The sequence below is a fragment of the Bubalus kerabau genome, chromosome 15 (genome assembly GCF_029407905.1).
Source record: "Bubalus kerabau isolate K-KA32 ecotype Philippines breed swamp buffalo chromosome 15, PCC_UOA_SB_1v2, whole genome shotgun sequence".
In the NCBI taxonomy this organism is placed as follows: Eukaryota; Metazoa; Chordata; class Mammalia; order Artiodactyla; family Bovidae; genus Bubalus; species Bubalus kerabau.
In genome coordinates this window covers 78,945,805-79,017,893 of record NC_073638.1, presented here as the reverse complement: position 1 = coordinate 79,017,893, position 72,089 = coordinate 78,945,805, and the positions used below count along the sequence as shown (strand labels likewise).

Sequence of the window (72,089 nt, the reverse complement as noted above, 5' to 3'; positions counted from 1 at the left end):
TACACTCCAGCTGATATCAACCAGAACACATAAACTATTCCATTATTTTCTCACTTACCTCTAGTGCCTGTCATGATGTCTGCAGTGCCTGAATCCTATCGCCTGGGTGCTCAGTCGTGTCCCACTCTTTTTGAACCCATGGACTGTAGCCTGCCCACCTGTCTCCTCTGTCCATGCAATTTTCCAGGCTAGAGTACTAGAGTGCAGTTACCATTTCCTACTCCAGGGGATCTTCCCAACCCAGGGATTGAACCTATATCTCCTGCATCTCTGCATTGGAAGATAGATTCATTACCACTGCACTCCCTGGGAAGCCCCTGAAACCCATTAGGTGATGAGTAAATACTTAGTGAATTGCCTTTTGCCCTGAGTAAAGTATAACTGCTTCCCCTGACCATACACCTATGATAAATTCAAGTGTTCTTTTCCCCCTGCTCTGTTTATCATTAGTCTCTACTTCATGAGAACCATAAATAAATATTTGAAAGGAATCTGCACTCCAGTTTAATAGTTCCTCACACACTATTAATTGTGTGGAATACATACGAATATATCTAGTTATCTCTAGGAATGAGTATGTTACTGGGTTATTTTAACTTCAGTGTAATTATGGTGTTTGTTTCATGTTATTCTTTAGTCTGCAAAATTATGTTCCACATACAATTTGGCATAATTATATTCAGTAAATTTACAGCTTCTGTAGATGTGGATAAACAACTCTTGCGTAGGGGTTAATTACACAAAGATCTTTCATGCAGAGGATATCCTTACTTTCAAAGTTCTGAAAGTAAAAATTTGATGTGAAGAACAAAAAGAAATAGATTGATAGGTAAGATAGAAAGTTAATATGCCACACATATAACATGTATACACAGACTAACAAAAACGCATATGAAATCTTTTACTTAAGTACCTATCGCAGGCTTATTCATTCAACAAACATTTATTGATCACTTATTGTGTGTGTTAATGTATGTTTGTTTACACAATGTCATGAAGAGTGTCCTAATTAAATGCCTTTAATGCCTGAAATTTCATTACCAAAGAGAGGGGAGGAGTCCATCCATGGTAAGAATGGAATTCTCACTGCTTTATGTTTCTGCTACATATAGTACTGTGTCTTCTTCTCCCATCTTCCCATAGCATTCATCTTCCTGGTCCTAGGTTACCACATTACCATTAATAACAGAATAAAAAATTGGGGGAACATACATTTTCCAAAGAAAAGAGAAGAGACACATAAACATAAAATGTATTCTGCAAAACATATGTCTTTCTTTTCAAAGATAAATGGATAAAATCTTACATTTTTCAATTATCCAGAGGAAAATTTTTTATATTTATGTACAAATGTACAGCAGCTCCATTGCATTTTATTATTTTCACGTGGGATTCCCCCAGCAGAACAAAAAAGGACATAGTATACAGAAAATAAGAGTTAGATCTACTTAAAAATGTTTTTGAAATAAATATGAAAAAAATAAATCACTTTTCCATTTTTCTTTGGCTCCACAATATTCACTCTAGGAATAAACCCTGACAAAAAATACTTTTAAATGACAAAAATAATTTATAATTATGATCAACACAAATATTAAGAGCTGCAGAAACTTAGAAACAGCATGGAAAGTTCAAAATTGGAGAAATGGATGATTAAATGTAGGGCATTGCTTTGATTACTGTGTAGATTTTTAAAATTGTGCAGTATCACTGGAAGAGTCTCAATTTGTAATATAAAGTGCAGAAAATCTGGATACAAATTGGAATTGTATAATTATTCTATTTTAATCCTAACTTGTGTATTACTCAAACTGCATTTAAATATATATCCATAAGATATAAAAAGCAAACTTTTTTATTTCTAAAATGATATTATTTTTGTGTCTATCTTTCTTAAAATTTTGTATGCTGAAAATGAGATTTCAATGCCAGGTGAAGATAAGCAGTGATTACATGATTTATAGGGTCAATTTAAACCCAAGAATCTATGATTATACAATTTCCTGGAAAAAAAAAATCTCACCTGTGCTCACCTGTGTGTGACATGGATCCATGGCCAGGGCCTCAGGAATCTCTTAGTTCACCAAGAAAAATGTGAAGTTGCAAGATTTTAAAATGTCAACTAGCTCAGCTACAATAAGTATCTTTGTTGATTTATAAATGATATCTTTGGATGAACCTTAAAAGTATGACCATATATATTGTTTGTAGGAAAATCTGTAGTTACCTAGCTGTGGCTAATAGGACCCCAGAGGTATTCAACTGTCATTAGCAGACCTTGCCAAGTACTCAATTATTTCATATAAGTTAACTGAAGAGCACAGGAGAACTTTTATAGAACTCATCTTTAATTTTGAATGCCTCTTGTGTCTACAAGAAGACAAAACACTATGACAAGAGCAAGAAAATAGTTGAGTACTTATGAATTTAGATATTTGATAACATATGAGTTTATCATGAGGTCTTAATATTTAGTATTATACATATTAAACATCTAAGTGGGTAACTGATTTTAAAATTTTATTATAATAATTATTTTTAATTGATCTACTGTTGATGCTAATCATAATTTTAAAATATTGCTTTCAGATATACATCATTTGTAGTTACAAATCCTACTTCAGTATTGTCACTTCACATCAGGTAAACTGTACAGTTCTTTGAATTCTTTCCTGTGTCAATTCTGGAATTAGATTAGCATGATAATGTTGAGGATAATTATATTCTTCAATTATACAAAGAGATGCTGAAATGCATTTATTTCAGTCAGTTAAATTAATTGTACAATATTTATATGGAATACAAAAAAAAATGGGCTTCCCTCATAGCTCAGTTGGTAAAAATATCTGCCTGCAATGCAGGAGACCAGGGTACAATCCCTGGGTTGGGAATATCCCCTGGCATAGGAAATGGCAACCCACTCCAGTATTCTTGCCTGGAGAATCCCATGGACAGAAGACCTGGAAGGCTATAGTCCACGGGATCGCAAGAGTCAGACATAACTCAGCAACTAAACCACCACCACAAAAAATGGGCAATAAAATCCACAATTTATAACAGGAAAATATAAGACAAGAAAGAAGAATGTCATTTGCCAAGGAAAAATAAGAAGCCAGGAGACCAAATCTTGGACCAAGATCTTTATCTAAATTATTGTTTACAACTGAAATGACATGATACGTTTACACTGCCACCTACTGTAAGGCCCGTTACAATTGTCTATGTAAATAAATAAATACTGATTTGTCATTTGAAAAACATTTTATAAATAAATTTAAATAAGTTCAACTCAGAAATATTTCTGTATAGGTCAACACTCATTCAGCATGTTTGAATATGCTTGCATTACTAAGAAGAAAAATACATTGTACCTATCGCTCAATTATAGGGGTTCCCCAAGTGGCTCACACAGTTAAGAACTGCCTATAATGAGGAAGACCTCGATTTGATCCCTGGATCGGGAAGATCCCCTGCATAAGGGAATAGCCACCCGCTTTAGTATTCTTGCCTGGGAAATCCCATGGACAGAAGAAACTGGCAGGCTACAGTCCATGGGGTTGCAGAGTGGGATACTACTGAGCGACTAATAATTTCACTTGCTTGTTGGCTCAGATGGTAAAGAATTTGCTTGCAATGCAGGAGACCTGGGTTTGATCCCTGGGTCTGGAAGATCCCCTGGAGAGGGAAATGGCTACCCACTCCAGTATTCTTGCCTGGAGAATCCTATCAACAGAGGAGCCTGGCAGGCTACCGTTCATGGAGTTGCAGAGTCCAATACGACTGAGTAACTAACTGGTTGTTTAGTAAAAATCAATTGGCTCCAGAGAATGTGATCACTGTGAGGAGCATGTATTATGAAAGAAAAGAGTTTAAGAAAAGTGAAACCACTTGATCAAACTTATATTCACTGGACACTCCAATATTAGGGTACACTAATAATATTTGTGGTGTCAGATGCCAAAGACAGTTTGAATGAGAATTTGAAACTATCTAAACAATTATTAGGGGTATGGATTTTCCTGAAGTGTCATCATGAAAATGTCATGAACTTGTCTTTGTATTTGGAATGAAAGTCAGATCAGAGAAACAGCATGCACTGGCAAAGTCATCATTCCCAACTTCATAAAAGATTGAAACCCATTCGTAATTGTCTGTTAAGTGGCTATCCAGTCTCTACTTAATTAGCTACAGTGCTAGGTAGAGATATTGATTTAGAATCCCCATACCTGTCTATTCATCTCCCCAAGCCCGGGAACAGCATAAAAAGGAAAGAGAGTGGGATCAGGTCCAAATCATAGAAGGTTTCCATAAAAATGTTCTTCAAAAGAGGAGCTCCTGGAACTATACCAGGAAAGTCTGTTTCCAGAATACAAATTCAAGGACATAGTGATTTAAAATTCCAGAGACAGCAACTAAGAGTCTCAAGACTGAAGGGTAAACCAGAAGGAAAGCAAGAGAAATTATATATGGATCTTATTATAGTTGATCAGAAATTAGTTGAAGGATGGTCTGATTTTTGTTGTCAGGGACTAATTTTACAAGAACGAGGTACCTGCTAAAATATTCTTATGGGCAGCTTCATGCATTTAAATAGGTAGACAAACACATCCTCAAAATAACAAAGCCCTAAGGAACAGAGATAGTATTTAGTCCAATCCGAGGAATCTTTCATCACAGAAGGACAAGGACATCTCCAATGTTTTTTACCAGGAATGGAAATGTTTTGGGGAGGTGAACTGTCATCTCATAACTCCTCCAATTTTACTTCTAATTGAAGTAGAATTAAAATAAACAATATTTATGGCAATAAATTGGAGAAGGCAGTGGCACCCCACTCCAGTACTCTTGCCTGGAAAGTCCCATGGATGGAGGAGCCTGGAAGGCTGCAGTCCATGGGATCGCTGAGGGTCAGACATGACTGAACAACTTCACTCTCACTTTTCACTTTCATGCATCGGAGAAGGAAATGGCAACCCACTCCAGTGTTCTTGGCTGGAGAATCCCAGGGACGGGAGAGCCTGGTGGCCTGGCGTCTATGGGCTCGCACAGAGTCGGACACAACTGAAGTGACTTAACAACATGGCAATAAATATATTGTTCTGGGTATAATTACAGAACTTGGAAACACCTTTCAATTTATCTAAGTAAAGTACTTGTAGAAGCAGGAAAAGCTGTTTAAAGTTATAGAAGATGATGGCATAGTCTGAAAGAAAACTAATGTCTCCTGATGCTGAACCTAATGTCCTTACTCTCCATCACATTTTCATGACAATAATATGTGCTAAATATGGTTATGACATAGAGTCTTTTTTTGTAATTTGGCAACTATTTTTTATTTTTTCACTTTAAAAAAAAAATTCTTGATGTATTGTTAATTTACAAATTTGTGTCAATTTCTACTACTTAGCAAAGTAATTCAGTTATATATATATATGTATATACTCAGTTTCATATTCTTTTCCAGCATGGTTTATTACAGGATATTGAATATAATCCCCTTGTTTTAAGTAGGACCTTGTTGTTTATCCTATATATAATAGTTTGCATTTGCTAACCGCAAACTCCCAATCCACCCCTCCTCAACACCCCTTCTCCCTTGGCAACCACAAGTCTGTTGCCTGTTTGTGAGTCTGTTTTTGTTTAGTAGATAAGTTCATTTGTGTCATATTTTATCAAGAAATTCCACATATAAGTGATATCATATGGCATTTGCCTTTATCTTAGTATGATAATCTCTAAGTTCAGCCATGGTGCTGTAAATGGCATTATTTTGTTCTTGTTCATGGCTGAGTAGTATTCTAGCTCATTGCTTTCTTAATAAAACCTATGGCAGATGAAGTGGGAGACTGGAACTTTCTGTCAAAAGAGGAAATACAACTATAATATATATATATATATATATATATATATACACACACACACACTCACACATATTTGTATCTTCTTAGACTTCATTTACAAAAAGAACCAAAATTAATTTGAAGTAAAGTCTCATAAGTTTGGCACTTGTTTAGCTGAGAAATACTTCCTTTAATCAACTGTGGAGTAATGATTCCTGGTATTTGTATATATTGTGTGTATACACTGTATTATTTCAATTACTATAAAATAGAGGTTCTGATGAAAGATTTGCATCAAATTTGGATTTAGAAGAATGCAGATCTGAATACTAGCTTTTTCTCTGATATTGGGCAGATTATTGAACTTCTTTGAGCTTCACTGTTCTTCATCAGTGAAATGGGAATAATCATAATAAATATAATAATCATAGTAAACATAATAACAATTTCTTATCTAAAATTACATTGCTGTTTAATCACATTCTAATGGCACTTTTTGTCCTCTGTACTCCTCACTGTATATATAACAAGGTTTAAAATGGCAGTAATGAGAGTATAACATACTGCTATGGCTTTTCCCTGGGAAAAGTAGCTCCCAGCTGCAGATACCAATAGACAGGGCCTTTTTTTTTTTTTTTTTTTTCCCTCCCTGAAGAGTTGTGAGTCCTCAAGGAGCACAGGACAGCAACATAGGATACCAACAACATTACAAGAGTGATCACATGGATATTCCTACAATTTCGAGCAACCAAGACACCAGCAGAAAAGTATCAGTGGACACAAGTTGTTTCAGGAGGACATTTTCACACATGAACTGATGTATGATATTGGGGCCACAGAACCAGAGCCAGAAAGTGGCTAAGATCCCTCCAGTCGAGTGGAGAAAGCCTATTACCCAACACATCCTCCAGGAGGCAGCATAGAACGTGGCTCATGATGGTCACATAGTTCAGGGACATCCCTAAGGAAGACATTCTGTAAAGCTCCTGAAAACTAAAAGTTCAATAAAGACCTATGCCACGTAGCCACTGAAGGAGAAAAAATTTAATCAGAGAGGGAATCAATTAGCATTTTAAGAACTATGGAAGAAGAGTAGCAGGGACCCATCAAGAACAAAAGGCCAAGAAGAAACACATCAGGGAGTCCAAAGTCTGGCTGCCGATGGTAGTCACCACAGTGAGCATGTTACCCATGACAATGACAATGTAGGGGATAAGTAGCAACAAAAATAGATCTCTCTGCAACAGGGGATTCTGTGTAACTCCCATTAGAATGAATTCAGTCACAGTCGTTCTGTCTTCTTTCATGTCAATGCTCATTATGAATTCAGAGGTGGAGAATTATCCTGTAAAGACAGTATTTTTAATACCAAAGTGATAAGAAAGTTATAATATGGGTTTTAGGTAAGCTCAAAACATTTTAGTAATAGATGCCATTTTTTCCATGATACGTGGGAGGATCAGAAACATACTATATTTTCTAGTTTCTGAAAAGAGCAAATTTCTGAAGCTGTTTTATTCAGATTACATATGCATGCATGCTAAGTGTCTTCAGTTGTGTCTGAATCTTTGCAACCCTACAGACTGTAGTCTGTCAGCATCCTCTGTCCATGGGATACTCCAGGCAAGAAAACTGAAGTGGGTTGCCATTCCTTCCTTCAGGGGATCTTCCCAACCTAGGGATCCAACCCACGTCTCTTATGTCTCCTGCACTGGCAGCAGGTTCTTTACCACTAGCGCCACTTGGGAAGCCCTCAGCTTATTACAAGGATGCTCAAATTCTTCCACATCTTCTGAAAAGTGGTCCCTGGGTCTTTGCTGGAGCACAACCAGGCACAGGGAGCTGAGTTCATCATTTAATAAACTTGACTGATTTTCAGCCAATAAGAAATATTAAGGACACTTCCTTAAATATTAAAAAAAAAACTGTAAAACTATTGATTCTGATTCTATATTTGTTAATACACAGATTGTCTAATCCACTGTCCTCTTCCACATAAAAAACATTTAAATAAGTCTGAGACATAGGTCTGTGTCTGTCTTCACCTCTTTATCACCAGCACTTGGTTCAGTGTCTGACTCATACTGGTGTTCAATACAATTAGCTGAATAAATAACTTGGAAGACTTTTCATTCCCTGATATTTTCCTTTTCCCTCCCCCTAACTCCCCAAATAGCATTTACTCTCTTTTTATCCTGTGTGCTATTTCACCATGGTTTTTCTGTTCTATTTTGTTTGGGATTTTTTTTCCATCTAATCAATTTGTAAAAAATCTCCTTTATAACTTGTTTTGAAGTCAAATGTTCTTATAGAACTTTCTCACTTCTGTTTTCATCATTTGTGATATCCAAAGATTATAATTCTGAGATGATTAAGGACTTTTCTCTTGAGAGATGTTATTATTTAGTAAATTACAAAGAGGGTTTTTTGTTGTCAAAAAAACTACATCAGGGATCATTATTATAAAAAAAATATCGAAACCTAATATTGACTGCTTCATATATACTAGGCATTGTGCAAAGAACTGTATTTAAATGATTTCATTGATTATGTTTAAAACAAGTTATATGTTGTTGAAAGATAGAAAAATTGAGATAGGGAAGGTCAGCAATGTGCCCCAAGTGTACAGAGTGAGTGTGGAGCAGACTTAAAGATAGAGTTCAAGACTAACTGATCTCAAGTTTTTCTTAAAAACCTTACTGAATTATGATTGTGCTGGGCCTTTTGCTGCTGTGCTTGGGCTTTCTCTAGATTCAGAGAGTGGAGACTACTCTCTAGTTGTGGTGCATGGGTTTCTCATTGCGGTGGCTTCTTCTGTCATGGAGCACAGGCTCTAGCCTCAACATCTTCAATGGTTGCAGCACGTGGGCTCAGCAGTTTCAGCGTGCAGCCTCTAGGACATGCAGGCTTCAGTAACTGCAGCACACAGGCTCAGTAGCTGTGTCTTGCAGATCCCAGAGCTCTGGCTCAGTATTTGTGGCACATGGATGCAGCTGTTCCTCGGCATGAGGAATACTCTCAGACCAGGGATGCAACCCTTGTTCCCTGAATTGTCAGGCAGATTCATATCCATCGTGCCACCAGGAAAGTCCTAATCCCAAGTCTTGATCTTGGTTTTGACCCCACGTTACCTCTCATGTGGAGAAGGAAATGGCAACCCACTCCAGTATTCTTGACTAGAGAATCCTGTGGATGGAGGAGCCTGGTGGGCTGCTGTCCATAGGGTCACACAGAGTCAGACACGACTGAAGTGACTTAGCATGCATGCATGCATACCTCTCATGTAAAAACTGGCCAAGTAGTAAGCAGGAGTCTTCTTTAACATCCATCTGTGAACAAAGACTTTCAGAAGACTGTTTTTCATGGAGAACATAGATCACTGGGGAATTTGAAAGGTGTCAGTTTCATCCTCTGAGAATTTCCCATCTCCTCTCTCAGGGAGGATTTAGAATTATATAGGTATTTTCCTTACTCTGATAAATCAGTTAATAAGACATTATGAACACTGCATTTCTAATCTGCTCTAAACTTGCTATTAAAAGGAAGTATCATGCATTGAGCACTTATTATTGGCAATAATCTTTCATATTTAAAAATAACCACGAGTTGAAAATATTCTCATATACAGAATGTATGAGATACACTGATGCATTTTCTCATTCATACATAGGAAATCTGAGGCTAGCAAATTACTTTCACTTGTCTAGGATAGTGTAACCAGTAATCAATAGAATTAAAAGCCTATTACTGTTGTTTCATTTTTGAGTTATTAACTGTCCAATTTAAGAGCTCTCTGAAATCAGCAATCTCTGGAAAATGTTGGACACATGTCACCATAGCAGTACAATTATCCTGGATTTCATATTATATTGAAAATGAACTCTCTGAGAATTCAAACACATGGAGACCAAAATTTTGTCTATAAATAAGTAAACATAATACATTTTGGCTCTGAAAATAATAGTTTGTTGCTGTTGTTCAGTTGTGGAGTCCTGTTGAACTCTTTGTGATCCCACAGACTGTAGCACACCAGGCTCCTGTCCTTCACTATCTCCGAGTTTGCTCAAACTCTTGCCTTAAAGAGAATCTAATTTATTTTTTATTGTGCACACAAAGAATCTGAGACTCAGAAAATGAAAGTAATATTTCTAACATTGCACATTCTGATACTGGCAGATTAAAGATAAGAATTCAGGTTACTTAAATCCCAGTCTGTTTTATCTTTGCCTTATATGGCATAGCTGATACTCTCACTTGTTAGAGAGTAGTGAAAACAGTAGGACTTGTTTTGTATGTCTAACTGATGTATGTAACTACTTCAATGAGCCTCACTGTTTCCAGTGAGACCTGCCTAGGGAAATGAAGATGTTAAGAGACTATAGGCAAATATATCCTTTGCCTCAATCCTATAGGGTGTTACCATATAAATATAAATCAATTTATATTATGTGTTTTCTCTGTGGCTCAGCCTATAGAGAATCAGCCTGGAATGCAGGAAATGCGGGTTGGATCACTGGGTCAGGAAGATCCCTTGAAGAAGGGAATGGCCACCCACTCCAGTATTCTTGCCTGGAAAATTCCATGGACAGAGGAGCCTGATGGGCTACAGTCCACGGGGTCACAAAGAGTCTGACCCAACTGAGAGACTAACACTTTCAAAAATTAATGATATGGTATTTTTTAAGTTTCCATTTTCCACATTGATTTAATATGGCTCTCCATTTGTTCCTAAACCAAAAAACTAAAGTACATGGGAATGGGATAAGATTTATTCCCTGCATCTATCAAATTTCTTTAGGAGCACAAGAATATGGTGCTTCTTTGTGTCAACTATTTAGGGAAAGGAGATTTTTTTCCCAAAGAAAAGTTTACTCAGTCCTTTATTATAATGACATTACTCAAGCATCAGGGACCCAATATGGAAATGTATGCCCTTCGCAGAACACGCAAACGCTACTAGATATCAGCACTGGCCCAGTGTAAGAGCGTCAGGTCAATGTTTTTTCACTTTGTAAATGTTAAGAAGCAGAAAATGAAATGGGGTTGGAAGACTAGAAAAGAGAACACCTAAACCCTGCCACATAGCAGAGCCCAACAGGAAGACGAAAGACTCTGCTTTCCTGTCAAGGGCCTAAGACAATGAAAAATCGTGAGCTCTTTAATTACAAGAGCCCAACTTCCCCCTCAACTTTCTTTTCCCTTCCATAAAAGCATTGCTCTTCCTTTCTCTCAGGGGTGACTGCACATTTTCTTCCATGATTGCAAGCCTCAAGTTGCAATTTTTGCCGATTTCCCAGAATACATCATAAGAAACGCTGGACTACAAGAAACACAAGCTGGAATCAAAATTGCCAGGAGAAATATCAATAACCTCAGATATGCAGATGACACCACCCTTATGGCAGAAAGTGAAGAGGAACTCAAAAGCCTCTTGATGAAAGTGAAATTGGAGAGTGACAAAGTTGGCTTAAAGCTCAACATTCAGAAAACCAAGATAATGGCATCTGGTCCCATCACTTCACGGGAAATAGATGGGGAAATAGTGGAAACAGTGTCAGACTTTATTTTTGGGGGCTCCAAAATCACTACAGATGGTGACTGCAGCCATGAAATTAAAAGATGCTTACTCCTTGGAAGGAAAGTTATGACCAACCTAGATAGCATATTCAAAAGCAGAGACATTACTTTGCCAACAAAGGTCCGTCTAGTCAAGGCTATGGTTTTTCCTGTGGTCAACTATGGATGTGAGAGTTGGACTGTGAAGAAGGCTGAGCGCCGAAGAATTTATGCTTTTGAAGTGTGGTGTTGGAGAAGACTCTTGAGAGTCCCTTGGAGTGCCAGGAGATCCAACCAGTCCATTCTAAAGGAGATCAGCCCTGGGATTTCTTTGGAAGGAATGATGCTAAAGCTGAAACTCCAGTACTTTGGCCACCTCATGTGAAGAGTTGACTCATTGGAAAAGACTCTGATGCTGGGAGGGATTGGGGGCAGGAGGAGAAGGGGACAACAGAGGATGAGATGGCTGGATGGCATCACTGACTCGATGGATGTGAGTCTGGGTGAACTCCGGGAGTTGGTAATGAACAAGGAGGCCTGGCGTGCTGCAGTTCATGGGGTCACAAAGAGTCTGACACGTCTGAGCGACTGATCTGATCTGATCTGATTTGCTCAGAGCATGATTAACTGGTAAATAGTCTCAGACCCACATTGAAAAATTAGGTTGAAGGTCTACAGCACCTATTTGAGGTGATATTACAGAGGTCTTATTTTAAAGATGCTTAATGTCTCCCTTCAAAAATCTCTGGGTTTGGAGTTGACTTGATGAGGAGCCACGATTTTTCTGAATTGAATTCTGGTCATTCAGTACTGATTTCCATTCACCCAACCTAATGTAAGGTGTACAATAAAGATTATTTGATACATATATATATATATGTATATATAGCAAAAAGATTACCATAGTAACATTAGCTATCACATTCATCACCTCACATAATTATAGTTTGTGTTTATGAGGTGAGAACATTTAAGATCTTCTGTTAGCAACGCTCAGCATATAATCAATATTGTTAATTGTTGTCATCGTGCCGTACATTTGATCCATAGAAGTTGCTCATCTTAAAACTGGAAGTGTGAACTCTTTGATCAGCATCACCCACTTTCACTTATCCACAGGCCCCAGTAATCAATATTGTACTCTCTCCTCTGAGTTTTGTCTTAAAATGCACATTTGAGTGATACCATATACCTTTTTTTTAAATCTGTTTCACCTAGCCTGATGCCTTTAAAGCCCCTTTATGTTGTCACAAATGGCAGGTGTTCCTTATTTTATATGGATGGATAATATTCTGATAGATATATTTTTCTCAATCCATTCATCTGCCAATGCACATTCTGGTTATTCCCATGTCTTGGCTATAGTGAATAATGCTGCAATAAACATGCAAGTGCAAAGATCCCTTCAGATTCCTGACTTCATATTCTTGATACATACACATAGTAGGATTGCTTATTCACATGGTACTTTTATTTTTTTGAGAAACATCCATAACGTCCATTGTGGCTGAACAAATTTAGATTCTCACAAACAGTATAGAAGGGTTCCATTTTTGTCTGTCCTAACCAAAATTCATTGTCTTCTATATATGTCATATAGCCATCCTAACAGGCATGAGGTTAGGTTTTCATTTGAATTTCCTCTTTGATTAGTGATATTGAGGAACTTATCATGTTCTTATTGGCATTTGTAGATTTTTTCTGGAAATATATATGTTCAGGTTATTTGCTCATTTTTAATTGGGCTATTTCTTCTTATGGTATTTAATAGATGTTCCTTATATATTTTAGATATTCACTCCTTATGAGTATATGATTTGCAAATATTTTCTCTGACTTTATAGGTTATATTTTCATTTTGTTTCCTTCCTTATGGAAAACCAGTCTGAATCTAGAACTTGAGATCCTGGACTTTAAGCTGGGATGAGACTTAACTGACCTGATAGTTTTACCTACTCCCTTTAGGAGCCCTGAGCTGACATTTTACAAGTCTGACAACCTCACTGGACAGACAATGTCTACATAGCTCTGTATCTATATGGAGAAGGAAAAGAGACCCAGAGGGCTTTGTTTTCTATCTATCCCTGCCAAGGCATCATTCATATACCTGAAGTCATTTTGGACCCTCCTTAAAAACCAAGCAATATATTGATTACTAGAGAGTGACATCACTCTTTGCCACATGGAAGACTTTTTAAATCAACTCCTGCCTGAATTCATTATGGTCAGATACAGAGCAGTGAATGGAAAGCTATAACCCTATGTGTGGACAGATATAAGCCAGTGTGTGATCACATTAAATACATATGCATATACATATACAAATGCATCCATATCAGTAGTCAGATACTGATCCATGTGTTGTCAGATACAGACATGGGTGTGTTCACTTACAGACACAAACATCCAATTGGGTAGAAGCCTACATAACATTGAATACGTATGTACAGGTGATCATAGTGATTTATATGAGGTTGGATACAAATTTGAGAGTGTAGTAGGATACATACTTTTGTTGTTAAATATAGGCCTATGAATGTTGGAATACAGACATATGCCTGTGGCTTTGAGAACTGAGCTGTTATTCATGCCAGCAAAGGATACTGATTCTTTCTGAGTAGCTCATTGAAAATGTGAATCAAGTGTAAATAAGAGAGTCTTCTTTTTCAAAAAGGAAAACAAAGGAAAGGTCCATAAACACGTTTTGGAGATGATTGCATATGTTTATTGAGACATTAATCAGTCTTTCATAGTATGTGTCTTATTCTGGATGGAAAAACAAAATATTTAAACATGTCATTTCCCTTGAAATAAATATGTAGAGTCATGACACTATAAATTTATCTTTATGGGAAGATTTCAAGCTTTGCAAATTACCCCAAATTTTGGTGTCTCAGACGGTAAAGAATCTGCCTGACATGAAGAAGACCTGAGTTCAATCCCTGGGTTGGGAAGATTCCCTGGAGGAGGGAATGGCAAAACACTCCAATACTCTTGCCTGAAGAATTCCATGGACAGAGGAGCCTGGCAGGTTACAGTCCATGGGGTCACAAAGAGTCGGACACGACTGGGTGACTGACAGTTTGTAGTGAAGGAGGGGAAGATTGAGGACAAAGAAGAGGAGAAAGTACTCCGAAATTCAATATTCTAGGTAGAGTAAAATCTGACATACTAAATAGAATAATATCAAGTTAACTGAAATTAATAATTATGTTAGTAGAATATATTATCTGCAGAGGAAAAGAGGCTTAGACATTTCTTCATCGAAAACAAAATAAATGCTAATGGGGTGGAAATAGTGTTTCAAAAGTTGTTTTAAAAAACAAACAAGAAGTTAAAATTTATAACATCATTGCAAGGAAATGGAATTTTCCAAAAGAATGTGTTAGAAAAAATTTTAAAAGTGCAAAAATATTAAAATAGCATGCTTATATATTTTTCTAATTATATATAAATACATAGGAAATAAGTTAGCAAATGTCAAAGAAGAGTACATATCTATAATAAATATATGTATTTTTTTTCTGTAAAAAGTGTTATTCAAAATGTATCAGTAAATATTCTCACTCCAATAGATCAAGAATTCAAAAAATTGTTACCATCTTTCTAAATTCCATATATATATATATATAGAAAAAGGCTATAAAGTGGGTGTTACATCCCCTACATTAGGCAAGGAATAGAAAACACAAAGTCAATTAAAAAACTTTTCCTGACTTCAAGGAATAGATAAATGAACACAGACAATTCACAAAGATATTTATCTCATCACTTGAAATAAAAAAACAAATTTGAAAATTAACTAAACTTCTCTGGTTTTTTGGGCTATTGTTAAAGAATACCACCAACTTAGATAAACTAAATAACAAACAATTATTTTTCACAAGTTTGGTGGCTAGAAAACTAAGGGACCGAAACAGATTTTCCGTATCTGATGAGTCCCCCTCTCTAGTTCATAGACAGCCATCTTTTTTCCTATGTCCTTACATAGCAAAAGGGTCATGTGGTCTCTCTGATGTCTCTTCATAATGGCATTAATCCCAATCAGGGATTCCCTCACAGCTCAGTTGGTAAAGAATCTGCCTGCAATGCAGGAGACCATGGTTTGATTCCTGGGTCAGGAAGATCCACTGAAGAAGGGATTGGCTCCCCACTCCAGTATTCTTGGGCTTCTCTTGTGGCTCAGCTGGTAAAGAATCTGTCTGCAATGCAGTAGACCTGGGTTCGATCTCTGAGTTGGGAAGATCCCCTAGAGAAAGGAAAGGCTACCCACTCCAGTGTTCTGGTTTGGAGAATTCCATGGACTGAATAGTCCACAGGGTTGCAAAGAGTCAGACACAGTGACTGTCACACACACACTATAACCCCAATCATCAGAATGCCACCTTCATGACTTAGTCACTTCCCAAAGGGCCCCTCCAAATACTACCACATTAGAAAGGAATTAAGTTATGATTCTAGAGAGGGACACAAAATTTTGTTTCTATAGCAGCATCCAAAAGTCAAGGAACAAATTATTTAAGATTCGGTAAACCAAAAGTTTGCCATTATTTGGTGAATAGTATTGTGTTTGAGAAATACAAGAGATAAAAGAAATTTGAATATAAGAACTCTATGTAAAAGGTATAAAAATCAGGATATGAGATTTCTCATTTAGTGTGATTTACAAGTGAAACGCATCCATTGCCCCATATCCGTAGCCCCACACGAATCCAGGCTGAATAAGGGAAACAAAATAATAAGTTTCTTCAATCACGTGCTTCTAACCATATTAGAGGCAGTTAATATTTTATTTCAAGCCTGTTTCAGAGAAGGAGGGAGGATTTTATGAATGATGTCTCTGTAAAATAAAACAATATAGTCTGGACTCTTCATTACCTGGTAGTCTGTGTTAGTTATGTCCTGATGACTCAGGGAGGTAAAGTATTCTCCTCCAATGCAGGAGGCACAGGAAATACAGGTTTCATCCTTGGGTCAGGAAGATCCCCTGGAGAAGGAAATGGCAACCCACTCCAGTATTCTAGCCTGCAAAATTCCATGGACAGAGGAATCTGCTGAGATGTAGTCTATGAGGTCACAAAGAGTTAGATATGACTGAGCGACTAAGCACATGCATGTTGGTCTCATAAATGATTTGACTTGTCTTAAGTGAATCTGTGTTCCATTAATAAGACAAACAAAAATGGTATATATTATCAGAATCTTTCTTAACAGTGATATCACTTAAAATATCTGTTGTCAATTTCCATAATCCATATTTGAAGCTCATGAATGATGAATTATGCTAAATTTATGCATAAAAGACAGAGCCTGCATCTCTATAGAGGTTATAAAACACTATAAACAAAGAGACAGGGATATTGAAAAATAGTGGAGGTTTTACCAGAAATTTGAAAGTATCAGGGAAGGTGAAACAATCATCTTTATGAAAATTTAACTCCGAACAAAGCTGGTAAGCTTCAGGAGATAATATGATTGTCCAATTGGAAAAATAACTAAGATTTGGTTATGTTTCTGCATTTACATCATGATTATTCAGATTATTTGTATAGCTTTTTCATGATAAATATTACAACTCTGAAACATTCTTTGACTTTAACATTATAAGTAACATAAGCAAAATAGTATATGAAGAGTACCTTACAGATGCAAGAGTAACACATGTGCCTCAAATATTAATATGTGCTGTCTTTGTGTGAAGAGCAGTGAACCAAGATTTTATGTCATATTTCTTGTATTATTTTTTTTGAAATTTGTAATGAGCCCTATTAATTCTAAAAGGTCACTTTTTAAGAGAGAAACATAAAATCTTCCACTAATTAAATAAATTTAAAATATTAACTATAGCTTAACTCATCATATAGAAGATAAATTTGTAGTCTCAAGAGACCTTTTACAACCATAAACTATAAATATTTTCTGAAGAAATTGTGGAAATCTTTTTAAAAATGTGTTTTGAACATAATATATACTTTGAACTAAAAAAAAATGAAAATATTAAAAGCATATTTTGATCATTAAGACTCTTACCAGATAAATCTTTTCATTATGCTCAAGTTATTAAAGCAGAGAAGATATTTTTTCCAGTTAAATAATCACACATGGCTTTCCTCGGAGGAGCAATGCTTCTTAAAAAAAGAAAAAATGATTATATATATTCATGCTGCTTCATCTTCTTCTTTTGCCTCTGTTCCAGAGCTTTTTCATGGCGTTTTTCATCTCACCACTTCTCAAAGTATAGATTAGAGGGTTCAGCACAGGAGTGATAATGGTGTAAAACACAGTCAAGTATTTATCAATGGGTAAAGTAGAAAGTGGTCTCACATACATAAAAACACAGGGCACAAAGAAGAGGACCACCACAGTGATGTGGGACCCACAGGTGGACAAGGCTTTGTGCTTGCCTTCTTGATTACGATTCTTCAGGGAGCGCAGGATGACCCCATAGGAGATAAGTAAGAGTGTGAAGATGACCACACAGATGGCCCCGTCATTGGCCAGGACTGTGAGGGCAATAAATTGGGTGTCAGTGCAGGCAAGTTTTAACAAGGGGTACATGTCACACACAAAGTGGTCCATGACATTGGGACCACAGAACGGGAGGTTGTAAACAAAGAGAGGGTGAAGGACAGCGTGTAAAAACCCACCAGCCCAGGCCAAAAGCAGCAGCAGAACACACACTCGTGGATTCATGATTGTCAAATAATGCAAGGGTTTGCAGATGGCCACGTAGCGGTCATAGGCCATGAACATCAGGAGTAAAATCTCAGCACCACCAAATAAGTGCCCTATAAAAATCTGGGTCATGCAAGCTTGGAAGGAAATGGTTCTTTTCTCATAGAGTAAGTTTATAATCATATTTGGGGTGAATGTAGTAGAATAAACAGCATCCATAAATGATAAGTTGCCAAGAAAGAAGTATATAGGGGCATCCAGGGTTGGACTGACCGCCACAGTCAGGACAATGAGTAGGTTGCCCACCATGGTCACAAGGTAGATGAGCAAGAAGGTGACAAATAGTATTTTCTGACCCTGGAGGCTCTGAGTGAGCCCCAAGAGGACAAACTCAGTTACATTGATCCTATGTTCCATGGGTTCTTCTGTATGTCATATTTCAGAGTTCTGGAGAAAATTACCTGTAAATACATATTATTAATAGTGACTTCCCAAAAGCTTAAGCTAATTTGTTTATTCAACAATTAGGCAGTAAAGTTTATAATGTGCCCATATTTTCAGATGTTATAAGACTGATTAAAATATTATTTCTAATCTCAACAATCATATAGTCGAATGGAGAGGTGAGTGATTAGAGACATGTGTGGGGAAAAGCCACAATATTAAATACATGAGTTGTCACAACTAGCTTTCCATTTGGGAGCTCCTCAAATTGTATAATGTAGATATCTTTTGAACTGTGGTGTTGGAGAAGACCCTTGAGAGTCTCTTAGACTGCAAAGAGATCCAACCAGTCCATCCTAAAGGAAATTGGTCTTGAATATTCATTAAAAGGATTGATGCTGAAGCTGAAACTCCAATACTTTGGCTACCTGATGTTGAAGAACTGACTCATTTGAAAAGACCCTGATGCTGGGAAAGATTGAAGGTGGGAGGAGAAGGTGACGACAGAGGATGAGATGGTTGGATGGCATCACCAACTCAATGGACATGAGTTTGAGTAAGCTCCAGGAGCTGGTGATGGACAGAGAAGCCTGGGGTGCTGCAAAGAGTCAAACACGACTGAGCAACTGAAATAAACTGAAAGCCAGAGTTACTTTTTATTTACTTTCCAGTTAATGGAGGTTACCTTGCACATTTTAGGAGTAGAAGAATCTTCTTAACAAATGATCAAAATCCCAAATAGATATATTTGACAATATTAATTTTTTATGGGTTTAGGAAAAGTATTAAAACAATAGACAAATGTAGTTTGTGGAAATTATTTACATTTTAGAGGATATACACAGCTAAATCTAAAATAGATAAAAAAAATTCAAACTATTAAATTATAATAGATATAAATAAAATTGTGCATAAAATATATAAACAAACAGTTAAAGGAAGAATACCTCTAAATGGTCATCAGATATATGGTAGGTTGTTGACCCTCACCTGTGAACAAACAAGTAGGAATTGTGGTCACGGTTTGCTTCCTACACTCTTAATTTTTGTTCTTGAAAGTCTGTGAATCAAAGTCTACAGATGCTACCTCATCTTTTAATTTTAACAGATTAACATATTATATTTAGAGCACATATTAATTAAGCATATTATCAGATTTAAAAAATATTTTCCCAGAAAAATATCTCCAAATAGTTGCATTTAAAATTAATTTCTAAGAATAGTTTTGAGAAAGTTAATTTACTCCAGATCATTACAATATGAAAGTATTCAAGGAAAGAATTACAGAATAGACTTAATCTGCAGATTTTTCAGAAATTACAAAGGATTCCTAACATAGCTGATTATGAAAGTCACAAAGGAGAACCCTTAAAAAACTTAGTTGTCAAACCACCAATGTACTCTTGCAAAATGTAAATCCTAGTTCAGAATTTTATGTGTAAGTATACTTCCTGAGTCACCAGCATAAAGAGAAAGTCTTCCAATCCGTGTCTGGACTCCGATGCCCTCTTCCTCGTCCTTCATGAACGCACTCCATCTCTGGGAACAGAGAGCAATATACATGCACCATCACTGGACCTTGAACTGCTTCCACGTGATCAACTCTTTTCAAGCTTGCAGGAAACCTAATTCATCTCTGTCATTCAGAGAAAATTATTTTTTCAAATTGTTGGGGTTCAAAGATGAACATCAATGTCCTATAACCTAAGGAATTTGAATCTTGATTGTCAACAGAAACACAGAATATTCCTAGTTGGCAGGATTTGTTCTGATAACAAATGTTCAATCAGCATTTTGATTGAGGAGAGTGAGAGAAAATTTCAAATTCTGTAAGAATTGTTTACAACAAAAATTTTGCTCTTTTTGTTTATACCAGTGAACATGAAATAGTGAAAGAGCTTTTGCAACATTTTGATTCTCAGCCACTTATACTGTCCTGTCTTCATATAGCTGAACTTTGAATTTCCTGAAGAATAACTTCTTATACACACTTTTTATGTTTTGGATCCTTCATTTCAATTCGAGAAGAAGCCTGTCATGTGATTACTGCTACAGACAAATACTCTCTGAGGTAAGGGCACAGGGTCGTAAACACTTTGTCTACATTTAATTGTGTCTCATATTATTGAGTCATTCAACTGCTTCATCTCCAAACATGACTGTTGTCTAATTAAATTCACTGGGACCATAATCATGAATTTGAGGTAGACTCTTTATCTCCAGAGATGCCACCAGGATAATCACTGTGTAGTACATGACTTATAGAATCCTGTCCTCTGGGAGAAAATCATGAAAAACAACTTGAGGTCATCTCACAGAAATGGAAATGTCCAGTCTGGGCAGAAATAAAATATATAAAAATTTTCTTGTGTAAATCTTGACTTTCAAAACAGGAAATCTGTTCAAATTTAAGTTTTATCTTTGAAGATATCTGAGCTGATTTCAATGTATTCTTTGAATGTTAAATAAAATTAATACATTCCTAGAAAAATGGATTATAAAAAATAAGAAAAATAAATTATTAGAATCAAGATTGAGGATAGGGTCATCACTACAAATTCTATAGACATTAAAAAGATAATCATGTGATATGATTAATTAATTTTTGACAGTATACTTGCCAATTTAAAGAAAATAGGCCACTGCCATAAAATACAACTTTATAAACTCAGAGAAAAAATAATTAAAAACTGGGATAATCTAATACTTAAATAAATTTACATGACTAGAATTCTATCTTTCAACCCCCAAAAAAGTTCATTCCCATATAGATTTGATCAACCAATCTTATAAAAGCTAATCTAGAAATAGTACACACTTTCTCAGAAGGGAGGAAAGTAATATACTTCCTAATACACTTTATGTGCCTAGTATAACTGTTATACTGTCATAACACAAGGATATCACAAGGAAAATATTTACATGAATATCTCACAGTAACAAAGATACAAAATTCTGAACAGGATATTTACTTTGATTCTTTTGGATCATTCCTTCAGGATGGGGAACACGTGTATACCTGTGGTGGATTCGTGTTGGTATATGGCAAAACCAATACAATATTGTAAAGTTAAAAAATAAAATAAATTAAAAAAAGAAAATAAATAAATAAAGACAATGTAAATAAAGGTAAAAAAAAAAAAATCTTCATATGGTGTTTGAAGAAAGTCTTGAGAAGTGCTCAGTCTAGGGCTAATCATGCCCCACTACCAATGTAAAATCTTCCTAAGTATTCAACCAAGAACACTGCCCCAGTGAACCATGAGGCTTTCCAGCTGGTTAGAATAGGCTGTCTTCCTGGCCCAGCCTGAACACCAGCCCTCGTCTCGCTAACCATCTGGGTAAATTTTTCCCCATCCTTAGGTATTCTTAAATGTATGCACTGACCTGTACTCTGATGAATAGTTGAAAGGGATCCTCTTTTGTTGTTGTCCAGAATTCTCTCTCTCTCATCCTCCCCTCCATCCCGGATTACAGGTGAATCATCTATAGTATTCTACTCTCCGAATTTTGACTGCCTTGGTCTCCTCAGATCCCTAACTTCATCTCCTCAACTCATACAGTCTACATGGATATTTTGCAGTATCTCTCTCTGTAGCACAATATGGAAATTTTTTAAAGGTAATAAACTGGAAAAAGTCTTGCAGGTCACTTTGTTTCCTATCTCTCAATAATCACAGTCACTTATTTTTCAAATCTAGTGTCTTGAAAATTATGATGTCATTTTTTTTTCTGGTTTGTTTCCTTGTTTGTCAAAATTCTACATGGATACTTTGATCAGTTTTAACCATAATTCCAAATAGCTAGAAATAGCCAAAATATTGAGAAAAGAATAAAGAAAAGGATACAGAGCTGTGATACATCCATAAAATGAAATACTAGTTATCAATAAAATAAATAAACTGCAGATTAACACACTGATATACATAAATCCCATATGCATGATACTAAGATTGAGAAGCCATATTGAAGAGTAAGTACACAGTAGACATAATCATACAAACAGAAAATTCAAATAATTGCCCCAAGAGTGTTAGAATTGCTGAGCAAATCTGACAGTATTTCAGAACACAAAATCAACATACAGAAACAAGTTGCATTTACATATAATAACAAAATATTTTAAAAATTAAGAAAATAATCCAATTTATAGCAGCATCAAAAAGAATAAAATACATAAGAATAAATATAAGCAAGGAGGTGAAAGTATGATGCACTGAAAAATATATGACTTGATGAAAGAAATTAAAGACACAAGTTAACATATTTCATTTTCAAGAATTGGAAGAATAAACATTGGCAAAATGGTCACTTTTACCAAATCAGTGTGGAAGAGATCAGCAATCCAAGAAAACATGTAAAATTCACTCATAAGCAGTTTATGGAAAAGGAATACAAATAATTTGAAATGTGTGAAAAAATGCCTAAATGGATGACATTCTGGCAATAACAATGAACATCAACATTTTAGATACATAAAACAGTTGAATCAGCAATTCAATTTCTAGGGGTTCATATGCAGAAAACTTCAAAATTTCATTGCAGAATTATTTAAATTTGAAAAAGACTAGGGAAAACATGAAGAAGGCCAGGTGAATTAATTGTAGTGTAGTTTTTTTAAAGAAGTTAAGCATCTGGTGGATTCATTTTGATATTTGGCAAAACTAATACAATTAAGTAAAGTTTAAAAATAAAATAAAATTAAAAAAAAAAAGAAGTTAAGCAGTAGGAGGAAACTAGAATGAGTTAGACCTATAGAAATTAGTATCTAAAAATATTCAGGAGGTTGAACAGTAAAAGGCACAATTTATATGCTGAAACAGAAATACAAATATATGAAAATACCGTGTGTTGAATTTGAAAGTGAAAGTCACTCAGTTGTGTCGAACTCTTTGTAACCCTATGAACTACAGCCTGCCAGGCGTCTCTGTCCATGGAATTCTCCAGGCAAGAGTGGTGGAGTGAGTTATCATTCCCTTCTCCAGAGGTTCTTCCCAACCCAGGGATCAAATTCAAGTCTCCTGCACTGCAGGCAGATTCTTCACCTCTGAGCCACCAGGAAAGCCCAGAATTTATACACTGAAACATAAGCACAGATAAGTATATGAAAACTTCCTGTATTTGCATATTTTTCTTGAAGAATCCTAACAGCAGAGTGTAATGACTTCACGGGAGGGACTGGGAGAATCTGGTATGGGACGGGGAAAGGTTTTATTCTACGTTACTTCATTTTCTGTGTGTGTTGTTGTTGTTATTGTTGTTTTTCAGCACTTATACTAAGCATCATGCTTTCAATTTTTATTTTAAGAAATTGAAATATATTAACTTTCCTATGCAAGATAAATGAAACTGCATAAAAAGGATATTCTTACAGAACTAAATATTTTAACTAGTACAGTAAATAGAATGAAGGCAAAAGTAAGATACAATTAAAAATAAAAGAAAAAAATGAGAAAATAGTAAAAGTAAAAGCATACATTAATTTAACATCAGTTAACTTTATAAAATTTCATTGACAAATGCATTGCTGTCATTTATTGACTCCTTACTATAAATGCATCCTAGTTTTCCAGGTACAGTGATAAACCAGACATTACACAGTTTATATTTTAGTAGAAAATTGATATCAATAGCTTGAAATAGAATTATTCTTTAACTATAATTATCCTTTAAAGAAATGGAAAGTTTGCATCAAATTTACAAAAACTTTTACATTCCAAGAGGCTTGGTCCTAATGCTGAATTACTAACTTCATGATGGATAATACACTAATTCCAAGGTGTAATTCTTGAGACCCATTGAAACTACTTCACGTATTCAGTGAGAGTAGCTGAAACAATGAATAGAAGGTCATGTGCTGGATTGTCTCAGGACTCACCGAGGCATCTTTCTGAGGGTCTTTAGTTGGATATTCCCTGTTTCCTGACCTATAAACACTAATGCCATCCAATGTCGTGTCCCCAGCTCTGATTTCTATACTTCAGTTCAGTTCAGTCGCTCAGGCATGTCCGACTCTTTGCGACCCCATGAATCACAGGACGCCAGGCCTCCCTGTCCATCACCAACTCACGGAGTTCACTCAGACTCACGTCCATCGAGTCGGTGATGCCATCCAGCCATCTCGTCCTCTGTCGTCCCCTTCTCCTCCTGCCCCCAATCCTTCCCATCATCAAGCTCTTTTTCAATGAGTCAACTCTTCGCATCAGGTGGCCAAAGTACTGAAGTTTCAGCTTTAGCATCATTCCTTCCAAAGAAATCCCAGGACTGATCTCCTTTACAATGGACTGGTTGGATCTTCTTGCAGTCCAAGGGACTCTCAAGAATCTTCTCCAACACCACAGTTCAAAAGCATCAATTCTTCAATGTTCAGCTTTCTTTACAGTCCAACTCTTACATCCATACATGACCACTGGAAAAACCCTAGCTTTGACTAGACGGACCTTTGTTGGCAAAGTAATGTCTCTGCTTTTGAATATGCTATCAAGGTTGGTCATAACTTTCCTTCCAAGGAGTAAGCGTCTTTTAATTTCATGGCTGCAATCACCATCTGCAGTGATTTTGGAGCCCCCCAAAATAAAGTCTGACACTGTTTCCACTGTTTCCCCATCTATTTTCCATAAAGTGATGGGACCGGATGCCATGATCTTTGTTTTCTGAATGTTGAGCTTTAAGCCAGCTTTTTCACTCTCCTCTTTCACTTTCATCAAGAGGCTTTTGAGTTCCTCTTCACTTTCTGCCTTAAGGGTGGTGTCATCTGCATATCTGAGGTTATTGATATTTCTCCCAGCAATCTTGATGCCAGCTTGTGCTTCTTCCAGCCCAGTGTTTCTCATGATGTACTCTGCATATAAGTTAAATAAGCAGGGTGACAATATACAGCCTTGACGTACTCCTTTTCCTATTTGGAACCAGTCTGTTGTTCCATGTCCAGTTCTAACTATTGCTTCCTGACCTGCATACAGATTTCTCAAAAGGCAAGTCAGGTGGTCTGGTATTCCCATCTCTTTCAGAATTTTCCACAGTTTATTGTGATCCACACAGTAAGGCTTTGGCATAGTCAATAAAGCAGAAATAGATGTTTTTCTGGAACTCTCTTGCTTTTTCCATGATCCAGCAGACGTTGGCCATTTGATCTAATGTTCCTCTGCCTTTTCTAAAACTAGCTTGGATCATCACAATGATCTGGGGAAAATTCTGAAAGAAATGGGAATACCAGCAGATGTTGGGGAGAAGGCAATGGCACCCCAGTCCAGTACTCTTGCCTGGAAAATCCCATGGATGAAGGAGCCTGGTAGGCTGCAGTCCATGGGGTTGCAAAGAGTTGGACATGACTGAGCGACTTCACTTTCACTTTTCACTTTTCACTTTCATTCATTGGAGAAGGAAATCACAATCCACTCCAGTGTTCTTGCCTGGAGAATCCCAGGGATGGAGGATCCTGGTGGGCTGCCATCTATGGGGTCGCACAGAGTCGGACCTGACTGAAGTGACTTAGCAGCAGCAGCGGCAGCAGATGTTGGCAATTTGATCTCTGGTTCCTCTGCCTTTTCTAAAACCAGCTTGAACATCTGGTACTTCATGGTTCACATATTGTTAACCTGGCTTGGAGAATTTTGAGCATTACTTTACTAGCGTGTGAGATGAGTGCAATTGTGCAGTAGTTTGAGCATTCTTTGGCATTGCCTTTCTTTGGGATTGGAATGAAAACTGACCTTTTCCAGTCCTGTGGCCACTGCTGAGTTTTCCAAATTTGCTGGCATATTGAGTGCAGCACTTTCACAACATCATCTTTCAGGATTTGGAATATCTCAACTGGAATTCCATCACCTCCACTAGCTTTGTTCATAGTGATGCTTTCTAAGGCCCACTTGACTTCACATTCCAGGATGTCTGGCTCTAGGTGAGTGATCACAGCATAGTGATTATCTGGGTTGTGAAGCTCTTTTTTGTACAGTTCTTGTGTGTTCTTGCCACCTCTTCTTAATATCTTCTGCTTCTGTTAGGTCCATACCATTTCTGTCCTTTATTGAGCCCATCTTTGCATGAAATGTTCCCTTGGTATCTCTAATTTCCTTGAAGAGATCTCTAGTCTTTCCCATTCTGCTGTTTTCCTCTATTTCTTTGCATTCATCGCTGAGGAAGGCTTTCTTATCTCTCCTTGCTATTCTTTGAAACTCTGCATTCAGATGCTTATATCTTTCCTTTTCTCCTTTGCTTTTCACTTCTCTTCTCTTCACAGCTATTTGTAAGGCCTTCCCAGACAGCCATATTGCTTCTTTGGATTTCTTTTCCATGGGGATGGTCTTCATTCCTGTCTCCTGTACAAGGTCACAAACCTCCTTCCATAGTTCATCAGGTACTCTGTCTATCAGATCTATTCCCTTAAATATATTTCTCACTTCCACTGTATAATCATAAGGGATTTGATTTAGGTCATACCTGAATGGTCTGGTGGATTTCCCTGCTTTCTTCAATTTCAGTCTGAATTTGGCAATAAGGAGCTCATGATCTGAGCCACAGTCAGCTCCCGGTCTTAATTTTGCTGACTGTATAGAGCTTCTCCATCTTTGGCTGCAAAGAATATAATCAATCTGATTTCGGTGTTGACCATCTGGTGATGTCCATGTGTAGAGTCTTCTCTTGTGCTGTTGGAAGAGGGTGTTTGCTATGACCAGTGTGTTCTCTTGGCAAAACTCTATTAGCCTTTGCCCTGCTTCATTCCGTATTCCAAGGCCAAATTTGCATGTTACTCCAGGTGTTTCTTGAGTTCCTACTTTTGCATTCCAGTCCCCTATAATGAAAAGGACATCTTTTTTGGGTGTTAGTTCTAAAAGGTCTTGTAGGTCTTCATAGAACCATTCAACTTCAGCTTCTTCAGCATTACTGGTTGGGTCATAGGCTTGGATCACCGTGATATTGAATGGTTTGCCTTGGAAACAAACAGAGATCATTCTGTCATTTTTGAGATTACATCCAAGTACTACAAACCCCATGTCCAAGGTGTGGCAACTGCCCGGGTTCAGGAGGGCCGAGAGGAGCTACTCCATGTTCAAGATCAGGAAGGGTGACCTCGTCCAAGGTAAGGAGTAGCGGCTGCACTTTGCTGGCACAGATGTAAAGAGATACCCCACGTCCAGAGTAAGAGAAACCCAAGTGAGAAAGTAGATGTTGCAAGAGGGCAGACACACTGAAACCGTAATCACAGAAAACTAGCCAATCTGATCACATGGACCACAGCTTGTCTAACTCAATGAAACTAAGCCATGCCCGTGGGGCCACCCAAGACGGGCGGGTCATGGTAGAGAGGTCTGACAGAATGTGGTCCACTGGAGAAGGGAATGGCAAACCACTTCAGTATTCTTGCCATGAGAACCCCATGCACAGTATGAAAAGGCAAAATGATAGGATACTGAAAGAGGAACTCCCCAGATCAGTAAGTGCCCAGTATGCTACTGGAGATCAGTGGAGAAATAACTCCAGAAAGAATGAAGGGATGGAGTCAAAGCAAAAACAATACCCAGCTGTGGATGTGACTGGTGATAGAAGCAAGGTCCGAGGCTGTAAAGAGCAATATTGCATAGGAACCTGGAATGTCAGGTCCATGAATCAAGGCATATTGGAAGTAGTCAAACAGGAGATGGCAAGAGTGAACGTTGACATTCTAGGAATCAGCGAACTAAAATGGACTGGAATGGGTGAATTTAACTCAGATGACCATTATATTTACTACTGTGGGCAGGAATCCCTCAGAGGAAATGGAATAGCCATCATGGTCAACAAAAGAGTCCAAAATTCACTGTATTACACACTTTCAAATTATGAAAATAGGGGAGCTAGCACCTGGATACTGCAGTGAATGTGGTTGGGATCAAGGATTAACCACCTGTTCTATCATGTAGAAATATGGAAGCTAGATTCAGGATGAAAGTTCTCTGCATGTACTTCTCAAAGTCCTTCCCTGCCTCAAGTTTATAAAGATAATTATCTTTAAACATTTTAAAGTTATTTATTTCACATTTACATATATAATCCACATAGACTATACTCTTTAAAGTATAGAGTGACATGAAAATACACTGTCCTATCATAAAAATAAATAGGGGCTTCTCTGGCAGTCTAGTGGTTAAGACTCTGCTTCCAATGCAGGGGGCAGGGGTGCAGGTTCGACCCCTGGATGAGGAACTAAAACCCCATGTGCCTTGTGGCACAGACAAAAAATAAAAAAAAATTTAAATCATGATTAAAAAAATGATAAAGAAATTTTCCCAGTACATATATTGAATAACAATTGTGTCTCCCAATACCTTGCAACAGCATTATTCCCAGATTCAAAAATCTGTATATTTACTATTGCATTTCTTAGCTTTCTCTTTTGTTCAATCAGTGTACATATCCATGAGCCAGTACCATAGTGTTTAAATTACTACAGTGTTTCAGATATTATTGTGATATCTGAAAAAAATTCACTATTTAAAGCACCAATAGTGCTCGCTTCAGCAGCACATATACTAATATTGGAATGATACAGAGAAGATTAGTATGGCTCCTGCACAAGGATGACATGCAAATTTGTGAAGCGTTCCGTATTTTTAAAATGGATAAAGATCTAAACATAAGACCAGAAACTATAAACCTCCCAGAGGAAAACATAAGCAAAACACTCTCTGACATAAATCATACCAGGATCCTCTATGACCCACCTCCCAGAGTAATGGAAAGCAAAAGTAAAAATAAACAGTAAAATAAAAATAAAGAGTAAAATTAAAAAGTAAAAGCAAAAATAAACAAATGGGACCTAATTAAACTTAAAAGCTTTTGCACAATGAAGGAAACTATAAGCAAAGTGAAAAGACAGCCTTCAGAATGGGAGAAAATAATGGCAAACGAAGCAACTGACAAAGAATTAATCTCAAAAATATACAAGCAACTCCTGAAGCTCAATCCCAGAAAAAATAAACGACCCAATCAAAAAATGGGCCAAAGAACTAAACAGACATTTCTCCAAAGAAGATGGCTAGTTCAGCCACTCAGTCGTGTCCGACTCATTACGACCCCATGAACTGCAGCACGCCAGGCCTCCCTGTCCATCACCAATACCTGGAGTTCACCCAAACCCATGTCCATTGAGTCAGTGATGCCATCCAACCATCTCATCCTCTGTCGTGCCCTTGTCTTCCTGCCCTCAATCTTTCCCAGCATCAGGGACTTTTCAAATGAGTCGGCTCTTCGCATCAGGTGGCCAAAGTATTGGAGTTTCAGCTCAACATCAGTCCTTCCAATGAACGCCCAGGACTGATCTGCTTTAGGATGGACTAGTTGGATCTCCTTGCAGTCCAAGGAACTCTCAAGAGTCTTCTCCAACACCACAGTTCAAAAGCATCAATTCTTCGGTGCTCAGCTTTCTTTATAATCCAACTCTCACATCCATACATGACCACAGATGGCTAACAAACACATGAAAAGATGTTCAACATCATTCATTATCAGAGAAATGCATATCAAAACCACAGTGAGGTACCATTTCACGCCGGTCAGAATGGCTATCCAAAAATCTACAAACAATAAATGCTGGAGAAGGTGTGGAGAAAAGGCAACCCTCTTACACTGGTGGTAGGAATGCAAACTAGTACAACCACTATGGAGAACAGTGTGGAGATTCCTTAAAAAACTGGAAATAGAACTGCCTTATGACCCAGCAATCCCACTGCTGGGCATACACACTGAGGAAACCAGAATTGAAAGAGACATGTGTACCCCAATGTTCATTGCAGCACTGTTTATAATAGCCAGGACATGGAAGCAACCTAGATGTCCATCAGCAGATGAATGGATAAGAAATCTGTGGTACATATACACAATGGAATATTACTCATCCATTAAAAAAGAATACATTTGAATCAGTTCTAATGAGGTGGATGAAACTGGAGCCTATTATACAAAGTAAGCCAGAAAGAAAAACACCAATACAGTACACTAATGCATATATATGGAATTTAGAAAGATGGTAACAATGACCCTAATGCGAGACAGAAAAAGAGACACAGATGTATAGAACAGTCTTTTGGACTCTGTGGGGAAGGCAAGAGTTGGAAGATTTGAGAAAATAGCATTGAAACATGTATATTATCATATGTGAAACAGATCACCAGTCCAGGTTTGATGCATGAGACAGGGTGCTCAGGGCTGGTGCACTGGGATGACCCAGAAGGATGGGCTGGGGAGGGAGGTGCGGGGTGTGGGGGTGGGCGTTCAGGATGGGGGACACATGTAAACCCATGGCTGACTCATGTCAATGTATGGCAAAACCACTACAATATTGTAAAGTAATTAGCCTCCAATTAAAATAAATAAATTTAAAAAAAAAAAAGCACCAATATTCACTCTATTATATTAGAGTATTTCAGTGAGTCAAGAATTTGATCCATTCAGCTGAATACTTCTGTCTCCACCTCTCTCATGATTGCAGTTAGAAACTGTCAGACTGAGGTCATCTAAAAAGTTTTTTCACTCCTACATCTTGTACCCAGGCTTGGATAGGGGACTGAAATAGCTTGTACTCCTTGAGATCATAAGGGTGGTTCCTAATCTGATAGAACTGGCATCCTTATAAGAAGTGGAAGGGGCAAAGAGCTTTCTCTTGCACAAGTGCACAGAAGAAAGGCCATGCAAAGACAGAGTGAGAAGGTGCCCAACGCAAGGTAGGAAGAGAGGATTCACCAGAAACCAACCTAGCAATCACCTTGACCTTGGATATCAGCCTGCAGGACTATGGGAAAATAAATGTCTGTTGTCTAAGCTCTGCAGTCTGTAGTATTTATGGCAACCCATGCAGACTAAGGTGACAATGAAAATGATTAAAAAAAAAAAAATCTAGGTCTGGTGAACAGAGGTCTGAACTGAACAACCAGAATTCAACTCAGGAAAGTCATGTTCCTTCATCCAATTACCAGATGCCAGATGCAAATGTTTTTCAAACCCAGAGATTTTTGAATTCATCTTGAATAAAATGTATGCAATATGACCACAAATGGGTGGCATAAATCTTCATTCCAGCCTTTCTCTGATGGATCTGATACCATTTAGTTTGTGTATAGGAATTCTCAATTCTCTGAAGATACAAATGCTTTCTCAATCAAATATTACTCAAAAATATGAACTCAATCTAGTTTTTACCAGACTAGCTTATTGAAACTCAATTTTAAAATGAAAATATGCAAAAATAGACATAGTTCTGATTAAAAAAATATCAATGAAGGAATCCTAGGTTTTTCAGATAGTAAAGTATATTCTAAATCAAATGTTCACAATTACATTGTGTATTAAATGACACATGAATAGACGTCAATGGAAGCTAATGGAGAAATGAATTTGATGCAAACACATGCCATATTTTGGAATACAAAGTTAGGATATCAAAGCCATGGGAAAAATAATTATGCATCTATAATTATGACAATCTAGAAAAATAATTAAAATACAATCCCTACTTATCTCCTTATATCAAAGGAAAATGTAAGCATAAAATGTAAAGACAAAAAATTTAATGTTGAAAACTGTGAAGAATATTTTGACAACATTTAGTTAGACAAATTCAAGATATAGAGGTAAAAAAATATTGATAGAATTAATTATGTAAATGTATAAATATTGGTACATGCCCAAAAATATTCTTCACTGTATTAAAAAAAATTTTTAAAGAAATCACAAGCAGGAAAAATAATAATCCAAGTACAGGGTAATAGGGATAATTAGTGTGTCATTCAATCATTAAAATCAGTATGGAAAAGTGTTGGCAATCAAATACACACAAAAATTCATTAATAGGCAATTCATGAAAAAGGACTACAAATCATTTAAACATGGATGATACTCAAATTCAATTATGTTTATTGAATATCAATTCAAGTATACAAATGAAACAATTTGTTTAATCACATTTGCATATACCATAAATGTTTATCAAACACTAGTGGTTCAGCATGTTGTCAAATGTATTTTCCGAAGTGAGGAGAATAGTAAGTTTGTTCAAGCTCATAATGGCGTTTTTGCAATAACTATGAATATCAACATTTTAAATACATATACCACTTAACTCAACAATTGCACTTCTAGAAACTCATGCTTAGAAAATTTTAAAAAGACTTCTTTGCAGAATTACTTATTGTAGAAAAAGAGAACAAACTTGAAGAAAACTGGATACATAAATTTTAGAGACTTTTAAAGAAGCTGAGCATATGAGAAAATTAGAATGAGTTAGATCTGTAAAGACTGTATGGAAAGATCTTCAGAAAACTCAGTTGCAAAATGAAAAATTCATACACAGAGACATACAGGCAAACACCCATGAAAATATGCTTCTTTTTGAAAAAATTATTATTTGAGTAATCTTAGAAACAGTATAGTGACTGCATCTGGGAAAACTGGGAAATTCTGATACTGGTTGGACAGGAGGTACATTTTACATGATTCTATTTCTGTAGGGATTCTATTTTTTAACATTTACTATTATGCATCATACTTTCAATTTCCTATAAAATGGAAAATGTTACACTAAATTTTCATATGTAGGCAAATAAAAGTGAATGAAGAGGACAGAATATATAGTATAAAATATTTTAATTAGTACAATAAAAAGTAAGAATAAAAGGCAAGAATCTGGTTACAAAAAATGAGAACTAATAAAAGTAATGCATATTAGTTAATTATTTTTGTAATTCTGACCAACACATTACATATGACTTATTGACTCTATTTTAAATGCATTTCAAATTTCCAGTTGCAGTGATAAACTAGACATTAATGTTTACATTCAAAGAGGGAAACTACTATTAATAGCATAAACAAATTTCTTTAATAAAACTCATGATAAATTCTTCAGAGAAAAGAAAAGTTTTCATCAAAGCAATAGACTGATATTTGAAGTAAATTCCTAGTGTTAAACTACTTTCTCTGTAATGCATAATGCACTTATTTGCTACTTCACCTCGCTTTTTTGGTCCAGAGCTTCTTTATAGCATTCATGATCTCAGAACTTCTTAGACTATAAATCAATGGGTTCAGCATGGGGCTTATGACTGTATAAAACACACTCAATGATTTGTCAATGGGAAAGGTCTTAGCAGGTCTTGCATACATGAAAATGCAGGGAACAAAGAAGCAGACAACCACAGTGATGTGGGAACCACAGGTCTGGAGGGCTTTCCGCCTCCCTTCCTGACTCAGGTTCTTCAGAGAGTGCAGGATGACTCCATAGGAGACGAGCAAGAGCAGAAAGAACAGAGTGCACATCAGTCCTCCATTGGCCACCTCTAAAATGCCAATGACAAAGGTGTCAGTACAGACGAGTTTCAATAAGGGGAACATGTCACACATAAAGTGATCAATGATATTGGGACCACAGAATGGGAGCCCATAAACAGTACTAAGTTGAATAATTGAGTGCAGAAAACCTCCAACACAGGACACCAGCAGCAGCACAACACACACCCTTTTCCTCATGACAACCAGATAATGCAGGGGCTTACAGAGGGCCACATAGCGGTCATAGGCCATCACCAGCAGAAGGGACACCTCAGATCCACCAAAATAGTGCTCTGTAAACAGCTGGGTCATACAGGATTCAAAGGATACGGTATTTTCCCCAGAGAACAAGTCTGAAATCAATCTGGGGGAAGCAGAAGAGGAATAAACTAGATCTATAAATGATAAACTAGCAAGAAAAAAGTACATTGGTGAGTTCAGGGTCTTACTGACAGCTACACTCACAGCAATAAGCGGGTTGCCCACCGCAGTCAAAACGTAGAAGAACAAGAACGTAGCAAAAAGGACTTTCTGCTCCTTTGGATTCTGTGTGAGGCCCAAGAGGATGAAATAAGTTACATTGTTCCTTGGTTCCATCTAGTCTGTATAGGTGCTGTGTTCACATGTTAGAAACAGTGTGCCTACAAAACAAGGGGAAATTTTTTAATGAATTATAATTTTCATCCTTTGTTGTAAATTCAATTAAAAGAATGTGTGTGGAGAATCTTTTCATATCCAATGTGTTACTGACACTTTAATTGCCAAGTTGAATAAGGTAGAGTTGCTTGCCCTCATGATATAATACACGACTAGGGATCAGATAATTCCAGACCCATGTATTAAGTTATAAGGATATTCACAGAAGTTAAGAGTCACAGTACAGCAAAAGAGACACTGATGTATAGAACAGTCTTTTGGACTCTGTGGGAGAGGGAGAGGGTGGGATGATTTGGGAGAATGGCATTGAAATATGTATAATATCATATATGAAACGAGTCGCCAGTCCAGGTTCGATGCACGATACTGGATGCCTGGGGCTGGTGCACTGGAACGACCCAGAAGGATGGTATGGGGAGGGAGGAGGGAGGAGGGTTCAGGATGGGGAACATATGTATACCTGTGGCGGATTCATTTTGATATATGGCAAAACCAATACAGTATTGTAAAGTTAAAAAATAAAATAAAATAAAAAAAGAGTCACAGTACAAGGATATATCAATCAAAATTAGAATCAGAGAAGAATTTCCAGAAGAATTAATGCTTTAGCTGAATTTTTTTAAAGTGAATTAGCAAGAAAGGACAGGAATGGACTTCAGGGAAGTCACAAAGTGTAAAAGTGAGACGCATTTAAGCTAATTTACATAATCAATGTGAGTAGATCAAATCATGAAAAGGTTTCTGTCCTGAATTGTCCCAGATCTCACTGATACTTCTCAGGTCTTTAAGTGAATATTTCCCTTTTACTGACCAATAAATACTGCAACAGTCTAATTTTGTGCCTCCAGACCCTGTGTTTCCCCTAATTTTCAAATTATATATCTCTAATTGTGGATATCCAATTGAATGCAATTTAATATTTGTAAACTCTGGAGTTGGTGATGGACAGGGAAGCCTGGCATGCTGAGGTACATAGGGTCGCCAAGAGTCGGACACGACTGAGCAACTGAACTGAACTGAACTAATATTTATAAAACAAACTTTTTCATTTTCCACAATAAATGTAGGCATTTCTACACAAAATTTAAAGAATTGTTACCTAATATCTTGCTAAATGGTATAATTTTCCATGTTATTGCAGATAAAAAATTTTAGTTCTCTGCACTTATTTTTCACTCTCATAAAAATTAAACAAATCCTATTGACTCTACTTTCAAAATATATCACAAATTGCAATCCCTTCTATTTTTTTTTCTGCCATACTTTTTTATTATTATTATTATTCCTGGTCCACTGTGATAGCCTCCTACCAAGTCTCTCCATGTTTATTCTGGCCTCCAAAAATTGGTTCTCCTGAAGCAGTCCAAATTGTCCTTTTCAGTCTTATTCTGATGATATCACTCTGCTGCTCAAAAGTATTGCAGTATATCCCAATCATACAGTCATAATTTAATGTAATATTTATAGTAACATAGACTACAATCCCTGTTTCATAACTGAAAAAACTAAGGCTCAGAACATCTATTGCATTTTCCCAAAGTCATACATTTTTAAGTGCTATACCTGAAATTGAATCTAAGTTTCATTTATTTCAAAGTAAGTTAATTTTTTTCATAATAAATAAAGTCACTCAATTGTTAAGCTGTCTCCCAGTGTTTTCCATTAGTCTTACTTTGTGGAGGCTTGTTCACAATCAAAAGAATCAAAATCGCAAAGAATGAGTTTTAACTCAATGTAAGCCCTGAAATTCTTTCATCAAGTATGACAGTAGAGGGCAAAGGATGCCTTATTACTTGAGGATAAAATTATGTCATTTGACTGTTCATTTTCTAAATGGATTCTTCTCATTATTCAGAGGGTCATTTTTATATGAAGTGTAGATTGTTTGAAAAGAATTCCATGAGTACACAGAAAAACAAAGGTTTATCACATTAGGAAATTTATCAGAATGGCCAACAAATCCTATATAAAGATAGGAAAATAGCAACTAGTCATTTCTCAGGGAAATTTTTCATAAGTAACCTCTTTCCTAATAACATTAAAAGAAAAATAGCATTTGATTGTTTAGCCCTTCTCACTCTGTCACATTGACATGGCCAGACTGTATTTTTTAAGTCTAAGAAGGACCTCCTGAAGAATTGATGCCGGTTACTAAGTGAATAGCCTTTTCTTCAACTTAAGAATGATGATCATGAAACATTCCATCCCTTCCAGTTGCAATTATTATTGAATCTTAGATTTGGAATGTGTGCAAGACTGATTCTTGCTTAATTAATCCAGTGGGATTTTCCACAAAGTTTTTAAAGAACATCTATATGTAAAGATATTAATAAGCCAAATCACATAATTCATGTCAGAAAAGTGCAACATGGGAAAAATAGTGTTTTAGATCTCTATCAGACTGCTGCCAATCAAGAATAAAATATCAACCCAGTCATTTTGCTTCAGTGAGCTTACTTGTTGTGTATTTCCCCACCTGCAGTAGCAAGATTTTCTTTACTTTTGTTTAATACTCAATTTAATCACCATAAAATTTGGTTACAAATGTGAAAATTACATCAAAAGACACAATTAAATATATTAAAATTGTAGATATAAAACTAATAATTTCAACAATTAGTAGTTTTTTTAAAAGTAGGGCACCTCTGTAATGCCAGCAACTGTACACAGCAATTAATAAAACTGGGCTAAAATCATGTAAAAGTTTCTTTTTCCTGCATTCCTTTAATATTTTATCATAATAAAATTACACAATAAAGAAAAAGAGTTAATTCATGGTTTGTAATATAAGAAATAGAGTACTGGATAGAAAATAAGAGGAAGAATTCTACTGTGGGTAATGTAATCAGAGACGGTCTTTTTTAAAAAGTGATGCTTGAACTGAGATTAGAAGGAAAGGAAATGGCTACTGTTAGAAGCACTGTTACAGAAAGCAAAATTTAATAAAAATTAATAACAAAATTATCTCACTTCAGACAACACAAGCTATACTTAGAAAAATCTAAAATTTCCATGTCAGTACTATGTCAGTACTATGTTACAAAGGACTTGTGAGAGCATGACCATTTGTCTTCTTCAAGATTTTAATGTGGAAGTTTTAAAGCTTTAATGTTGAAGAAGATGTTAACAATGGATCTGTCACATGTGGACTTACTATGTCGAGGTACATTCCTTCTCGTGGCATCGTACAGGAGACAATGATAAAGATCATCCACAAGAAAAAGAAATACAAAAAAAAAAAAAATGGCTGTCTGAGGAAGCCTTACGAATAGCTGTGAAAAGAAGTGAAACAAAAGGCAAAGGAGAAAAGGAAAGATATACCCATCTGAATGCAGAGTTCCAAAGAATAGCAAGGAGAGATAAGAAAGCCTTCCTCAGTGGTCAGTGCAAAGAAATAGAGGAACACAATAGAATGGGAAAGACTAGAGATCTCTTCAAGAAAATTAGAGATACCAAGGGAACATTTCATGCAAAGATGGGCTCAATAAAGGACAGAAATGATATGGACCTAAGAGAAGCAGAAGATATTAAGAAGAGGTGGCAAGAATACACAGAAGAACTATACAAAAAAGATCTTCATGACCCAGATAATCACGATGGTGTGATCACTCACCTAGAGCCAGACATCCTGGAATGTGAAGTCAAGTGGGCCTTAGAAAGCATCACTACAAACAAAGCTAGTGGAGGTGATGGAATTCCAGTGGAGCTATTTCAAATCCTGAAAGATGATGCTGTGAAAGTGCTGCACTCCATATGCCAGAAAATTTGGAAAACTCAGCAGTGGTCACAGGACTGGAAAATGTCAGTTTTCATTCTAATCCCAAAGAAAGGCAATGCCAAAGAATGTTCAAACTACTGCACAATTGCACTCATCTCACATCCTAGTAAAGTAATGCTCAAAATTCTCCAAGCCAGGCTTCAGCAATAAGTGAACCGTAAACTTCCAGATGTGCAAGCTGGTTTTTGAAAGGGTAGACGAAACAGAGATCAAATTGTCAACATATGCTGGATCATCAAAAAAGCAAGTGAGTTTCAGAAAAATATCTATTTCTGCCTTATTGACTATGCCAAAGCCTTTGACTGTGTGGATCACAATAAACTGGGGAAAATTCTGAAAGAGATGGGAATACAAGAGCACCTGACCTGCCTCTTGAGAAATCTGTATGCAGGTCAGGAAGCAACAGTTAGAACTGGACATGGAACAACAGACTGGTTCCAAAAAGGGAAAGGAGTATGTCAAGGATGTATATTGTCACCCTGCTTAGCTAACTTATATGCAGAGTACACCATGAGAAATGCTGGGCTGGATGAAGCACAAGCTGGAATCAAGATTGCCGTGAGAAATATCAAAAACCTCAGATACACAGATGACACTACTCTATGGCAGAAAGAGAAGAACTAAGGAGCCTCCTGATGAAAGTGAAAGAGGAGAGTGAAAAAGTTGGCTTAAAGCTCAACATTCAGAAAAATAAGCATCTGATCCCATCACTTCATGGCAAATAGATGGGGAAACAGTGGAAACAATGGAAGACTTTAGTTTTTTGGGCTCCAAAATCACTGAAGATGGTGACCGCAGCCATGAAATTAAAAGGCTCTTACTCCTTGGAAGAAAAGTTATGACCAACCTAGAAAACGTATTAAAATGCAGAGACATTACTTTGCCAACAAATTCCTTCTAGTCAAAGCTATGGTTTTTCCAGTAGTCATGTATGGATGTGAGTGTTGGACTATAAAGAAAGCTGAGTGCAGAAAAATTGATGCTTTTGAACTGTGGTGTTGGAGAAGACTCTTAAGAGTCTCTTGGACTGCAAGGAGATCCAACCAGTCCATCCTAAAGGAGATCAGTCCTGGGTGTTCATTGGAAGGACTGATGTTGAAGCTGAAACTCCAATATTTTGGCCACCTGATGCGAAGAACTGAGTCATTGGAGAAGACCCTGATGCTGGGAAAGATTGAAGGTGGGAGGAGAAGGGGACGGCAGAGGATGAGATGGTTGGATGGCATCACCGACTCAATGGACATGAGTTTGAGTAAGCTCTGGGAGTTGGTGATGGTCAGGGAAATCTGGCATACTGCAGTCCATGGGATCATGACTGAGCACCTGAAATGGACTAAACTGACATTCCTTCTATTTCCAACTGGTGAGAGTTGTGTGAAAAGATGTTTAATTTTTATATGATCATGATCAAACCTAGGAGAAATTAAATAATTTCACTTACAAAGCACCAAGAAGAACAAAATATTAAGAGCAAACTTAACCAATGAGACAAAAGTCTTGCAAACTGAAAATCATAAAATGTTACTCAAAGTATTTGTAGAACACACACATATATGGGAAAACATTTATGAACTATAATATTAATAGTATTTAGATGTTAATATTACTTCAAGTGATCTAAAGATTCAGGACACTCCCTATCAAAACCAAAAATGTTTTTTGCAGAAGTAAAAAAATTCATGATAAAATTCATATGGAATATTAAGGACTTCAAAATTGCCAAAACAGTTTGGAAAGGGAGAAAGTTGGAGGTCTCATAATTCTTGATTCTAAAACATGCTACAAAGCTAAGGTAATCACAGCACTAGTGTTGGGATAAAGATGGACAACAGACTAATGAGTAAAAAGAGTCTAGAAATAAACTTTTGTATATGTCCCAGATAATTTTCAATTGCCGAGAGTATTTTATGGGAAAAGGATATAATATGACATTGAGTGAAAAAAGATCAGATCACATCAGATCAGATGAGTCGCTCAGTCGTGTCCGACTCTTTGCGACCCCATGAATCGCAGCACGCCAGGCCTCCCTGTCCATCACCAACTCCTGGAGTTCACTCAGACTCACGTCCATCGAGTCAGTGATACCATCCAGCCATCTCATCCTCTGTCGCCCCCTTCTCCTCTCGCCCCCAATCCCTCCCAGCATCAGAGTCTTTTCCAATGAGTCAACTCTTCACATGAGGTGGCCCAAGTACTGGAGTTTCAGCTTTAGCATCATTCCTTCCAAGGAAATCCCAGGGCTGATCTCCTTCAGAATGGACTGGTTGGATCTCCTTGCAGTCCAAAGGACTCTCAAGAGTCTTCTCCAACATCACAGTTCAAAAACATCAATTCTTCAGCACTCAGCCTTCTTCACAGTTCAACTCTCACACCCATATATGACCACAGGAAAAACCATAGCCTTGACTAGACGAACAGGCAGTCACAAAAAAACAAATATTGTATGATTCCACATGAAAGTGAAAGTGAAGTCACTCAGTCGTATCCGACTCTTTGCGACCCCGTGGACTGTAGCCCACCAGGCTCCTCTGTCCATGGGATTCTCCAGGCAAGAATACTGGGGTGGGTTGCCATTCCCTTCTCCAGGGGATCTTCCCGACCCAGGGATCATATCCAAGTCTCCCGCATTGCAGGCAGACACTTTAACCTCTGAGCCACCAAAGAATCAAATCATAGACCAAAAGTAGAATGGTGGTGGCCTACAGGTCAGTGATGGAAAACGGAGAATTTTGTTTAATGGTTTTAGAATTTCAGTTTGAGTAATTGGAAAAGTTCTGGATATAGACAGTGGTAATATTTGCATAACAATGAGAACTAACTTAATGGCCACTTTAAAATGATTAAAGTTATGAATTTGATTATGTATATTCAGCCATAATTTAAGAAGTAAATTTATGAACTAAGGTGACCTCATTACTTGATTTATGATATGAACATAGAGTATAGCATGATAGCCCAAAGTAAAGGCAAATATCATTGGCCTCAGATACATCTGGGTAATTTAAGAGGTAAATATGTCAATACAGTGACAAAACTACTGAAGGAAAATTGTTATATTTAAATTTTTATTTTAATTTGGAGCAATCATGCTTGCATGCTTGGTGGTTTCAGTCGTGTCCCACTCTTTGTAAACCTGTGGACTGTTGCCCGCCAGACTCCTCTGTCCATGAGGTTTTCCTGATAAGGATACTGGATTGGGGATGCCGTGCCCTCCTCCATGGGATGTTCCCAGTCCAGAGATCCAACCCTCATCTCCTGTAGCTCTTGCATTGCAGGCGGATTCTTTAGCACAGAGCCACTGGGGAAGCCCACATTAGAGTACAGTGTTTAGCAATGTGCTAGTTTCAGGCATACAGCAAAGTGAGAGTTACACATATACATGTATCCACTCTTTTTAAATTTCTTTTCCCATTTAGTTTATCACAAAATATTGAGTAGAGTTCCCTGGGCTATACAGTAGGGCTTGTCATAATCTACATTAAATATGTGGTGATTTAGTTGCTAAGTTGTGTCTGACTCTTGAGATACCATGGACTGCAGCTCACTAGGCTCCTCTGTCCATGGGATTTCCCAGGCAAGAATACTGGAGTGGTTTGCCATTTCCTTCTCCAGAGGATCTTCCCAACTCAGGGATGGAACCTGGATCTCCTGTACTGTAGGCAGATTCTTTACAGACTGAGCTACCAGATGTATTGGGGGCTTCTCTGGTGGCTCAGTGGTAAAGAAACCACCTGCAATGCAGAAGACACAGGAGACGTGGGTTCCATCACTGAGTTGAGAAGATCCCCTGGAGGAGGGCATGGCAACTCACTCCAATATTCTTGCCTGGAAAATCCTATGGACAGAGGAGCCTGGTGGGCTACAGTCCATAGGGTCATAGAGTCAGACATGACAGACGTGACTGAGCATGAGCAGGAGTGTGTATTTGTCAACTTTAAATTTTTTTGTAATCAATTCAACAAATATTGAGTACCTACATGAGCTAACACTTTCACTTTCACCATAGGCTAGGCGTTGTTCTAAGTACTCAGGATGCATCACAAAACAAAGACAAAAAAAGAACACATGTATACCTGTGGCGGATTCATTTTGATACTTGGCAAAACTAATACAATTATGTAAAGTTTAAAAATAAAATAAAATTAAAAAATAAATAAACAAAAAATTTTAAAAAAAAGAAGAAGGCAGGGAGCAAGAGGGAAACGAAACCCAAACTATTTTGGAGTTTCAAAATCAGATTTTAGATGCAAGTTAGCAAACATATTTCCAGGATTTTTGTGCTCCTCCAGACTAGTGCAGATTGCCTGCTTTTGCAGGGGAAAGAGGGGATTTTATGACATGAAACTTCCCTCCCTACAAAGCAGTGGGAATACACACTACAGATTGTATTTCAGTTCCATGCTGCAAACAGAGATGCCAAAGTGACTGATGCAACACTGATTGGAACGAGTTTACCTTCCGAGTAACAGGGAATAATTTATGCTACATGGAAGAGTGATGACTTAAATAGAAATTGTAATGACTTGAAATAAATAGATATGTTTGTATTTCAAAAGAACAAAATCTCTAGAAGCCATTAGGCTTCTCTCTTTTTTGATTGTAAACTAGATTTTATTTGTTGTTTTGTTTGTTGTTTCTGGTTGTGCCATGTGGCTTATGGGATCCTAGTTCCTTTACCAGGGACTGAAACCCTGACGGTTGTCAATAAAACCAGGTAGTCACAACCACTGGACTGCAGGAAATTCCTGAATACTAATTCTGATAGAAATTAAAGTTCGATTGACAGTTGAGCAATACAGAAATCTAAATAGTCTTTATAATGGTAAATAATGCTCAGCCTGGATCTTTCCTCTGAGTGCCTATATTTCAAAATCAACATAATTTTGATAAGTAGTGTTCAGTTGTCCCCAGTCATGAACTTGTATTTTCTCTTTTCCATTTTAAAGAAAAACTCATTGTATATTGTTATGGACTCACTTTTTCATTCCAGAAATTCCTCATAACAATTTCACCTCTAAATTACTGAGTATGCAAGTTTAAGAAATTTAGCAAAGAAGTTCTGATATAAAATGTAGCCAGGACTTGGGAACAGATACACAAATAAGCAAATACAAAGAATAAGATGACCAGAGTGATGTGAGAGACACAGGCGGAGAGGACTTTGCCTCTCCCCTCCAACAGATATGTCTCTAGGGAGCACAAGATGACCACACAGGAGGCCTTCAAGGGAAAGTATTTAACAGGCAAATGAACCCACTGCTGGTAGCAACAGAGACCAAGCGTGTGAGCGTCCAAGCAGACAAGTTTCAATAAAGAATTTGTCACACATTAACTGTCCATGACACTGGAACCACAGACAGGCAGCTGCACTATGAAGAGAATCTGGGTGGTTCCAAGGACAAACCCCTCTAGCTCATGTTACTGGAAAGAGGAAGCCACATCTCTTTCACTCATGATGGTTTCACAGCACAGGGTTTTGCAGATGGCCACACAGTGCTTATTGTAATCACGATGGGCAGAATGATCTCAGCAGAGACAAAAGATCTTCAGCAAAGATTTGAGTTCTGAACTAACTGAAACAGAAGGGTTTTTTCTTGTTTTTTGTTTTTGTTTTTACAGCAGTGTCAGCCAGCATTTTAGGTGTCATAGCTGAAAAACAACAGCGATCTACAAGGGATAAGAAAGCAATCTACAAGAAACACAAACAGGAACTCTAAACTCTACCCAAGCTTACAATAGGTGACTTGTTCACTGAAGATGTGTATTATGGCACCTAAATAACAGCTTTTTAAACTCTTCCTAATTTCACCTTCCTAAGGTGAATCTTATTGAAAGAACTGCCTGAACATTGTTTTGTGACCAGCCGCTTTTAAATTTCTTTTAACTTAATTTTAACTTTAGTTTTAAACTATATCATTTATTTTATTTACATTAAATTTATCATTAATTTTTAATAATTTTGAAATAGAAATATGTAAGTCTAGGCATATTTGTGAGAAACGATAGAAATGAGAGACTGCTAGTCTCCTCACAGATCAAAATATGTTACATATTATGGCAATTATGTGTCAACCTGCACATGAATAAAGAGATTAGTGAAACAGAAGTGTCAAATTGGGTCCAAATACATTGGGATTTCAGGATATAATAATCATGATTTCAAAATAATGGCCAAAGATAATCATCTAACTATTTTTAAAAACCATAAAATATAGAGAAACCACTAGAATTTCAATCCCCATTTAACTCTTATACCAAAATAAATTTGAGATGAATCAAAATTTTTAATATAAGATATAAAAATGCTTTAAAAATTAAACATTGAAAAAAATTTAAGAATATTTGACACAAGTGGAATGGGAAAAATCTTTCTAAGCAAGGTAAAAAGTCTTTTTTTAATTTGAATACCAAATGTAAAACAATTACATGCAAAAAGCATTCTACATAGTTTAAAAAGTTAAAAACATATAACCAGAAAATATTCACTACACATGCAGTGGTAAAAGTGATCTTTTCTTTAGTATATAAATATCTTATAAAATTCAGTATGGAAGATTAACCATTGAATGAAATAGATAAAAGTTGAATGAATATATGTATATAGTTTTTTATATTTATATACCCATAAATTCACACAAAAATAATACAAATCAAAATAAACATATGGCTAATTACTTTACAATATTGTATTGGTTTTGCCATACATCAACATGAATCTTAGCCTCTAATTAAAATAAATAAATTTAAATTTAAAATAAATACATAAACATATGGAAAGATAATCAAATTCAATTATATCAAAGGAGTTGTGGTTAAAGTATGAGTTACTTTAATCATGTCATAAATACTTATCAGGTACTGGTCATTGAGATGTGGACAAAAGAATTCTTATAGAGTGGACAGGACTGTAACTATTTAAACAAACTCAAGTATGGTAGCTTGGCAATAGCTATCAATATCAACATTTTTAATGTCTATATTACCTGATCAAATATCACTGGAACAATCCTATGCCTATGAATTCATATTTGCACATATATAAAATATGTATTTATTGGAACATTATTTGTTATAGAAAAGCTTAGCAACCACATGAAGAGAAATGTGCATATTAATTTTGTATAAATTTATAAGAATTTTGTACCATAAGAAAAATTAAGATATATATATGTTAAGATAAGATATAAAGATATAGATATATAGATATGGACTTGGGCTTCCCAGGTGGCACAGTGGTAAAGAATCCATCTGCCAATGCAGGAGACGCAGAAGACACAAGTTTGATCCTGGATTGGGAAGATCACTGGCAGTAGGAAATGTCAACCCACTTCAGTATTCTTGCCTGGGAAATTTCATGCACAGAGGGACCTGGCAGTCTACAGTCAGTGGTATCGCAAAGAGTCAGAAACTATAAGTGACTGAGCACACATGAACGAAATATATGGACTGGTATGGAAACAAATTCAAGATGTTGAATAGTAAAAGCAAGTGTTATATATATTGAAAGAAACAAATACATGTATGTTAATTACATTTGCATTTGCAAAGATTATTACCAGATGAAAAGAAACAAATTTAGGGCCAACAATTAGGGCTGGAAAATGCTGAGAAAAAAATAGCAAATTCATTTGACACTTCATACCATATTGTTTGGTTTCCATTACTGCTGTTTACTAATATCTGTTTTACTTCATTTCTTGTAAACAGGAAAAGCATTAAGTTAAAAATTTTGTGTATAATGCAACTGAAATATAGTAAAGAAGGCAATATGTATAAAATTAAATACTTTAAATTGTATAAATTAAAAGTTCATTTACATGATAAGAATCTAAATAAAAATGAATCTGTCCTGAAAAAGAGATGTTGTTGCTTTCAGTCTCTAAGTCATGTCCAACTCTTTGTTACCCCATGAACTGCAGCATCATTTTTACTTTTTTTTTTTCATGAAAAAGAGTAAAAAATATAAATCCATAAATTGGTTGGGCTTCCCAGGTGGTTCTAGTGGTAAAGAACCCAGTAGCCAATTCAGGAGACATAAGAGATGCCAGTTAGATCCCTGGTTTGGGAAGATCCCATGGAGGAGGGCATGGCAACCCACTCCAGTATTCTTGACTGGAGAATCCCATGGGCAGAAGAGCCTGACAAGTTACAATTCATGGGGTCACACAGAGTCAGTCATGACTGAAGCAACTTAGAACACATAAACTGGTTTAAAATCAGTGTACTTTCTCATGATTTCATTCAGTTCAGTTCAGTCACTCAGTTGTGTCCGACTCCTTGCGACCCCATGAATCACAGCATGCCAGGCCTCCCTGTCCATCACCAACTCCCGCAGTTCACCCAGACTCACGTCCATCGAGTCAGTGATGCCATCCAACCATCTCATCCTCTGTCGTCCCCTTCTCCTCCTGCCCCCAATCCCTCCCAGCATCAGAGTCTTTTCCAGTGAGTCAACTCTTCACATGAGGTGGCCAAAGTACTGGAGTTTCAGCTTTAGTATCATTCCTTCCAAAGAAATACCAGGGCTGATCTCCTTTAGAATGACTGGTTGGATCTCCTTGCAGTCCAAGGGACTCTCAAGAGTTTTCTCCAACACCACAGTTCAAAAGCATCAATTCTTCAGTGCTCAGCCTTCTTCACAGTCCAACTCTCACATCCATACATGACCACAGGAAAAACCATAGCCTTGACTAGACGGACCTTTGTTGGCAAAGTAATGTCTCTGCTTTTGAATATGCTATCTAGGTTGGTCATAATTTTCCTTCCAAGGAGTAAGTGTCTTTTAATTTCATGGCTGCAGTCACCATCTGCAGTGATTTTGGAGCCCCAAAAAATGATTTCATTACATATTATTAATTCTTTGCTATATAGGCATTATACTATTCTGGGTACAGAGCTGAACAAGTAATTCTAGACTTTACATTCTAGTAGGGAGAAAAGCTGTTATTAATGCCAGAGTTGTACAATTGTAATCTTTATTTATAATTATCATAAACTTGTTGAAGAAAGAGAAACAAGAATCAAATTGCAAAATGGCTTCACTGGTGGCTCAGATGGTAAAGAATCTGCCAGCAATGTGGTAGACCTGGGTTTGATCCATGGGTTGGGAAGATCCCCTGGAGGAAGACAGGGAAGCCCACTCTAGTATTCTTCTCTGTAGAATTCCCATGGACAGAGAAACTTAGTGGGCTACAGTTCACGGGGTCGCAGAGAGTTGGACACAACTAAGGGACTAAGCACAAAATGACTTTTGCATTCAAAGGAGATGGAACCTGATGTCAAATGACTCCTTTCATAGAAACTAAAGCACTTAGTTAAAATGAGCTATGATGTTCCTTCTACATACCTTCTTCATAGACTTACTTAACTCAGAATTTATTAGAATGTCTATTAATGGGTCCCGCACACACTCAATGATTTGTCAATGGGGAAGGTCTTAGCAGGTCTTGCATTTACAAATATAGAGGGAACAAAGAAGCAGACAACCACAGTGATGTGGGAACCACAGGTCTGGAGGGCTTTCTGCCTGCCTTCCTGACTCAGGTTCTTCAGAGAGTGCAGGATGACTCCATAGGAGACAAGTAAGAGCAGAAAGCCAAGAGTGCAGATCAGCCCTCCATTGGCCAGCACTAAGATGCCAATGACATAGGTGTCAGTACAAATGAGTCTCAGTAAAGGGAACATGTCACACATAAAGTGATCGATGACATTCGGGCCACAGAATGGGAGCCCATAAACAGTGCTAAGTTGAATAATTGAGCACAGAAAACATCCAACTCAGGACACCAGCAGCAGCACAACACACACCCTCTGCCTCATGATCACCAAGTAATGCAAGGGCTTACAGATGGCCACATAGCGGTCATAGGCCATCACCAGCAGAAGGAAAACCCCTGATCCAGCAAAAAGGTGCTCTGCAAACAGTTGGGTCATGCAAGATTCAAAGGATATGTTTTTTTCCCCAAATAACAACTCAGAAATTAATCTGGGAGTGATAGAAGTGGAGTAAGTGACATCCATACATGATAAGCTAGCAAGAAAAAAGTACATCGGTGAGTTCAGGGTCTCGCTGACAGCTATAGTCACTATAATAAGAAGGGTGCCCACCAGAGTCAAAAGGTAGATGAACAGGAACAAAACAGAAAGGACTTTCTGCTCCTTTGGATTCTGTGTGAGGCCCAGAAGGACAAAGTAGGTTACATTATTTCTTGATTCCATCTAATCTGGACAGGAGCTGACTTCACATATTAAAGCAGTTTACCTAAGAAAAACAAGGAGGGAAACACTTAAAGGGGGAAAATGCTCAAATGTATAAGAATTTTTATTTATTTATTCATTCATTGGAAGAATGTAAATAGAACATATATTTGTGTCTAAGGTGTCATAGAAAATTTGATTACCAAGTGGAATAAGGCATAGTTGTTTTTTGTTTGTTTGTTGTTTAACCTCAGTGATAAGACACAGAACAACAACAACAAAAAATTCCTGACACATGTATGAAGTTCCATTAAATTCACACAGTGCTGAGTGTCAGAATATAGGAGTATATCAAGTGAGTGTCACAGAAGTCTTACAAGAGGAAGTAATGTTTCAGCTGAGTGTAAAAAATAATTGAAAATATAAAGAAATAAAGAAAGCCATAAAAGGTGCAGCATTTATAAAGACACAAAGTATAATACATGAAACACACTCAAGGTAATACACATAATCAGTGTGGGTAGATGAATGTGTGAATAGATGAATTCCTTGTCCTGAATTTTCTCTAACTTCACTGACACTTCTTTGGTCTGTAGGTGGTTATTTCCCTTTTTTGATCAATAAATTAGACTGCAGCAGTCTAATTTTGTATCTCCAGGGCTTACCTTTCCCCTAAATTTCAAATGTTTATTTGCAACATCTCTAATTTTGAAATCCAACTGAATAGCAATTTAATATTTATAAAACATAACTTCTAAATTTTCCAAAATAAACATGAGCATTTTATAAATATAATTTAAAGAGCATTCCTTATTTATCTCATTAAATACTATAATTTTCATGTTAGTGTTCATAAGCAAAATTTCAGTGCTCTTTACTCATTTGTAACTCTCATGAAGCTTAAATCGTACTAACATTACTTTCAGAATATATCACAAATTTGATCATTCCCTACTTCTTAATTCCTCCTGCTAAGTCTCTCCACATTTATACTGGCCTCAAAAGTCAGTTCTGCTGCAGCCCAAAATGTCCTTTTTAACCTTCTTCTGATAACATCACTCTACTCCTCCAAACTCCTACCATATATTCCAATCACTCACTCATAGTTTAATAGAACACATTTAATATTTACAGTAGCAAGAACTGTAACACTTATTTCATAAGTGAAGAACTTAAGGTTCAAGATATCTAATTCATTTTCTCAAGTACACATTTTTAAGTCATATACCTAGAATTGAATCTGATTTTAAAGTAATTTATTTTCTTATATAAGAAATAAGGTCTCACAACTGTCAGCTTGGTTCCCACTATTTAATGTTAGTCTTACCCTCTGAAGGCTTGTTCAGAACCTGAAGAATAACTTGAAGTTACTCATAAACACTTGGAATTATTTTTCATCCAGTTTGACAAAGAGGACAAAAGGCCACTTTATTACTTGAGCATATAGTTTATTTGACTGTCCATCCATTTGCTTCATGGAGTCTTCTGATTATTCAGGTCATTTTAAGTGCAGTGTAGATTATTTGAAAGCAATTCCATGGTGCACACACTGAAAAACAAGTTTATTGCTTTAGGAAATATATCAAAATGTCCAGCATATATTACATAGACATAGAAGAAATCAACTAGTTATTTGGCAGAGAAATTGTTCACAAGCAACTTCTTTCCTCCTAACTTCAAAAATATAAATAACATTTGACTGTCCACTTCTTTTCACTCTGTCATATTAACATGACCAAACTAGTTGAGATTTTGAAAGACATTCCTGTGATTCTTTTTAAGTCATGCTATAAGTCTAAGAATGGACCTCCTTAAAATTTTATGGCAGTTACTAAGCGAATAGCATCTTCTTCCTTTTAGAGGTGAAGATCACGGGCTATTTCATCCCTTCCAGCTGCTATTATCACTGGGTCTTGGAATGTGTCCAAGGCTGATTCTTGTGTAATTAATTCACTGGGATTTTCCTCAAAGGTTTTAAAGAACATCTATAGGGGGTTCATCGAAAAAGCAAGAGAGTTCCAGAAAATCATCTATTTCTGCTATTGACTATGCCAAAGCCTTTGACTGTGTGGATCACAATAAACTATAGAAAATTCTGAAAAGATGGGAATACCAGACCACCTGACCTGCCTCTTGAGAAACCTGCATCCAGGTCAGGAAGCAACAGTTAGAACTGGACATGGAACAACAGACTGGTTTCAAATAGGAAAAGGAGAACATCGAGGCTGTATATTGTCACCCTGCTTTTTTAACTTATATGCAGAGTACATCATGAGAAATGCTGGGCTGGAAGAAGTACAAGCTGGAATCAAGATTGCCAAGAGAAATATCTATAGCATCCAATATACAGATGACAGCATCCATATGGCAGAAAGCGAAGAAGAACAGAGAAGCCTCTTGATGAAAGTGAAAGAGGAGAGTGGAAAAAGTTGGCTTAAAGCCCAACATTCAGAAAACAAAGATCATGGCATCTGGTCCCATCACTTCATGGCAAATAGATGGGAAAACAGTGGAAACAGTGTCAGACTTTATTTTGGGGGGCTCCAAAATCACTGCAGATGGTGATTGCAGCCATGAAATTAAAAGATGCTTACTCCTTGAAAGAAAAGTTGTGACCAACCTAGACAGCATATTAAAAAGCAAAGACATGACTTTGTTAACGAAGGTCCATCTAGTCAAGGCTATGGTTTTCCCTGTAGTCATGTACAGATGTGAGAGTTGGACTATAAAGGAAGCTGAGCACCAAAGAATTGATGATTTTGAACTGTGGTGTTGCGGCAGACTTCAGAGTCCCTTGGACTGCATGGAGATCCAACCAGTCCATCCTAAAGGAGATCAGTCCTGGGTGTTCCCTGGAAGGACTGATGTTGAAACTGAAACTTCAATCCTTTGGCCACCTGATGCGAAGAGCTGACTTTTTGGAAAAGGCTCTGATGCTGGGAAGGATTGGGGGCAGCTGGAGAAGGGAAGACGAGGATGAGATGGTTGGATGGCATCACCAACTCGACAGACATGGATATGGATGGGCTCCGGGAGTTGGTGATGGACAGGGAGGCCTGGCGTGCTGAGGTTCATGGGGTCACCAGGAGTCAGACACAACTGAGTGACTGAATGGAACTGAACTGATAGGGGCTTTCCTGGTGGCTCAGTGACGAAGAATTCACTTGCCAATGCATAAGATGCAAGTTTGTCCCCTAGTTTGGTTTATGATATGAACATGAACTATAGCATGATAGCCACCGTGTCTGGCTTTAGCTACACCAGGGTTTAAGAGGTAAATATGTCAATCTAATGACAAAACAACTGAATTAAAATTTCTATTTTTTAATAATTGTATTTTTAATTTATTTATTACTTCAATTGGAGGATAATTCTTTTGCAATATTGTGATAGCCTCTGCTGCATACTTGTGTCCCCTTCCTCCCGAACCCCCCACCCTCTCCCCCCGAATCCACCCCTCCAGGTTTTCACAGAGCACTGGCTTGGGTGCCCTGTGTCTTACATCAAACTCCCTCTGGTTGTCTGTTTTATACATGGTAAGCTGTGTGTTTCAATGGTATTCTCTCAAATCGTCCCACTCTCTCCTTCTTCCACTGAGTCCAAACATCTGTTCTTTATGACTGTCTCTTTTGTGCCCTTCACATAGGATCATCAGTACTATCCTTCTAGATTCCATATATATACTTTAATACAAAATATCTATTTCTGACTTACTTCATGCGTATAATAGGCTCAAACTTAATCCACCTCATTAGAACTGACATAATTGTTTTCCTTTTTATAACTGACTAATTATTCTATTGGGTATATATACTACAACATTCTTATCCATTCATCTGCCAATGAACATCTAGGAATCCAATGACATAATTACTAAAATAAAATTTCTATTTTTTAATATTCAATATTTATTTTATATTGGATTATAGCTGACTAACAACATTAGCTTCAGGTGTTCAGCAAGTGAATGAGTTGTACATATACACGTACCTATTATTTTTCAAATTCTTTTCCCGTTTAGGTTATTATAGGATGTTGAATAGAGTTCCCAGTGCTATATATGGTAGATCCTTGTTGGTTATCAATTATAAATATACTAGTGTGTATTGTCATGCCCAAGTGTTACATAGTCAACTCAATCAATATTGAGTATCTACCATAGGCCAGGCATTGTTCTAAGTACTCAGGATTCATCAATAAACAAAGCAGACCTGAAATAAGTTTGGAGTCTGAAAATCAGATTTTAGGTGCAAGAGAGCAAACATTTTTGAAGTATTTTGTGCTCCTCCAGACTAGCTCAGATTGCCTGGTTATTCAGGGGAGGAGGACATTTTATAATATGAAACTTCCTCCCTACAAAGCAGTGGGAACATACACCCAGATTACACACCACAGATTGGACTTCGACTCCACTCTGCAGAGACACCAAAGTGACTGATGAAACACTGAGTGGGGTGGGTTTACCCTCAGAGTGACAGGGAATAAATTATGCTACATGGAAACGTGATGACTTAACTAGAAACTGCAATGAGTCATAGTAAAATAAACATTTGCATTTCAAAAAATCTTTAGAACTGTACTATAACAAACTCTTTTTTTCAATATTCCATGCCTACGTTTTTGTCTGTCCGTTTGTCTGTTTGGTGTGGCTTTTTTATGTGTGTGGCTGTGTGGTGTACCTTGTGGGATTCTAGTCCTTCTACCAGGGGCTGAACATAGGCCCTTGGCAATGAAAGTGTGTAGTCCCAACCTCTGGACTGGCAGGGAATTTCCAAATCCTAACTAATTTTGACAGTAAATAAACATTAACTACCAACTGGGTAATACATAAACCTAAATATATTTTTATAATGGTAAACCATTCTCTACCTGGAACTGGCCTCTGTGTGGCTATATGTCAAAATCAGCGTGCTTTTGATAAATAGTGTACAGTTGTCTTCAATCATAAAAGTTTATTTTCTCATATAAATCAATGGAATAAAATAGAAAGCCCAGAGATAAATCCACACACCTATGGACACATTATCTTTGACAAAAGAGGCAAGACTATGCAATGGAGAAAAGACAATCACTTTAACAAGTGGTGCTGGGAAAACTGGTCAACCTCTTGTAAAAGAATGAAACTAGAACACTTTCTAACACCATGCAAAAAAATCAACTCAAAATGGATTAAAGATCTAAATGTAAGACCAGAAACTATAAGACTCCTAGACGAAAACATAGGCAAAACACTCTCTGACATAAATCACAGCAGGATCCTCTATGACCCACCTCCCAGAGTAATGGAAATAAAGGCAAAAATTAACAAATGGGACCTAACTAAACTTAAAAGCTTTTGCACAATGAAGGAAATTATAAGCAAGGTAAAAGGACAGCCTTCAGAATGGGAAAAAATTAATAGCAAATGAAGCAACTGACAAACAACTAATCTCAAAAACATACAAGCATTTCATGCAGCTCCATACCAGAGAAATAAATGGCCCTATCAAAAAATGGGCCAAAGAACTAAGCAGACATTTCTCCAAAGAAGACATACAGATGGCTAACAAACACATGAAAAGATGTTCAGCATCACTATTGCCAGAGAAATGCAAATCAAAACCACAATGAGGTACCATTTCACACCAGTCATAATAGCTGCTATCAAAATGTCTACAAACAATAAATGCTGGAGAGGGTGTGGAGAAAAGAGAACCCTCTTACACTGTTGGTTGGAATGCCAACTAATACAGCCACTATGGAGAACAGTGTGGAGATTCCTTACAAAACTGGAAACAGAACTGCCATATGACCCAGCAACCCCACTGCTGGGCATATACACCAAGGAAATCAGAATTGAAAGAGATGCATATACACCAAGATTCATCACAGCACTGTTTACAATAGCTAGGACATAGAAGCAACCTAGATCTCCACTGGCAGACAAATGGATAAGAAAGCCGTGGTACATATACACAATGGAATATTACTCAGCTATGAAAAAGAATGCACTTGAATCAGTTCTAATGAGGGTGGATGAAACTGGAGGCTATTATACAGAGTGAAGTAAGCCAGAAAGAAAAACACTAATAAAAGATATTGATATATATATATGGAATTTAGAAAGATAGTAACAATGACCCTATATGCAAGACTGCAAAAGAGACACAGATGTAAAGAACAGACTTTTGGACTCTGTGAGACAAGGTGAGGGTGGGATGATTTGAGAGAATAGCATTGAAACATGTACATTACCAAATGTGAAATAGATCGCCAGTCCAGTTGCAATGCATGAGACAGGGTGCTCAGGGCTGGTGCCCTGGGAGAACCCTGAGGGATGGGATGGGAAGGGAGGTGGCAGCAGGGTTCAGGATGGGGAACACATGTACACCCTTGGCTGATTCGTGTCAAGGTATGGCAAAAACCACTACTATATTGTATAGTAATTTACTATACTGTAAAGTAATTAGCTATCAATAAAATAAATAAATATATTAAAAATAAAATAAAAATTGTATTTTCTCTTTTCCATTTTAAAGACAAACTCACTTTTTATTGTTATGATTATTTCCCAAAGACACTTTATCATCCCAGAACTTCCTCATAGCATTTTCATGTCTAAATTTCTGAGCTTGAAGTCTAAGAAGTTTAACAAAGGCCTTATCATGATATAAAATGTACCCAAGCCTTGGATACCAATGCACAAATAAGCAGGGCAGAAAAACTAAGATGACCACAATGATGTAAGAGACACAGGTGAAGAGAACTTTGCATCTCCCCTCCAAGCTATGTCTCTAGGGAGGACAAGATGACCACATAGGAGACCAACAAGGGAAAATATTTTAATGGATAAATGAACCAATGATTGGCAGCAACAGAAACCAAGGATGTGAATTCCATTCAGACAAGTTTCAGCAAAGGGTTAAGGCACACAAGAATGGTCTTTGACATTGAACCACAGACAGGCAGCCACATTATGAAGATCTGTGTGGTTGCAAGTACAACCCTTCTGTTCCTATTACTTGAAAGAGGAAGCCACAACCCTGTCACTCATGATGGGTTCAGAGTCCAGGGCTTTGCAGATGGCCACATAGTGCTCATTGGCGACCACTATGGGTGGGAAGATCAGAGCAGCAAAAGATGCTCAGCAAAGACGTGAGTCCTGGACTTCCTGAAGGAGATGATTGTTTTCTTACAGCAGGTGTCAGTTGGTATTTCAGGTATCATAGATGAAGAACAGCACATGTCCACAAGGACAGAAACACAAGCAAGAACTGTAATTCCTGCTTTACCCAAATTTACAAAAGGTGACTTTTAACTGAAAACATCTTTTCATACCTGGGTCACAGTTTTATACTCTAAAGACATAACTCCTCTAAAATGACCCTTCTTAAAAAGAATCTTGTGAGAAGGCAATGGCAAGCCACTCCAGTACTCTTGCCTAGAAAATCGCATGGAAGGAGGAGCCTGGTAGGCTGCAGTCCATGGGGTCGCTAAGAGTCGGACACGACTGAGCGACTTCACTTTCACTTTTCACTTTCACACAACGGAGAAGGAAATGGCAACCCACTCCAGTGTTCTTGCCTGGAGAATCCCAGGGATGGCAGACCCTGATGGGCTACTGTCTATGGGGTCGCACAGAGTCGGACACAACTGAAGCGACTTAGCAGCAGCAGCAGCAAAAATAATTTTATTGACAATAACAACGGAATATTATTTTGTGAATAAACTATTTTAAATTTATTTTAACTTCATTTTAAACTCGGAGGAGGCAATGGAAACCCACTCCAGTACTCTTGCCTGAAAATCCTATGGACTAAGGAGCCTGGTAGGCTGCAGTCCATGGGGTCGCTAAGAGTCGAGCACGACTGAGCAACTTCACTTTCACTTTTCACTTCCATGCATTGGAGAAGGAAATGGCAGCCCACTCCAGTGTTCTTGCCTGGAGAATTCCAGGGACGAGGGAGCCTGGTGGGCTGCCGTCTATGGGGTGCACAGAGTTGGGCACGACTGAAGTGACTTAGCAGCAGCAGCCTTTTAAACTTTATTATTTATCTTATTTATATTCAATTTATTATTTTATTTGTAATAAATTGGAACAGAGATATACAAGCTTAGGCATACCTCTGAAAAAGAATAGTAATGAGGGACTGCTAGTCTCTTTACTCATCAAAATGTGTTATATATTATAGCAATTATATTATGTGCAAATCTGCACATGAATAAAGAGATCAATGAAAAAGGATAGAGTCTTGAATCAGATTCAAATACATTGGACTTCAGGATACAATAGTCAGGATTTTAAATCAATGGCAAAAATATATTTACGTGACCATTAAAAGAAACCTAAAATTTAGAGAAACAACTAAAAATTCAATCCATATTTACCTCCAATAACAAAATTAATTCAATACAAATCAAAAGTTTCCATATGATATCAAAAATGTTTTAAAAATTAACATAGGCAAAACACTCTCCGACATACATCATAGCAGAATCCTCTATGATCCACCTCCCAGAATACTGGAAATAAAAGCAAAAATAAACAAATGGGGTCTAATTAAAATTAAAAGCTTCTGCACAACAAAACTATAAGCAAGGTGAAAAGACAGCATTTAGAACAGGAGAAAATAATAGCGAATGAAGCAACTGACAAACAACTAATCTCAAAAATACACAAGCAACTCCTGCAGCTCAATTCCAGAAAAATAAACGACCCAATCAAAAAATGGGCCAAAGAACTAAATAGACATTTCTCCAAAAAGACATACAGATGGCTAACAAACACATGAAAAGATGCTCAACATCACTCATTATCAGAGAAATGCAAATCAAAACCACAATGAGGTACCATTTCACGCCAGTCAGAATGGCTGCGATCCAAAAGTCTACAAGCAATAAATGCAGGAGACGGTGTGGAGAAAAGGGGACCCTCTTACACTGTTGGTGGGAATGCAAACTAGTACAGCCACTATGGAGAACAGTGTGGAGATTCCTTAAAAAACTGGAAATAGAACAGACATACGACCCAGCAATCCCACTGCTGGGCATACACACGGAGTAAACCAGAACTGAAAGAGACATGTCTACCCCAATGTTCATCTCACCACTGTTTATAATAGCCAGGAGATGGAAGCAACCTAGATGTCCATCAGCAGATGAATGGATAAGAAAGCTGTGGTACATATACACAATGGAGTATTACTCAGCCATTAAAAAGAATACATTTGAGTCAGTTCTAATGAGGTGATGAAACTGGAGCCTATTATACAGAGTGAATTAAGCCAGAAAGAAAAACACCAATACAGTATACTAACACATATATATAGAATTTAGAAAGATGGTAACAATAACCCTGTATACGAGACAGCAAAACAGACACTGATATATAGAACAGTCTTTTGGACTCTGTGGGAGAGGGAGAGGGTGGGATGATTTGGGAAAATGGCATTGAAATACGTATAATATCATATATGAAACCAGTCGCCAGTCCAGGTTCAATGCGCGATGCTGGATGCTTGGGCCTGGTGCACTGGGACGACCCAGAGGGATGGTGTGGGGAGGGAGGAGGAAGGAGGGTTCAGGATGGGAAACACATGTATACCTGTGGTGGATTCATTTCTATATTTGGCAAAACCAATACAATATTGTAAAGTTTAAAAATAAAATAAAATTTAAAAAAAAATAATAACTTTAATCAGTTGTTATAAATATTTTTCAGGTACTGGTCTTGAAAATATGGACAAAAGAATTCTCACTGACAGTAGACAAGACTGTAGTTGTTATACAACCTCCAGAAAAATAGTTTGTCAATAACTATCAATATCAACACTTTAAATGCATATGTTACCTGATCATTGATTCAAATATCAAATCAACAATTTTATGCCTTGGTATTCATATTTGCACATATTCCAAACCATATATTTATTTGAAAACTGCTTATCATAAAAAAGTTTAAAAGCACATGAAAAGGAATGGGCATATGAATTTTAATATAAATTTATAAGAAGTATTGTGAAACATGAGAAAAGTTAAGGGATATGTTTGAGCTGACATTGAAATAGCTTTAAGATGTGGCATAGTAAAAGCAAGTGTGATGTATATAGAAAAAGCAAATATGTATAAGGCAAATACACTGGCATTCACAAAGATTTTTAGTAGATGAAAATTAAGGGGAAAAAAATAGATTCTACCTCTTAGCATGAAGATTGGAAAATATTGAGAGAAAAGGGAGAAATTTGTTTGACACTTCACCCCATAATATTTGGTTTTATTTATGTTGTTTATTATTATCGGCTACTGCTACTACTGCTAAGTCACTTTAGTCGTGTTCGACTCTGTGTGACCCCATGGATGGCAGGCTACCAGGCTCCCCCGTCCCTGGGATTCTCCAGGCAAGAACACTGGAGTGGGTTGCCATTTCCTTCTCCAATGCATGACATAGAAAAGTGAAAGTGAAGTCGCTCAGTCATGTCTGACTCTTAGAGACCACATGGACTTCAGCCTACCAGGCTCCTCCATCCAGGGGATTTTCCAGGCAAGAGTTCTGCAGTGGGGTGCCATTGCCTTCTCCCTTATTATTATCTATTTTACTTCAATTTACTTGTGAACACTAACAGTATTAAAGTAAAACATTTGTGTATAATGCAACTGAAATATACTAACAAAGGGGCCTATATACAATTAAATATTTTACATTGTAAAAATTAAAAAGTTTATGTAAATTAAGAGCAACTAAATAAAATTTATCTTGTCTCTGAAAAAGAGTAAAAAAGGTAAATGCATAAATTGACTAAAAATCAGTGTTACTCTATAATGCTTTCCCACTTAATCATTATTTATTATTAAGTCCTTACCATACAGGCATTACATATTTCTAGGTACAGTGATAAAGAAGTAACTATGAACCTTACATTCTAGTATGGAGGAAACTGTTATTAATAGCACAGCTGTATAATTAGAATCTTTAATCGCAATTATCAGAAACTTTTTGAAGAGAGAGATATTTTCTTTTTAAAGAAAAAATTTTAAATCAGAATCAAATTTTAAAATGACTTCTGCATTCTAAGGAAATGGAACCTACTGTCAAATGGCTCCCTTCATGGTAGATGATGCACTTATTTATTATGAGATATGATGTTTCTTCTCCAGAGCTTCTTCATAGCATTAGTCAACTCAGAATTTCTTAGACTGTAGATAAATGGATTCAGCATGGGAGTTATGACTGTATAAAATACACTCACAGATTTGTCAATGGGGAATGTTTTAGCAGGTCTCACATACATGAAAATGCAGGGAACAAAGAAACAGACAACCACAGTGATGTGGGAACCACAGGTCTGGAGGGCTTTCCGCCTCCCTTCCTGACTCAGGTTCTTCAGAAAGTGCAGGATGACTCCATAGGAGACGAGCAAGAGCAGAAACACTATAGTGCAGATCAGTCCTCCATTGGCCAGCACTAAGAGGCCAATGACATAGGTGTCAGTACAGACGAGTTCCAATAAGGGGTACATGTCACAAATATAGTGATCAATGACATTTGGGCCACAGAATGGGAGCCCATAAACAGTACTAAGTTGAATTACTGAGTGCAGAAAACCTCCAACCCAGGACAGCACCAGCAACACAACACACACCCTCTGCCTCATGATCACCAAGTAATGCAAGGGCTTACAGATGGCCACATAGCGGTCATAGGCCATCACCAGCAGAAGGAAGACCCCTGATCCAGCAAAAAGGTGCTCTGCAAACAGTTGGGTCATGCAAGATTCAAAGGATATGTTTTTTTCCCCAAATAACAACTCTGAAATCAATCTGGGAGTGATAGAAGTGGAGTAAGTGACATCCATACATGATAAGCTAGCAAGAAAAAAGTACATGGGTGAGTTCAGAGTCTCACTGACAGCTATAGTCACTGTAATAAGAAGGGTGCCCACCAGAGACAAAAGGTAGATGAACAGGAACAAAACAGAAAGGACTTTCTGCTCCTTTGGATTCTGTGTGAGGCCCAGAAGGACAAAGTAGGTTACATTATTTCTTGATTCCATCTAATCTGGACAGGAGCTGACTTCACATATTAAAGCAGTTTACCTAAGAAAAACAAGGAGGGAAACACTTAAAGGGGGAAAATGCTCAAATGTATAAGAATTTTTATTTATTTATTCATTCATTGGAAGAATGTAAATAGAACATCTATTTGTGTCTAATGTGTCATAGAAATTTTGATTACCAAGTTGAATAAGGCATAGTTGTTTTTTGTTTGTTGTTAACCTCAGTGATATGACACGGAACAACAACAACAAAAAATTCCTGACACGTGTATGAAGTTCCATTAAATTTGCACAGTGCTGAGGAGTCAGAATATAGGAGTACATCAAGTGAGTGTCACAGAAGTCTTTCAAGAGGAAGTAATGCTTCAGCTGAGTGTAAAAAACAATCAAAAGCATAAAGAAATAAAGCCATGAAAAGGTGCAGCATTTATAAAGACACAAAGTATAATACATGAAACACACTCAAGGTAATACACATAATCAGTGTGGGTAGATGAATGTGTGAATAGATGAATTCCTTATCCTAAATTGTCTCTAACCTCACTGACATTTCTTTGGTCTGTGTAGGTGGTTATTTCCCTTTTTTGACCAATAAATTAGACTGCAACAATAACAAGGTTATTTGCAACATCTCTAATTTTGAAATCCAAATCAATAGCAATTTAATATTTATAAAACATATCTTCTAAATTTTCCACAATAAACATGAGCATTTTCTAAATATAAAGAGCATTCCTTATTTATCTCATTAAATACTATAATTTTCATGTTAGTGTTCAGAAACAAAATTTCAGTGCTCTTTACTTAAATTTGTCACTTTCATGAAATTTAAATCGTACTAACTCTACTTTCAGAATATATCACAAAATTGATCATTCCGTACTTTTAATTTTTTCCTGTTCCACGGTAACAGCCTCCTGCTAAGTCTCTCCACATTTATATTGGCCTCAAAAGCTGGTTCTCCTGCTACAGCCCAAAATGTCCTTTTTAACCTTCTTCTGATAACATCACTCTACTTCTCCAAACTCCTACAGTATACTCCAATCACTCACTCATAGTTTAATATAACACATTTAATATTTACACTAGCAAGAACTATAATCTTTATTTCATAAGTGAAGAACCTAAGGTTCAGAATATCTAATTCATTTTCTCAAGTACACTTTTTTAAGTCATATACCTAGAATTGAATTTGTTTGATTGATTTTTTTTATTTTTTATGATTGATTTTAAAGTTATTTATTTTCCTATATAAGAAATAAGGTCTAACAACTGTGAGCTTGGTTCCCACTATTTAATGTTAGTCTTACCTTCTGGAGGCTTGTTCAGAACCTGAAGAATAACTTGAAGCTACTCATAAACACTTGGAATTATTTTTCATCCAGTTTGACAAAGAGGACAAAAAGCCACTTTATTACTTAAGCATATAGTTTATTTGACTGTCCATCCATTTGCTTCATGGAGTCTTCTGATTATTCAGGTCATTTTAAGTGCAGTGTAGATTATTTGAAAGCAATTCCACGGTGCACACACTGAAAAACAAGTTTATTGCTTTAGGAAATATATCAAAATGTCCAGCATATACTACAATACATAGACAAAATCAACTAGTTATTTGGCAGGGAAATTGTTCACAAGTAACTTCTTTCTTCCTAACTTCAAAAATATAAATAACCTTTGACTGTCCACTTCTTTTCACTCTGTCATATTAACATGACCAAACTAGTTGAGATTTTGAAAGACATTCCTGTGATTCTTTTTAAGTCATGCTATAAGTCTAAGAATGGGCCTTCTTAAAATTTTATGGCAGTTACTAAGCGAATAGCATCTTCTTCCTTTCAGGGGTGAAGATCACAGGCTATTTCATCCCTTCCAGCTGCAATTATTACTGGGTCTTGGAATGTGTCCAAGGCTGATTCTTGTGTAATTAATTCACTGGGATTTTCCATAAAGTTTTTAAAGAACATCCATAGGGACTCCATCGAAAAAGCAAGAGAGTTCCAGAGAAATATCTATTTCTGCTTTATTGACTATGCCAAAGCCTTTGACTGTGTGGATAACAATAAACTGGGGATAATTCTGAAAGAGATGGGAATATCAGACCACCTGACTTGCCTCTTGAGAAATATATATGCATGTCAGGAAGCAACAGTTAGAACTGGATATAGAATATAGAACAACAGACTGGTTCCAAACAGGAAAAGGAGAATGTCGAGGCTGTATATTGTCACTCTGCTTATTTAACTTATATGCAGAGTACATCATGAGAAATGCTGGGCTGGAAGAAGCACAAGCTGGAATCAAGATTGTCAAGAGAAATATCTATAACCTCAGATATGCAGATGACAGCACCCTTATGGCAGAAAGTGAAGAAGAACTGAAGAGCCTCTTGATGAAAGTGAAAGAGGAGAGTGAAAAAGTTGGCTTAAAGTTCAACATTCAGAAAACTAAGACCATGGCATCTGGTCCCATCAGTTCATGGCAAATAGATGGGGAAACAGTGGAAACAGTGTCAGACTTTATTTTGGGGGCTCCAAAATTACTGCAGATGATGATTGCAGCCATGAAATTAAAAGACACTTACTCCTTGGAAGAAAAGTTATGACCAACCTAGACAGCATATTAAAAAGCAAAGACATGACTTTGTCAACAGAGGTCCGTCTAGTCAAGGCTATGGTTTTTCCAGTAGTCGTGTACGGATGTGAGAGTTGGACTATAAAGAATGCTGAGCACCGAAGAATTGATGCTTTTGAATTGTGGTGTTGTGGAAGACTCTTGAGAGTCCCTTGGACTGCATGGAGATCCAACCAGTCCATCCTAAAGGAGATCGGTCCTGGGTGTTCCCTGGAAGGACTGATGTTGAAGCTGAAACTCCAGTCCTTTGGCCACCTGATGCGAAGAGCTGACTCATTTGAAAAGACCCTGATGCTGGGAAAGATTGAGAACAGGAGGAGCAGGGGATGACAGAGCATGAGATGGCTGGATGGCATCACCAACTCGACAGACATGGGTTTGGGTGGACTCTGGGAGTTGGTGATGGACAGGGAGGCCTGGCGTGCTGCAGTTCATGGGGTCACCAGGAGTCGGACATGACTGAGTGACTGAATGGAACTGAACTGATAGGGGCTTTCCTGGTGACTCAGTGACGAAGAATTCACTTGCCAATGCATAAGATGCAAGTTTGTCCCCTAGTTTGGTTTATGATATGAACATGAACTATAGCATGATAGCCACCGTGTCTGGCTTTAGATACACCTGGATTTAAGACATAAATATGTCAATCTAATGACAAAACTAAATTAAAATTTCTATTTTTTAATAATTTTATTTTTAATTTATTTATTACTTCAATTGGAGGACGATAGCCTCTGCTGCATACTTGTGTCCCCTCCCTCCTGAACCTCCACCCTCTCGCCTCCCATCCCACCCCTCCAGGTTGGCACAGAACGCTGGCTTGGGTGCCCTGTGTCTTACATCAAACTCCCTCTGGTTGTCTGTTTTATACATGGTAAGGTGTGTGTTTCAATGCTACTCTCTCAAATCATCCCACTCTCTCCTTCTTCCACTGAGTCCAAATATCTGTTCTTTATGCCTGTCTCTTTTGCTGCCCTTCACATAGGATCATCAGTACTATCTTTCTAAATTCCATATATACACTTTAATACACAATATATATTTCTGACTTACTTCACATTTATAATAGGCTCTAGCTTAATCCACCTCATTAGAACTGACTTAAATGCATTCTTTTTTATAACTGAGTAATTATTCCATTGGATATGTATACTACAACGTTCTTATTCATTCATCTGCCAATTAACATCTAGGAATCCAATGACATAATTGCTAAATTAAAATTTCTATTTTTTAATATTCTATATTTATTTTATATTGGATTATAGCTGACTAACATTAGCTTCAGGTGTTCAGCAAAGTGAGTGAGTTGTACATATACACGTACCTAATATTTTTCAAATTCTTTTCCCATTTAGGTTATTATAGGATGTTGAATAGAGTTCCCTGTGCTATATATGGTAGATCCTTGTTGGTTATCAATTTTAAATATACTAGGGTGTATTGTCAATACCCAAGTATTATATAATCAACTCAATCAACATTGAGTATCTACCATAGGCCAGGCTTTGTTCTAAGTACTCAGGATTCATCAATAAACAAAGCAGACCTGAAATAAGTTTGGAGTCTGAAAATCAGATTTTAGGTGCAAGAGAGCAAACATTTTTGAAGTATTTTGTGCTCCTCCAGACTAGCTCAGATTGCCTGGTTATTCAGGGGAGGAGGGCATTTTATAATATGAAACTTCCTCCCTATAAAGCAGTGGGAACATACACCCAGATTACACAGCACAGATTGGACTTTGACTCCACTCTGCAGAGACACCAAAGTGACTGATGAAACACTGAGTGGGGTGGGTTTACCCTCAGAGTGACAGGGACTAAATTATGCTACATGGAAATGTGATGACTTAACTAGAAACTGAAATAGAAACTGCAATGAGTCATAGTAAAATAAACATTTGCATTTCAAAAAATCTTTAGAACTGTACTATAACAAACTTTTTTTCAATATTCCATGCCTACGTTGTTGTCTGTCCATTATTCTGTTTTGTGTGGCTTTTTTATGTGTGTGGCTGTGTGGTGTACCTTGTGGGATTCTAGTTTTTCTACCAGAGGCTGAACATAGGCCCTTGGCAATGAAAATGTGTAGTCCCAACCTCTGGACTGGCAGGGAATTTCCAAATCCTAACTAATTCTGACAGTAAATAAATGTTAACTACCAACTGGGAAATACATAAACCTAAATATATTTTTAAAATGGTAAATCACTCTCTACCTGGAACTTGCCTCTGTGTGGCTATATGTCAAAAACAGCATGCTTTTGTTAAGTAGTGTACAGTTGTCTTCAATCATAAAAGTTTATTTTCTCATATAGAGCAGTGGAATAAAATAGAAAGCCCAGAGATAAATCCACACACCTATGGACACATTATCTTTGACAAAAGAGGCAAGACTATGCGATGGAGAAAAGACAATCACTTTAACAAGTGGTGCTGGGAAAACTGGTCAACCTCTTGTAAAAGAATGAAACTAGAACACTTTCTAACACCATGCAAAAAAATCAACTCAAAATGGATTAAAGATCTAAATGTAAGACCAGAAACTATAAGACTCCTAGACGAAAACATAGGCAAAACACTCTCTGACATAAATCACAGCAGGATCCTCTATGACCCACCTCCCAGAGTAATGGAAATAAAGGCAAAAATTAACAAATGGGACCTAACTAAACTTAAAAGCTTTTGCACAATGAAGGAAACTATAAGCAAGGTAAAAGGACAGCCTTCAGAATGGGAAAAAATTAATAGCAAATGAAGCAACTGACAAACAACTAATCTCAAAAACATACAAGCATTTCATGCAGCTCCATACCAGAAAAATAAATGGCCCTATCAAAAAATGGGCCAAAGAACTAAGCAGACATTTCTCCAAAGAAGACATACAGATGGCTAACAAACACATGAAAAGATGTTCAGCATCACTATTGCCAGAGAAATGCAAATCAAAACCACAATGAGGTACCATTTCACACCAGTCATAATAGCTGCTATCAAAATGTCTACAAACAATAAATGCTGGAGAGGGTGTGGAGAAAAGGGAACCCTCTTACACTGTTGGTGGGAATGCCAACTAGTAGAGCCACTATGGAGAACAGTGTGGAGATTCCTTACAAAACTCGAAATAGAACTGCCATATGACCCAGCAATCCCACAGCCGGGCATACACACCGGGGAAATCAGAATTGAAAGAGACACATATACATCAAGATTCATCACAGCACTGTTTACAATAGCTAGGACATAGAAGCAACCTAGATGTCCATTGGCAGACAAATGGATAAGAAAGCTGTGGTACATATACACAATGGAATATTACTCAGCTATGAAAAAGAATGCATTTGAATCAGTTCTAATGAGGGTGGATGAAACTGGAGGCTAATATACAGAGTGAAGTAAGCCAGAAAGAAAAACACTAATACAAGATATATATATACATATATATATATATATATATATATGAATTTCGAAAGATGGTAACAATGACCCTATATGCAAGACAGCAAAAGAGACACAGATGTAAAGAACAGACTTTTGGACTCTGTGAGACAAGGTGAGGGTGGGATGATTTGAGAGAATTGCATTGAAACATGTACATTACCATATGTGAAATAGATCACCAGTCCAGTGCCGATGCATGAGACAGGGTGCTCAGGGCTAGTGCACTGGGAGAACCCCGAGGGATGGGATGGGAAGGGAGGTGGCAGCAGGGTTCAGGATGGGGAACACATGTACACCCTTGGCTGATTCGTGTCAAGGTATGGCAAAAACCACTACTATATTGTATAGTAATTTACTATATTGTAAAGTAATTAGCTATCAATTAAAATAAATAAATATATTAAAAATAAAATAAAAATTGTATTTTCTCTTTTCCATTTTAAAGACAAACTCACTTTTTATTGTTATGATTATTTCCCAAAGACACTTTATCATCCCAGAACTTCCTCATAGCATTTTCACGTCTAAATTTCTGAGCTTGAAGTCTAAGAAGTTTAACAAAGGCCTTATCATGATATAAAATGTACCCAAGCCTTGGATATAAATGCACAAATAAGCAGGGCAGAAAAACTAAGATGACCACAGTGATGTGAGAGACACAGGTGAAGAGAACTTTGCATCTCCCCTCCAAGCTATGTCTCTAGGGAGGACAAGATGACCACATAGGAGACCAACAAGGGAAAATATTTTAATGGATAAATGAACCAATGATTGGCAGCAACAGAGACCAAGGATGTGAATTCCATGCAGACAAGTTTCAACAAAGGGTTAAGGCACACAAGAATGGTCTTTGACATTGAACCACAGACAGGTAGCCACACTATGAAGATCTGTGTGGTTGCAAGTACAACCCTTCTGTTCCTATTACTTGAAAGAGAAAGCCACATCCCTGTCACTCATGATGGTTTCAGAGTCCAGGGCTTTGCAGATGGCCACATAGTGTTCATTGGCAACCACTATGGGTGGGAAGATCAGAGCAGCAAAAATGCTCAGCAAAGACGTGAGTCCTGGACTTCCTGAAGGAGATGATTGTTTTCTTACAGCAGGTGTCAGTTGGTATTTCAGAGTCATAGATGAAGAACAGCAGATGTCCACAAGGACAGAAACACAAGCAGGAACTGTAATTCCTGCTTTACCCAAATTTACAAAAGGTGACTTTTAACTGAAAACATCTTTTCATACCTGAAAGTGAACTCGCTCAGTCGTGTCCAGCTCTTAGAGACCCCATGGACTGCAGCCCACCAGGCTCCTCCATCCATGGGATTTTCCAAGCAAGAGTACTGGAGTGGGTTGCCATAGCCTTCTCCGTACCTTCTTCATAACTGAGTCAAGTTTAAAACTCTAAAGACATCAACTCCTCTAAAATGACTGTTCTTAAAATGAATCTTATTGAAAATAATAACTGAATATTATTTTGTGACTAAACTATTTTAAATTTATTTTAACTTCATTTTAAACTTGGAGGAGGCAATGGCAACCCACTCCAGTACTCTTGCCTGGAAAAATCCCATGGACCAGGAACCTGGTAGGCTGCAGTCCATGGAGTCGCTAGGAGTCAGACACGACTAAGCGACTTCACTTTCACGTCTCACTTTCATGCATTGAAGAAGGGAATGACAACCCACTCCAGTGTTCTTGCCTGGAGAATCCCAGAGAAGGGGAAGCCTGGTGGGCTGCCGTCTAGGGGGTGGCACAGAGTCGGACACGACCGAAGCAACTTAGTAGCAGCAGCATTTTAAACTATATTATTTATTTTATTTATATTCAATTTATTATTTTATTTGCAATGATTTGGAACAGAGATATACAAGCCTAGGCATACCTCTGAGAAAGTATAGTAACAAGGGACTGCTAGTCTCTTTACTTATCAAAATCTGTAATATATGATAGCAATTATATTATGTGCCAATCTGCACATGAATAAAGAGATCAATGAAAAAGAACAGAGTCTTGAATTAGATCCAAATACATTGGACTTCAGGACACAATAGTCAGGATTTTAAGTCAATGGCAGTTCTATTTCCAGTTTTTTAAGGAATCTCCACACTGTTCTCCATAGTGGCTGTACTAGTTTGCATTCCCACCAACAGTGTAAGAGGGTTCCCTTTTCTCCACACCCTCTCCAGCATTTATTGCTTGTAGACTTTTGGAATGCAGCCATTTTGACTGGCGTGAAATGTACCTCATTGTGGTTTTGATTTGCATTTCTCTGATAATGAGTGATGTTGAGCATCTTTTCATGTGTTTGTTAGCCATCTGTATGTCTTCTTTGGAGAAATGTCTATTTAGTTCTTTGGCCCATTTTTTGATTGGGTCTTTTATTTTTCTGGAATTGAGCTGTAGGAGTTGCTTGTATATTTTTGAGATTAGTTGTTTGTCAGTTGCTTCATTTGCTATTATTTTTTCCTATTCTGAAGGCTGCCTTTTCACCTTGCTTATAGTTTCCTTTGATGTGCAGAAGCTTTTAAGTTTAATTAGGTCCCATTTGTTTATTTTTGCTTTTATTTCCAATATTCTGGGAGGTGGGTCATAGAGGATCCTGCTGTGATTTATGTCAGAGGGTGTTTTGCCTATGTTCTCCTCTAAGAGTTTTATAGTTTCTGGTCTTATGTTTAGATCTTTAATCCATTTTGAGTTTATTTTGGTATATGGTGTTAGAAAGTGTTCTAGTTTCATTCTTTTACAAGTGGTTGACCAGTTTTCCCAGCACCACTTGTTAAAGAGGTTGTCTTTTCTTTTACAATCCATAAAGATTGTCTTTTCTTATACAATCTATAAAGATTGTATATTCTTGCCTCCTTTGTCAAAGATAAGGTGTCCATAAATGCGTGGATTTTATCTCTGGGCTTTCTATTTTGTTCCATTGATCTATATTTCTGTCTCTGTGCCAGTACCATATTGTCTTGATGACTGTGGCTTTGTAATAGAGACTGAAGTCAGGCAGGTTGATTCCTCCAGTTCCATTCTTCTTTCTCAAGATTGCTTTGGCTATTCAAGGTTTTTGTATTTCCATACAAATTGTGAAATTATTTGTTCTAGCTCTGTGAAAAATACCGTTGGTAGCTTGATAGGGATTACATTGAATCTACAGATTGCTTTGGGTAGTATACTCATTTTCACTATATTGAAATTCATTTCCAATCCATGAACATGGTATATTACTCCATCTATTAGTGTCCTCTTTGTTTTCTTTCACCAGTGTTTTATAGTTTTCTATATAGAGCTCTTTAGTTTCTTTAGGTAGATATATTCCTAAGTAGTTTATCCTTTTCATTGCAATGGTGAATGGAATTGTTTCCTTAATTTCTCTTTCTATTTTCTCATTATTAGTGTATAGGAATGCAAGGGATTTCTGTGTGTTGATTTTATATCCTGCAACTTTACTATATTCATTGATTAGCTCTAGTGATTTTCTGGTGGAGTCTTTAGGGTTTTCTATGTAGAGGATCATGTCATCTGCAAACAGTGAGAGTTTTACTTCTTCTTTTCCAATCTGGATTCCTTTTATTTCTTTTTCTGTTCCTGCCTTATGACCCAGCAATCCCACTGCTGGGCATACACACCAAGGAAACCAGAACTGAAAGAGACACGTGTACCCCAATGTTCATCGCAGCACTGTTTATAATAGCCAGGACATGGAAGCAACCTAGATGTCCATCAGCAGATGAATGGATAAGAAAGCTGTGGTACATATACACAATGGAGTATTACTCAGCCATTAAAAAGAATACATTTAAATCAGTTCTAATGAGGTGGATGAAACTGGAGCTGATTATACAGAGTGAAGTAAGCCAGAAAGAAAAACACCAATACAGTATACTAACGTATATATATGGAATTTAGAAAGATGGTAATGATAACCCTGTATACGAGACAGCAAAAAAGACACAGATGTATAGAACAGTCTTTTGGACTCTGTGGGAGAGGGAGAGGGTGGGATGATTTGGGAGAATGGCATTGAAACATATAATACCATATAAGAAACGAATCACCAGTCCAGGTTCGATGCAGGATACAGGATGCTTGGGGCTGGTGCACTGGGATGACCCAGAGGGATGGTGCAGGGAGGGAGGTGGGAGAGGGGTTCAGGATGGGAAGCATGTGTACACCTGTGGAGGATTCATGTTGATGTATGGCAAAACCAATATAATATTGTAAAGTAATTAACCTCCAATTAAAAAAATAAATTTAAATTTTAAAAATAATTTTTAAAAATCAATGGCAAAAAGATCTTTGCATGACCATTTGAAAGAAACCTAAAATTTAGAGAAACAACTAAAAATTCAATCCATATTTATCTCCTATAGAAAAATTAATCAAGACAAATCAAAAGTTTCCATATGATATCAAAAATGTTTTAAAAATTAAATACTAAAAAAGAATTGAAAAATTGTCACAAGTGAAATGAAAAAATTCTTCATAAGCAATATACAAAAAACCTGAATATAAAGTATAAAAATATTACATGCAAAAAGCACTCCACATTGGATAAAAATTTAAGAACATATAACCAAAAAATATTAATTATATATACAATGTAAAAGAGATCATTTCTTTAATATATAATCTCATAAAAATCAAAAATTGAATGCAATAAAGAAATACATATAAAATATCCACCAAAAAATAAATACAACACAAGTTAAATGTATTGAATGATGCCCAGCTAAATTATATCAAAGGGGTAGCAAAGTATAAAAATAACTTTAATCAGTTGTTATAAATATTTATTAGGTACTGGTCTTGAATATATGGACAAATGAATTCTCACTGACAGTGGACAAGACTGTAGTTGTTACACAACCTCCAGAAAAATAGTTTGTCAATAACTATCAATATCAACATTTTAAATGCATATGTTACCTGATCATTGATTCAAATATCAAATCAACAATTTTATGCCTAGGAAATCATATTTGCACATAGTCAAAAACATATACTTATTTGAAAACTGTCATAAAAAAGTTTAAAAGCACATGAAAAGAAATGGGCATATGAATTTTAATATAAATTTATAAGAAGTATTGTGAAACATGAGAAAAGTTAAGGGATATGTTTGAGCTGGCATTGAAATAGCTTTAAGATGTGGCATAGTAAAAGCAAGTGTGATATATATAGAAAAAGCAAATATATATAGGGCAAATACACTGGCATTTGCAAAGATTTTTACTAGATGAAAATTAAGAAAAAAAATTAGATTCTACCTCTTAGCATGAAGATTGGAAAATATTGAGAGAAAAGGGAGAAATTTGTTTGACACTTCACCCCATATTATTTAGTTTTATTTGTGTTGTTTATTATTATCTATTTTGCTTCAATTTTCTTGTGAACACTAACAGTATTAAAGTAAAAATTTTGTGAATAATGCAACTGAAATATACTAACAAAGGGACTTATATAGAATTGAATATTTTACATTGTAAAAATTAAAAAGTTTACTTAAATTACAAGAAACTAAATAAAAATTACTGTCTCTG

The 72,089-nt window shown here is 36.9% G+C and overlaps 3 protein-coding genes, 1 non-coding gene and 1 pseudogene across 4 annotated transcripts; 1 reads left to right on the top strand and 4 right to left on the bottom strand.

Annotated features, from left to right (window-relative positions):
* Positions 1 to 17,564: 17,564 nt before the first annotated feature.
* On the bottom strand, positions 17,565 to 18,488 carry LOC129627877 (olfactory receptor 4A15-like). The gene has a single exon (XM_055547339.1). It carries the CDS (start codon positions 18,486 to 18,488, stop codon positions 17,565 to 17,567), a length of 924 nt encoding a protein of 307 aa, XP_055403314.1.
* Positions 18,489 to 28,999: 10,511 nt separating this feature from the next.
* Positions 29,000 to 29,106, top strand: LOC129629382 (U6 spliceosomal RNA). Its single transcript, XR_008703214.1, has one exon. It is a non-coding gene; the product is annotated as a U6 spliceosomal RNA (small nuclear RNA).
* A 4,388-nt stretch (positions 29,107 to 33,494) lies between these two features.
* On the bottom strand, positions 33,495 to 34,412 carry LOC129628425 (olfactory receptor 4A47-like). The gene has a single exon (XM_055547868.1). The coding sequence runs from the start codon at positions 34,410 to 34,412 to the stop codon at positions 33,495 to 33,497; it is 918 nt and encodes a 305-aa protein (XP_055403843.1).
* A 13,148-nt stretch (positions 34,413 to 47,560) lies between these two features.
* Positions 47,561 to 48,468, bottom strand: LOC129628424 (olfactory receptor 4A47-like; annotated as a pseudogene).
* An 11,078-nt stretch (positions 48,469 to 59,546) lies between these two features.
* On the bottom strand, positions 59,547 to 60,476 carry LOC129628423 (olfactory receptor 4A47-like). Its single transcript, XM_055547867.1, has one exon. The coding sequence runs from the start codon at positions 60,474 to 60,476 to the stop codon at positions 59,547 to 59,549; it is 930 nt and encodes a 309-aa protein (XP_055403842.1).
* Positions 60,477 to 72,089: the final 11,613 nt, after the last annotated feature.

What these genes read in the sequence shown, in the direction of transcription:
- LOC129627877 (XM_055547339.1), bottom strand. Translation starts at nt 18,488, where the DNA reads ATGGAACATAGGATCAATGTAACTGAGTTTGTCCTCTTGGGGCTCACT.
- LOC129628423 (XM_055547867.1), bottom strand. Translation starts at nt 60,476, where the DNA reads ATGGAATCAAGAAATAATGTAACCTACTTTGTCCTTCTGGGCCTCACA.
- LOC129628425 (XM_055547868.1), bottom strand. Translation starts at nt 34,412, where the DNA reads ATGGAACCAAGGAACAATGTAACTTATTTCATCCTCTTGGGCCTCACA.